Here is a 72,089-nt window from a genome sequence, read left to right on the forward strand (position 1 = left end):
AGGGTCTGTGAGATGAACAAAGAAGAGGAAGATGTCACTGCACATCTTTGACTTGACTGGATGCAGACAGACTACTCCATCCCTATATTCAGTACAGTAGAGTGCATGAGCGTTCTCATCTGCCTTCCTCCCCTCTCCATGAGCTTTCTCTACTCCTTCTCTGCCTTCTAGTAGAACAGGGGAGAAAACAGTGAACTTTCCATGCAGAACCAACTCCTGGAGAAGAACCAAAAGTGGTGTGGTCTGTTCAGCCTGTTACCTGAGCAACAGTGACAAGATCATGTGGGACTCACCAGGTCAGTCATTTCCTTTTCTCTTCCCATCCGTGTGACCAGCAGCTGGTCTGTGATGCCTTGTAGGAACACATCCTGTTGAGCAGGTAGCAGCAAGAGCAGCACACTGTGGAACAATGACATTCATAGACTCCCCAGATGACAGAAGTCTGCATGGGTTCCTTTAAATGACCAGGACTGAAATGGACGCCATCCCCATCAGACCATTTCCCCGAAAGGGCCATGCATTACTGCATCACATTTGCAGGGAGTGCTTATTAAAATGGTAGATATCTGTGTCCACGACAGACACTAAATCATGCTTATTAAAATGTTAGATATCTGGGTCCACAACAGACACTGAATCAATACCTGAGAAGTGGGGTGTGGCATAGCCACTTCTTTCTGATGGCTGTCCAGACTGAGAAGCTTCTGTAAAGCAAAGGACACTGTCGCTAAGACACAAAGGCAACCCACTAACTGGGAGAAGATCTTCACCAACCCCGCAACTGACAAAGGTCTGATCTCCAAAATATATAAAGATCTCAAGAAACTAGACCGTAAAAGGCTAACCAACCCAATTATAAAATGGGGCATTGAGCTGAACAGAGAATTCTCAACAGAAGAACTTCAAATGGCCAAAAGACACTTAAGGTCATGCTCAACTTCCTTAGTGATCAGGGAAATGCAAATCAAGACAACTTTAAGATACCATCTTATACCTGTCAGAATGGCTAAAATAAAAAACACCAATGATAGCCTTTGTTGGAGAGGTTGTGGAGAAAGGGGTACACTCATCCATTGCTGGTGGGAATGCAAACTTGTGCAACCACTATGGAAGTCAGTGTTTCGGTTTCTCAGGAAATTCGGGATCAACTTACCCCTGGACCCAGCAATACCACTCTTGGGAATATACCCAAGAGAGGCCTTATCATACAACAAAAGTATATGCTCTACGATGTTCATAGCAGCATTGTTTGTGATAGCCAGAACCTGGAAACAACCTAGATGCCCTTCAATGGAAGAATGGATGAAGAAAGTATGGAATATATACATATTAGAGTACTACTCAGCAGTAAGAACCAAGGACTTCTTGAATTTTGCATACAAATGGATGGAAATAGAAAACACTATCCTGAGTGGGGTAAGCCAGACCCAAAAAGAGGAACATGGGATGTACTCACTCATATTTGGTTTCTAGCCTTAAACCAAGGACATTGAGCCTATAATGAGTGATACTAGAGAAGCTAAATAAGGAGAACCCAAAGAAAAACATATAGGCATCCTCCTGAATATTAACCTTCAGCAGGCGATGAAAGGAGACAGAGACAGAGACCCACATTGGAGCACCGGACATAAATCTCAAGGTCCAAATCAGGAGCAGAAGGAGAGAGAGCACGAGCAAGGAACTCAGGACCGCAAGGGGTGCACCCATACACTGAGACAAAGGGGATGTTCTACTGAGAACTCACCAAGGCCAGCTGGCCTGGGTCTGGAAAAGCCTGGGATAAAACCGGACTCTCTGAACATAGCAGACAATGAGGACTACTGAGAACTCAAGAACAATGGCAATGGGTTTCTGATCCTACTGCACACGCTGACTTTGTGGGAGCCTAGGCAGTTTGGATGCTCAACTTACTAGACCTGGATGGAGGTGGGGTTCCTTGGACTTCCCACAGGACAGGGAACCCTGATTGCTTTTCGGGCTGAGGGGGGGACTTAATTGGGGGAGGGGGAGGGATATGGGAGGCGGTGGCGGGGAAGAGACAGAAATCTTTAATAAATAAATAAATTAAAAAATTTAAAAAAAAGTATTGCTAGTGGGTTTTACATTCTGTCTTTCAGGATATGGATCACAGACTGCTTAATTCCATACAATGTCCTCTTGTTAATCCCATAAATACCAGTGTGTTACATGGCATAGCAAATAGATAAATCAATTCCTTCATGTATGTTTATCCAGATATTCACATAGTGGCCTCTTTTGTGAGCACCGGGTTCCTGCACTGAGAAGACTAGCAGAGTTAGATGGCTAAATTGTCAGTAAGTAGAGGATAGCAGTAATTGCAGCAACTCCATATGTTATTTGTGCTTTAAAGAACTCAAGGTGGACATAAAATGGCTGTGATGGGGATTGTTGTAGGTGGGGTTTCCCCCAAAGTCGGTTTCATCAGGTAGCATTTGACTCGAGTCCTGATTGACAAGAAGAAGAAGGGATATACAAGCCTTGTTGGTGGGCTTGTCCACATGGACCTCATTTGGTCTACGAGCAGAGGACAAGCCTAGAGGCTGGCGGACAGTGTAGTCATGTCGGTGTGAGGTGGAAAAGGTAGATGACTCTCATAGTCTTTCAGTTGTATTATGACTATGAAAGGAAGATTTGGAGAGAGTCACAATTTCACTCTTGTTGTTGTTATGTTATTGTGTGTAGAATGAACTGAGTAGAAACTGTTGCGAGAGTGGGTTGGAACAGCCATTATGGTCAACGGGAGCCATGCAGCTGCAGTGTGTAGAGAGTGGAACATTTGGCCATGGCTGCTGTTGGCAGGGCAGTGACTGTGCATGGGGCTTATGGGGAAGAGGCGGGGCAAAAATTCCTGGGCTTTTCTGGCTCCATGTCCACATAGTGGTGCTGTTTTCTGATATCAGTTGTTTCTTGTGTTTTTGAGACATTCCCTGGATGGTTTGGAAACCCAATGACCCTTATCGTGAAACTTGGTGATTTAATGACACACATCAGTTGATGAAGAAGCTTCTCTCATCTCTGCAGCAATACTTGCTCACCTTAGTGACACCTGGAAGTGTCATACAATGTTCACCTCCCAGAGGAGTAGTAGTAATGGCACTAGTGGTAAAGGTAGTAGTAGTGATAGTGGTGGTGGTATTGGTGGTGGTGGTGATGGTGGTGGTGATGGTGGTGATGGTGGTGGTGGTGGTGGTGATGGTGGTGGTGGTGGTGGTGGTGGTGGTGGTGATGGTGGTGATGATGGTGGTGGTGGTGATGGTGGTGATGGTGGTGGTGATGGTGGTGGTGGTGCTGGTGGTGATGGTGGTGGTGGTGGTGGTGGTGGTGGTGGTGGTGGTGGTGATGGTGGTGATGATTGTGGTGGTGGTGGTGATGGTGGTGATGGTGGTGATGATGGTGGTGGTGGTGGTGGTGGTGGTGATGGTGGTGGTAATGGTGGTGGTGGTGGTAATGGTGGTAGTGTTAGTGGTGGTGGTGTTGGTAATTTTGGTGGTGGTGTTAGTGGTGGTGGTGGTGGTGATTTTGGTGGTGGTGTTAGTGGTGGTGGTGGTGATGATGGTGGTGGTGGTTGTGGTGGTAGTGATGGTGGTGGTAATGGTGGTGGTGGTGATGGTGGTGGTGGTAATGGTGGTGTTGGTAATGGTGGTGGTGTTAGTGGTAATGGTGGTGGTGGTGATGGTGGTGGTGGTGGTGGTGGTGTTAGTGGTGGTGATGGTGTTAGTTGTGGTGGTGGTGGTGGTAGTGGTGGTGGTGGTGGTGGTGGTTGTAGTTTCACCTCTGGGACCTCTGAACTCGCCAACCATGGGATCATGATGACATTTATAGTATTAGGCAAGTGTTTCCTCCTGTGGAGTGGGCCTTAAATTGAAACATAAAGTTACTTGGTTACCTCTGTGATATTCATGCCACTGTTGACCCATGGGTATATCTTGCCATGTTGGCCATTATTGTAGTTCACAGAGGAATAAGAACATTGACAACTTTCCTCCACTCAATAGCCTGGTAGTATCTTCTGGTAATAGGAAAACTAGGTAATAGGAAGGAAGGTTTCTGGTCAGTGTCAACTTGATTTCTCCATACCCTGTGGCCAACGTGTGTGGTGTCTTAAGCAATAGGAATCAAGAGCAATGACAATAGGAATCAAGATCAAAACAATACCTGCATTGTTTTGGGGGATCACTGGAACAGCCCTGACCAACAGCTGGAGGGGGTGTTCCACACTTGGCACTGGGCTTTTTAATAATCCATGGCTTCTGGGAGAAGCATCATCCCTTTCGTCAGGTAACTCCAATTAAATTCATATATATTATAAAATAGTAGGTTGGCTACTACTATCACGTCTGGTCTTTAATTCAATCTGTAAGAGAAAATATTTCACATCTCCCTGATAAGTCTGACTTGCTGCACTCACGTGAAGATCTCCATTTTAACACGGACTTTTTAGTCTTTTCCAAATTCTTCCTGATGAGATAGGTCACTGTGCACTTTTCTGTTGCATTCCTGGCCCCAAATCTGGAATCAGCCATTTTCCCCAGGCATCTTTGAGGGGGCAGTGTTTTTAGTGTACTCAATCTGAGCAATGGAGTTGGTGATAAGTAGTTGATTGGAATCAGTGCATGGAATGAGTACTTCTGCATCTTCGAGAGCATAAATGTCAGCCTCTGTCCTGGTTTCTTCCAGGGCACTCTATAGGAGATCATTTTCTTTTCTTGGGGGGCGCTCAACTATCCAGTGTTTCAAAGCACAAGCATACATATTTTATCAATTCTCCCACTCACAATAAAGGTGTGCACTCTCTGTTCCCAATGCACCTTTCTGAATTGATGAAAATGCTCTGCATCTGCACTGCCCAGCCCAGGAAGCTCTAGCTGTCTGTGGCTGTTGGCCACTGGAAATCTGAGCAGTGCTGAAGGTGACACTTATAATTATGGTTAAATTTTGTTTGTTAAAGCTGACTTTATTTATTTTAAATAGGGTTATATAATTTATTAACCTCCATGTGCCGCATGTAACTGAGGAAAATATTAGGCAGATAACCCTGGCCTCATTTCTTCACCTTGTGTTGTGTATTCACAATATATCCTGGAGATCACTCTATAATTATAATCATGGACTTCATGTTGCCTTCTTAAAAATTATTTTGTTTGTTTTGAGATAGAATCTCAGTATATAAGTCAGGTAAAACTTGAGCTCACTATGTAGCTCAGGATAGCCTCAAAACGACTATTCTCTTGTCTTTACCATCAGCCTGTTGGCATCACAGATGCATACCATCATACCTGGCTAAGCACATGCGTACCTAGTCATTTGAGTGGTAGATACACCTGAGATCATGCTGTCCCTCTTTCCTTCCCACAGATGTTTTTCATAGTTCTGCTCTTGGAGTTCTACATTGTTGCTCTGTCAGATTCTTTGTGTCCCCTTCCGTGTTCTTTGGGATGGATCCTTAGAAGAAAGACCCCTGGTCCCAGAATGCACGCTTGTGGTTTTCACTAGCATAAGATCCATCCATAGGCTTGGAGAACAGTTGCATTCTCTCCAGCAATGGAGAAGAGTGTCTTTTTGCTCACAGACTACCCACGTGGAGAGCTGAGAGGAGGTGACTGCTATGTGAGAAACCTGTGGTGAGCATTTCCTGAAATCAGGAGAGTGACATGCTCAGACTGGACCCTCTGCCTGTCTTTGTCTTTGAAGATGTGGTTCCTCTTCCTCTCTGAGTCCTGTGGCTCTGGTTCTAGGCCCACAGTGTGGGAATGGGAAGTCACGTGCTTGGTGTAACCTCAATGACCTCCTTAAACAAATTGCTTTCTTATAGATCATCCATACATGTTAACTGCACTATCAAATGGAAGCAGAATCAGAAAAAAATCTACTCCGCACCCAGGATAACTTCCAAGACCGACACCACACAAGGTTTATCCTCCCTCCCCTCTGTAAGGGAGATATAGCCAGGAGAAGAGTGGGGCCTGATAGCGAACACTGTGGGAAGGATGGGCCAAATTTTCCTTGGTTTCCAAGGCAGCATTTGTTTTTCTTTGTGGACCAGACAGTTTAAGGCAGTCTCTTTGAATGGTTTCCATGGGAATCCACTTGAGCAGATCAAAAGAGGGAAAAAGGAATTGTGTGAGACATGTAGGTGTGGGGTTAGAATGATGATGCCTGGCACACAATAAACTACTAATTCACAGAAATAAATTGATGACATGGCTGAAGGAAATGTATGTGTGTGTGTATATGTGTGTGTGTGTGTTTGTGTGTGTACCTTCACTCAATATTGTAGAATTCACAATACACAAAGACAATCATGGCATATTGGTACTTATTATTTTGTTACCTATTTTGAGAAGTATTTTTTTCTTTCATTAAAATATTAATTTATTCAGGGAAAACTAGCCTTTAGTAAATAGAGCCAGGCGCGCCATCTGGTGATCAAAATGTGAGTTGCAGGACTTCAAGGCAACTATGGAGTTTCCCTATAGACAAGGTTGGGGCATCAGAGGGCAGTGTGGGGGACCACTCACTCAGAGAACTCAGGGAGTTCAGTGCCCTTAGGATCCCGACATCTGGGGATGGTTAGACAATTATGCAATACATCCGAGTGTTAACGTGTACGTAGCTGCCAAAGAACCCGTAGATTAATATACAGACTGCAACTTTCCATTCCAGAGAGGATTTCTGAGGTTTCTGGGGTCAGGTCATCTGGGACCACTTGGACATGTGTAGCTTTGCTGTGGGACCATTCTTGTGCGTGTTCTCTCGTGTGTACATCATGTCTGAGTCTCTCCCCTTAGTACCTGGGACTGCGGTAGCTGTGGAAAATTCACATCTGACTGTTGGTCAACACTGCCTAGTTTTTCTACATAGGGAGTACATGGAATTTCTCCTCCAGCAAAGTATGGGCTTTTCTTCTGTCACATTTTCCATTTAAATGGGTGTAGCATAGAGACATCTCAGTCATTAAGCTTTCCCTTCTAGAGTATGAAGTCCAGAATTAGCCCAAGACATATGTTGGGGCATCAATGTAAACTATGGAACACACATGGAAATTAGAGAAAATAAAAAGCAATTCTACTTTCTAACACTAGAAGAATATAGACAACATCTACTAAAATTGTGTGACTTGCATATTTTGGCCAATTGGAAACATACATGCATTCTTTTATGGCAGGGTTGGTACATGCACACGGAAGAACCAAGACTGTGGAATTCTTGGCCCATCTGTTGGCTCACCAGGCAAAGGTGCTTACAGCCCAGCCCAACGAATTTGAGGCCTGGAACCTACTTGGTGGAAGAAAAGAGCCAACTCCTGTAAATTGTCCTCTGATCTTGAACACACTACATCCCACCACAATAAATATATACAATAAATTCTTGTTAAAGCTATGAATTTTTCTACTGCTTAAGGAAGCAGTCCCTCTTCTCCCACTGTCCACACTGCTCAGGGCAGAGGTGACCATGTCCACAGTTTCCCTAGAGCCTTTCCTTCGGGAACTCTGACCCTGAGGCGGTGTTTCACAATGTTCCTTCCATCCCTGCTCTTGCAGGGTGAGGTAAGTGTCCAGGTGGCTGCAGAAATGGGAAGAGTCTGGTCCTCCCAGTGGCTGAGATGAGCAGCCTCTCTTGCCTCACAACCTCCACAAGAGAAAGGATCAGACCAGATTAAGAAAAAGCAGGGGGAAAACGAGGCAGGAGCCTTCAGTATTCCTTCCACACCAGGTGACAGGCGGGCTTGGAGTCCAGCCCTCTAAAAAATGTCAGAAAGCTCTGGAATTCATGGACTTCCCTGAGCTATGTGGTAGCAGGCCTCACTATGTTTACAGTGGAAAAACCCCGCCAGTAGTTTGGGAGCGTAATAGAGACACTGAGTTTGTATGTGCAGGGGCTCTGGATTGGGGTATGCTGTGAAAGGGGATCCTGAGCCAGTTTTCTTATCTTGGAATTAGTTGAGTCTAGGACAAGCCTCTCTTTAAGAAATTGTTTGTCCTCTCCCTAGGTACTCAGCTACCCTTCATTTTCCATGTACAGTTAGCATCATTCCATAAGCTCATTGCAGCCAAGGCACAGTTCTTGTGTCTGGGTCTATCAATTGTCTAGATGCTTCTGCGCACACTGTGGAAGGCAGATATCCTTTATTCAATTGTCTACTGAGTCAAATCCTAATCTTTTCCAGAAAAATCTTTCCAGGCATCCTTAGAAGCAGTGCATTACTTTATTCTATCAGTTAACATACAACATTGAATGTTACCATGATGGACGTCAATATTTTGTCTATGTTGTTAATCTGAGCTATCAGTTTTCCATCGACCTGCCATTGGAACATTTCTCTTTGTCTCTTTTCTTGAGAGTCCCTAAATTGACTAAATGTAACATTAAATACTTTATATCCCATAGAATCCAAATTTCAGATAAGTAAAATAACATGACATGCTCCAACCAATGAAAGTAATTGTTTTGTAGAACTGAAATTGTATGGAGTTGGTTCAATCTGACAACTATGAACACAATAGACAATGTGGAGTAGAAGCAGAATGTTCTAAGGCTCATAAGGACCTAGGAATTTCTAAATGGGGTTTGCTAAGACTCAGGAAATTCTGAAGACAGACTCCTTGAGACTCAGAAGTTAACAATTCAGGAGTCTCTGGAAGTCTTTAAATTGGCCAGATGCGCAGGGCACTTTCCTTAACAAGTTTATATAAGCAACTTGTTCACTGAGGGCCACGTTTCCAGATTTTGTTGTCACTGCCCACGCTGGGGCTTTCAGGCATAAGGCTGTCCCTGAGTGGTTCTTCCACCTGTAAGTAACCCCTACCCATGCTCCCATATGGAACTCTTATAAACTCCTTGTTTCACCAAGTTAGACTTGGGTGATGTCGTGTCTTTTACTTTGGTCGGTCGTTGGTTTCCTCTCTGGGGTTAGTAGACCCTTGTCCCTGTCTTCCTAGCAATAGTGACATACAAGTGTTCTCCTAAGGGGCATCTCTTCAGATTGCTGAAAACCTCTACTGACAGATCCCAATGGAGCGCACAACACCCAGCTGTGCCTGCTTAATGTACAGAAGAAGCCTGGGAAATATTCAATAGCCATTGTTTTGCCTAGCACAAGTGAATATTGGAACTGTGGCCTCTATGAACTTCCTATCTACCTTTTCACCATGATCTCTTACTATAGGATAATATGTAGCTCTTTTCTCCAGGATTGGTGTTTGGGGCATTGTGATATTTTGACTGTAGCTTGTGTGTTAGTGTATTCGGTGGGGTGTAGACTTTCATTTACTTGATTGCTTACTAAAGTGAAAATCTCACCTTAGTACCTCTATGGGTGAAGGAGACAACCTGGGCAGTTTCTCCTTTTATACTCTGAGGTAACCTAAGTTGTTATTGTCGTGGTGACGAGATGAGTGCATAGTGAGACTAGGGAAACGCACCTTCCCATGTAAGAGAATATTTGGAATGGAAAATAAGGATTTCTTGGGATCAATCAATGCATTGTTGAAATGACTGTGCTTTCTCTATTATCCAAGGCCTGTCACTCCAACACAACAGTGAAGCTCTGCTGCTCCTGAATCAGCAAAGTGTGTTACTATGGCCAGTCTATTAGTTCTTTTGCAAGAGATGGCAAAGTGTGTCTTCTTTCCTTTACAGGGCTAGCTCACCTAGAAATCCACTAGGAGATCTCCTCAGGTCTCTCTGATAGTATTCCTCAAAAGTCACACTTTAAGGCAGCACTCCCCCCCTGACAATGGGAAATTTCTGTGGTCCTTAACGTGGGACAACTTTGCCAATTGCCTGCCTCCTGGCCTCCTCTTTCCTAGTGAGTATGGTTTTCTTTGGGTGACCTGAAGGGTGAAGAAGTTTTGCTTTCAGGGAATGAGAGGTCACAGAAGGGTGAGCTGGGTGAAGACACCTTCAGTGTGTAGAACATCATGTGCATCATAGGTACCACTGAAACCTGATGCCATTTTTACATTTTAATGCCTTTTTATTGGAGGCTGGTGTGAAGAGCAAGGCAGAGTCCCACCTCCAGGACTTGGACTCCGGTAGAGGTGTGGGTTACCACACTAAAAACTGAACACCTTTCATGGTGGGGAGACCCAACTATCCCAGAAGGTTGGAAGGTCTTTCTTAGTAAATTTAAATTATTGTTCCATGTCTTATGAATTAGATACCGGCGTGCTGCTGAGGAGGTTCCCGTGATTCCAGGCCTCGGGTGTAATCCCAAATCTTTGGATCCACGGATAACATTCTCGACTGTTCTGAGAAGATTCTTATGTGTAAACTGAGTCTTTAGAGTTCACCGTGCTTATCCAGGCATTTTAACAATCACAGCACCTCCACACCTATTTTTCAGTCTTCCTTTCTAAGATTTAATTTTATTTTTAATTTTGTGTATGCCCCTATAGATGCTCATGGAGGGGAGAAGAGGGTATCAGTGTCCTTGGATTTAGAGTGACAGGCAATTGTCAGCTACCCAGTTTGGGTACTGGGAAGCCAACTGAAAGAACAGCAAGTGCTTGTAGCTGCCGAGCCGCCGCTCTAGCTGTTTTTCACCATTGTTGTTTTTTGGAGACAAGGTTTCACTATTCAGCCCTGGGTAACTTGGAACTCACTCTGTAGACCAAGCTGGCTTTGAACTCACAGAGATGTGCCCGTCTCTGCCTCCTGAGTGATGTAATTACAGACCTGAACCACAACATTGAGCTTCTACCATTCATTCTTAAACCACAGTTTCCAGTGATGTATGATAAAATTCCCAGTCACGCATCTGGTCAACCCAGAGCCATCTACTTCCTTCCTGATTTCGACCCTCACAAGCCAACATTGCTCCCATTTGCCACCCTGGAAATTTCTACAAGCAGAGCTATTAACTTTATAGACAGGTTCCATGATATCATGGATGACAACAGGGGTGATAAAGGACAAGGCTGTTGTGTTGTAGCTCTCTTATGAAGTACAGTAGCATACCATGGTCAAGACTGATATAAAGAGTTTGTTGCTGGCATTCTCCCCTGGTGTCCAACTAAAGAGACTTCCAAAACCCATCTATGGTTTAGATTTGTTTCTTTACTTTTTATTTTATTTTATTTTTTGAGACAGGGTTTCTCTGTGTCATAGCCCTTGCTGTCCTGGAACTAGCTCTTGTAGACCAGGCTGGCCTTGAATTCACAGGCATCCACCTACCTCTGCCTCCCGAATGCGGTTTAAAGGCATGCACTACCACCGCCCTGCTAGATTTGCTTCTTTTTTTTTAATATTTATTTATTTATTATGTATACAGTATTCTATCTGTGTGTATGCCTGCAGGCCAGAAGAGGGCACCAGACCTCATTACAGATGGTTGTGAGCCACCATGTGGTTGCTGGGAATTGAACTCAGGACCTTGGAAGAGCAGGCAATGCTCTTAACCACTGAGCCATCTCTCCAGCCCTAGATTTGCTTCTTAAGTGGCATTTCTGATTCATATAACTTATATCTACTTGCATCAGTAGATACTGCCAAGCACGATTTAAAAACAATTGTTCCAGTCTAAATTTCCAGGCAAGAACTCAATGTATTCCACATGCTTGCCAACACTTGGTGACATCCAACTGGTTCTTCTATTTGTGTGGATATTTTGGTATCTCATAGTCTTAGAGATGGTGTGCCTCATGTATCTCAGGCAGATCTTCAATTCCAGCTTCTCCTGCCACAGCCTAAGTGCTAGGATTACAGGCATGCACCAGACAGTCTGGTTTTATATAGTGGTGAAGATTGAATCCAGGGTGCCACAGATTCTAGCCAAGTACTCTATCACCTGAGCTACAACTCCAGTCCTTATTTTGAGAGGGGGTTTGAGGATGACCTTGGATTTCTGGTCATCCTGGATCAGCCTCCCAAGTGCTGGGATTAAACACGTGTCATTGGACTCAGCTGACATTAGTTTTAGTAGGTAAATCTCTAGTGCTATGTCTCTTTTAAGTATAAGAATGTGTGTCCTCTCTCTTTGCATTAGTCCATGTTCTCAAGAGAAATATATCCAAAGAGGACCAAATGGATATGATACCATGTAGATTAATACCATGTAGATGTAGTGGCTTACACAATCATTAGGTAGTCATGTTATAAATAATGGATAACCTATGAAATAGTTACAGCTTAATATCAAGGTCAAAGAACTGGGAGAACCAATGCTAGAATTTCCAGTTGAAATGTCACTTTTGCATTCAGTTCTGAAGCCAGTGAAAGAAGATAGCTCAGTTCAAGCAGTCAATTCAGTCTGTCGAGTTTAGTCTGGCCATCGGATGTTTGGGTAATGTGAATCTAAAAAGGCAAGCTGTTTTGCTCAGCTCACAAATTCAAGTTTAATCTCATCCCCAAAGATGCACCCCAAACAACATTAGCTCAAAGTCTTTAATTTTTCAGACTCCATTAAGAGTTTGTCTTCTGCCCTATGAAGATTGCTGATTTAACCCTTAGTATGCCATACATTATTTGGGTCACTTCTCTACCTTTTAAATTCATATTGAAATTAGAGACTAAACTAAACTCAGAGTTTGGTAAAAATAGGTCAGCTCTGGTGATGCTTATTCCTACAGTCTCATTAAGAACTCACTGTTCTAGTTGTCTTTCTTCTGGTAACATCAAAGCTGATCATCTGGTGATTGGTGAAGTAATCATACAATTTCTAATATGTATTGCACACCAAAGTTTTTGCAAACAAGGAAGAATGTTGGGTAGATCTTCACTGTTAAAAGGATGATATCATAATTTTATAACTATGTATGTATTATTTATGATTTTCTATTACAGGAACTTCTTATCAACTTTGCTAAACTCTGGTATGCAAAGAAGGTTCACATAAATATTTAATTCTTTTGCAGTGGTTTTCCTAATGTTTTGTTACTCAAGTAACATAAATCTTATTTGTTTTGCTTTCCATTAAATTTCTTTACATTTGGGACACTGAATATATGAACACATGAAATATGAGTATTACAGGAACATGAAATTTTAATTATGAATTTAATCTTAAATTTGAATGGCTTTTATAGCTAGCCAGTGCCACAGTGTTATATAGTAAGTACTCTAGATGTTTTTCCATATCTTAATTTCTTCACTTAGTAATATACATTGAATATCCCTTACACAGTAGAGAAAGGGAATCTTGCTATATTATTCCTGCATTATATATAGTATAGTATGTGGCTGTACCTTGTATTATTCAGTGACTCCCCCATTAGTGAACATCTATATTATTTTTCATCTTCTTTTTTTTTTACAAGGAAAGACCTTATGCTTATATTCATGTCTTTTGATATTTGTGCAGTGTGATTTATTATAACTTTGAGATAGAACCTTAGAAGAAGTGTGGTGGGTTCAGAAAGAAAACATACTATAACTCTTAATGAGAAGATTTTGCCTAGGTGGTGGCGGTGGCATATGCCTTTAATCCCAGCACTTTGGAAGCAAAGGCAGAGACTGGAGGATCTCTGTATCTCTGTGAGTTCAATCCCAGCCTGGTCTAAAGAGTGAGTTCCAGGACAGCCAGGGCTACACAAAGAAACCCTGTCTCAAGAAAACAACAACAGCAACAAAACTACCTCCAAGAAAGAGGGAGGGAGGGAAGGAGGGAGGGAGGGAGGGAGGGAGAGAGAGAGAGAGAGAGAGAGAGAGAGAGAGAGAGAGAGAGAGAGAGAGAGAGAGAGAGAGAGAGAGAGAGATTGAGTCACAGACTTCAGAATATAGCAGGGAGAAGTAAATGTGAGTGAGAGAAGACGGCTCCAAGGGTAAGATGCTTGCCACAAGAGCATGAAGACCAGAGTTCAGATACCCAGAACTCAGATAAAGGTGAGAGATTACTTGCGTGTCATTTTAGCACTCTTGGAGTGAGACAAGAGATGATAACAAAACAGTTCCCAGACACTCACGAGACAACTAGCTCAGCAGACACAAAGGCACACACACGGGAGTCAGTCACAAATATTTCCTTGCCACAGAGGCGCAGCGGCGGCGGCGCCAGACGCACAGAGGCGCAGCGGCGGCGGCGCCAGACGCACAGAGGCGCAGCGGCGGCGGCGCCAGACGCACAGAGGCGCAGCGGCGGCGGCGCCAGACGCACAGAGGCGCAGCGGCGGCGGCGCCAGACGCACAGAGGCGCAGCGGCGGCGGCGCCAGACGCACAGAGGCGCAGCGGCGGCGGCGCCAGACGCACAGAGGCGCAGCGGCGGCGGCGCCAGACGCACAGAGGCGCAGCGGCGGCGGCGCCAGACGCACAGAGGCGCAGCGGCGGCGGCGCCAGACGCGGCGCAGCGGCGGCGGCAGCACGGCGGCGGCGACAGACGCGGCTGAGCGGTGGCCAGACCCAAGCAGCTGGGACAGGCTGCAATAAGGAGAGCAGATCGCCCTACTACAATTGAATCAAAGAGGTAGGCCTTTGGTTGGCCAGGTCACTGGCACAAGGGGAGCCTGGTCCTGTCCTGAAGATCCTTCGGAGGGGTGAGAGGGTTCTTGGCCTGCAGCAGGAACCACAAAAGAGAGTGAGGGCATTTTGTAAGCGGAGCCCTTGGCCAGCAGGGAAACCTGATCCGGTTTCTAAAGGATCCATTGGATAGGATCAATAGGAGGAGATGGGCAGGCGCCAAGGCAAGAACTCACCCAATAATCCGAAAAACAACATGAAAACATCAGAACCCAATGATCTTACAACAGAAGTATTTGAACAACCTAACACAGAAGAAGTGGAAAAAATCGACTTTATGAAGATAATAGAGTCCCTTAAACAACATGTAAAAAATGCCCTTATAGAAATGGATGAGAAGTACAACAAAAAGTTTGAAGAAATGAGTAAATACGTACATGATACCCTGGGAAACCAAGAAAAAACCATCAAACAGGTAATGGAAACAGTTCAAGAATTGAAAACTGAAATGAAGGCAAAGAAGAAAATACAAACTGAGGACCAGCTGGATATGGAAAATCTAGGCCAACGAGCTGAGTCTACAGAAACAAGCATAATCAATAGAACCCAAGAGCTAGAAGAAAGACTCTCAGATGCTGAGGACACCATAGAGAAAATAAACGAACAGATCAAAGAAAACAGCAAAGCCAACAAATTCTCAACACAAAACATTCAGGAACTATGGGACACAATAAAAAAACCAAACCTAAGAATAATAGGAATAGAAGAAGGAGAAGAGTCACAGCTCAAAGGCTCAGAAAATATTTTCAACAAAATTATGGAAGAAAACTTTCCCAACTTAAAGAAAGATATTCATTTAAATATTCAAGAAGCATACAGAACACCAAACAGACTGGATCAAAGAAAAACATCTCCTCGCCATATAATAATCAAAACACAAAATATACAGGTTAAAGAAAGAATATTAAGAGCTGCAAAAGAAAAAGGGCAAGTAACTTATAAAGGTAAACCGATCAGACTTACACCTGACTTCTCGATGGAAACTATGAAAGCCAGAAGGTCCTGGATAGAGGTTCTGCAGAAGCTAAGAGACCATGGATGCAAACCCAAACTACTATACCCAGCCAAGCTATCGTTCACTATCAACGGAGAAAACAAGACATTCCAGGATAAGAACAAATTTAAACAATACGTAGCCACAAATCCAGCCCTACAGAAAGTAATAGAAGGAAAATCGCAACCCAAGGAATCCACCACTGCCAACACTGCCTACAATAACCCAGGCATCTAATGGCCCTTCACGAGCACATCTCAAAGAAAGGAGACACACAATCTCTACTACCAAAAGCAATAAGAATAACCGGAGTAAACAACCACTGGTCATTAATATCACTTAATATTAATGGGCTCAATTCACCTATAAAAAGGCACAGGCTAAAAGATTGGATACGAAAACAGGATCCAACATTCTGCTGTTTGCAAGAAACACATCTCAACCACAAAGACAGGCACCTACTCAGAGTAAAGGGTTGGGAAAAGGTGTTTCAAGCAAATGGTCCTAAGAAAAAAGCAGGTGTGGCCATACTAATTTCTAACAAAACTGACTTCAAACTAAAATCAATCAGAAGAGACCGAGACGGTCACTTTATACTCATAACAGGAACAATTCATCAGGAGGACGTCTCAATCCTGAATATATACGCCCCCAATATAAAAGCACCTACTTATGTAAAAGAAATATTACTAGAACTCAAGGCAGACATCAAACCACACACACTAGTAGTAGGAGACTTCAACACACCTCTCTCTCCAAGGGACAGGTCAATCAGACAGAAACCTAATAGAGAATTAAGAGAATTATTGGAGGTAATGAAGCAAATGGACTTAACAGACATCTATAGAACATTCCACCCAAATAGGAAAGAATATACCTTCTTCTCTGCAGCTCATGGAACCTTCTCAAAAATTGACCACATACTCGGAAACAAAGGAAACCTCCACAGATACAAAAAAATCTCAGTGTCCACCTGTGTCTTATCAGATCATCACGGATTAAAGTTAGAAGGCAACAACCACGCTGCCCCCAAAAAACCGACAAACTCATGGAAACTGAACAGTCAACTACTGAACCACGCCTGGGTCAAGGAAGAAATCAAGAAAGAAATTAAAGTCTTCCTTGAATTTAATGAAAATAAAGGGACAACATACTCAAACCTATGGGACACAATGAAAGCAGTGCTAAGAGGAAAGTTCATAGCACTAAGTGCCCACTTAAAGAAAACGGAGAATGCATACATTGGGGACTTAAAAACACACCTGAAAGCTCTAGAAAAAAAAGAAGCAGACGCGCCCAGGAGAAGTAGAAGACTGGAAATAATAAAACTGAGGGCTGAAATCAACAAAATAGAAACACAGAAAACAGTCCAAAGAATCAATGAAACAAAAAGCTGGTTCTTGGAGAAAATCAACAAGATCGACAAACCCCTATCCAAACTAATTAAACGACAGAGAGAGAACACGCAAATAAATAAGATCAGAAATGAAAAGGGGGACATAACCACAGACACAGAGGAAATTCAGAGAATCATTAGATCTTACTACAAAAGCCTGTATGCCACAAAACTGGAAAATACAAAAGAAATGGACATTTTTTTAAATAAGTATCATATACCAAAGCTAAACCAAGACCAGGTGAATGATCTAAATAGACCGGTTTCTCGCGAAGAATTAGAAATGGTTATCAAAAATCTCCCTTCGAAAAAAAGCCCAGGACCAGATGGTTTCAATGCAGAATTCTACCAGAACTTCCAAGAAGAATTAATACCTATACTCCTTAAGGTATTTCACAATATAGAATCAGAAGAGTCATTGCCAAATTCCTTTTATGAAGCTACAGTTACCCTGATACCAAAACCACAAAAAGACCCAACCAAGAAAGAGAATTACAGACCGATCTCACTCATGAACATCGACGCAAAAATCTTCAATAAAATAATGGCAAACCGAATCCAAGAACACATAAGAAAAATTATCCATTATGATCAAGTAGGCTTCATCCCAGAGATGCAGGGCTGGTTCAACATACGCAAATCTATCAATGTAATCCACCATATAAATAAACTGAAAGAAAAAAACCATATGATCATTTCACTAGATGCGGAAAAAGCATTCGACAAAATTCAACACCCCTTTATGATAAAGGTCTTGGAGAGAATAGGGATACAAGGGTCCTACCTAAATATAATAAAAGCTATTTACAGCAAGCCAACAGCTAACATTAAATTGAACGGAGAAAAACTCAAAGCCATCCCACTAAAATCAGGAACACGACAAGGATGTCCACTCTCGCCATACCTCTTCAATATAGTGCTTGAAATTCTAGCAATAGCAATAAGACAACATAAGGAGATCAAGGGGATTCGTATTGGAAAGGAAGAAGTTAAGCTTTCGTTATTTGCAGATGATATGATAGTGTACATAAGCGACCCCAAAAATTCTACCAAAGAACTCCTACAGCTGATAAACAGCTTTAGTAACGTGGCAGGATACAAGATCAACTCCAAAAAATCAGTTGCCTTCCTATACACCAAGGATAAGGAAGCAGAGAGGGAAATCAGAGAAGCATCACCTTTCACGATAGCCACAAATAGCATAAAATACCTTGGGGTAACCCTGACCAAGGAAGTGAAAGATCTACTTGACAAGAACTATAAGTCTTTGAAGAAAGAAATTGAAGAAGACACCAGAAAATGGAAAGACCTCCCTTGCTCTTGGATTGGGAGGACCAACATAGTAAAAATGGCAATTCTACCAAAAGCAATCTATAGATTCAATGCAATCCCCATCAAAATCCCATCAAAATTCTTCACAGATCTGGAGAAGACAATAATCAACTTTATATGGAAAAACAAAAAACCCAGGATAGCCAAAACAATCTTATACAATAAAGGATTGTCTGGAGGCATTACCATCCCTGACTTCAAACTCTATTACAGAGCTACAGTATTGAAAACAGCTTGGTATTGGCATAAAAACAGAGAAGTCGACCAATGGAATCGAATAGAAGACCCTGACATTAACCCACAAACCTATGAACACCTGATCTTCGATAAAGGAGCTAAAAGTATACAATGGAAAAAAGAGAGCATCTTCAACAAATGGTGCTGGCAAAACTGGATGTCAATCTGTAGAAGAATGAAAATAGATCCATATCTATCACCATGCACAAAACTCAAATCCAAATGGATTAAAGACCTCAATATCAGTCCGAACACACTGAACCTGATAGAAGAGAAAGTGGGAAGTACTCTACAGCACATGGGCACAGGAGACCACTTCCTATGTATAACCCCAGCAGCACAGACACTAAGGGCATCATTGAATAAATGGGACTTCCTGAGGCTGAGAAGCTTCTGTAAAGCAAAGGACACTGTCACTAAGACAAAAAGACAACCCACTGACTGGGAGAAGATCTTCACCAACCCTGCAACTGACAAAGGTTTGATCTCCAAAATATATAAAGAACTCAAGAAACTAGACCGTAAAAGGCTAATCAACCCAATTATAAAATGGGGCACTGATCTGAACAGAGAATTCTCAACAGAAGAACTTCAAATGGCCAAAAGACACTTAAGGTCATGCTCAACTTCCTTAGCGATCAGGGAAATGCAAATCAAGACAACTTTAAGATACCACCTTACACCTGTCAGAATGGCTAAAATCAAAAACACCAATGATAGCCTTTGCTGGAGAGGTTGTGGAGAAAGGGGTACACTCACCCATTGCTGGTGGGAATGCAAACTTGTGCAACCACTCTGGAAAGCAGTGTTTCGGTTTCTCAGGAAATTCGGGATCAACCTACCCCTGGATCCAGCAATACCACTCTTGGGAATATACCCAAGAGAGGCCCTATCATACAACAAAAGTATATGCTCAACTATGTTCATGGCAGCATTGTTTGTAATAGCCAGAACCTGGAAACAACCTAGATGCCCTTCAACGGAAGAATGGATGAAGAAAGTATGGAATATATACATATTAGAGTATTACTCAGCAGTAAAAAACAAGGACTTCTTGAATTTTGCATACAAATGGATGGAAATAGAAAACACTATCCTGAGTGAGGTAAGCCAGACCCAAAAAGAGGAACATGGGATGTACTCACTCATAGTTGGTTTCTAGCCATAAATAAAGGACATTGAGCCTATAATTCATGTTCCTAGAGAAGCTAAATAAGGTGAATCCAAAGACAAACACATAGGCATCCTCAGGAATATTAACCTTCATCAGGCGATGAAAGGAGACAGAGACAGAGACCCACACGGGAGCACCGGACAGAAATCTCAAGGTCCAAATCAGGAGCAGAAGGAGACGGAGCACGAGCAAGGAACTCAGGACCACGAGGGGTGCACCCACACACTAAGACAATGGGGATGTTCTATTGGGATCTCACCAAGGCCAGCTGGCCTAGGTCTGAAAAAGCATGGGATAAATCCAGACTAGCTGAACATAGCGGACAATGAGGAATACTGAGAACTCAAGAACAATTGCAGTGGGTTTTTGATCCTACTGCACGTACTGGCTTTGTGGGAGCCTAGGCAGTTTGAATGCTCACCTTAGGAGACCTGGATAGAGGTGGGCAGTCCTTGGGCTTCCCACAGGTCAGGGAACCCTGATTGCTCTTCGAGCAGATGAGAGGGGGGGGGACTTGATCGGGGGAGGGGGAGGGAAATGGGAAGCGGTTGTGGGGACGAGGCAGAAATTCTTAATAAATAAATAAATTAAAATAAAAAAAAAAAAAAAAAAAAAAAAACAAATATTTCCTTGCTAGCATGCTATGGATGAAGATGTTTTTTTCACAAAGGGGTGACCAACACATCAGGTAAAGCTTCCAGAAAGAAAGGTTTAATCCTGGTTCAGTCCACTACAGAGAAGACAAATGATCAGCCACGTGATAACATGAGAACAGGAGTGTGTGGCAGAATAAAGGTACTCATCACTTGCCTGACAGGAATTCGAGAGCTCAGTAGGGTAACATATTCCCAAAGAAGCATCCGAAGTGAACTAGTTTCTCCAACTAGGCTCCATCTCCTTCAGAAGCTACAACTTTCCTAAATGGAGCCATTAGCCTGGACCAAGCGTTCAAAACAAGAGCATGGCAGGGGTGGGAGGTGGGGGAAGGTTCCTTTTCAAACCTAGTACTCTGCTCAGTAGGTACCCAGAGGTGTCTTCTGCCAATTCAAATGGCTGTTTTTGGGAAAGTTCAGAGGAAACATAATGGGAAACTATGATATTTTGTCGCCATACGCATACATCAATAAATGTAATTTTAAGTCTTTAAAAAAGGAAGCATAAGCTATCATTTACAATAGCACAGGACACCAAGAAAATCAGCAATACAGCCCAGGCGTGGAGGTCAGAGGGCAATTCTTGGGAGTTGTTTCTCTACTTTCACCATGGCAGTAAGTGCTTTACCCGTTAAACCATGATGTCAGCCCAGTAACTCATACTTTCTGAGGAACGCAAATGGCATGGCGTTACCATCTTTGATGAAAGCCATATCTGTATATTAATCCATACCTATCTTTATGAATCAACATAATAATAGCACTGGTGAAAGAAATCTTTTTTATTTTTAATTTATTAGATTTCTAAAAATACCAATCCAAGTTCCGACTCCATCCCCTCCTCCCATTCCCTCCCCCCACCCCCACCCAGTCCTCAGAGAGGGTAAGGCACATTGCTTTGTGAAAGGAATCGTAATAATATGCAATAATAACTTCCTTCTTATCTGACGCTAAATGGTAAGTTATACTTTAAAAAAATTCTCACAACCTATGAGACGGAGCTATTGCCTGACTTTAAATATATGGGAATTGATGCAGGCAAATGGAGTGTAAAGGCTAGATTTGAACACAGGCTATGCAGTTTCATAATAAGTACATGTGGGTCTCTCTGATGATAAAAGTCCCCTATATTCACAATTATAGCAAACAAAACTCCTGCAAACAGACACGCGTTTGTTGTCCAGAAACTGAGAAGAATTTTGCCAATTGTCTACATCCCCCTTTAAGATGGTAGCCTGCAAAAGAGCAAGCGTTTTGCCTTCAGAGAAAGATAAGGGAAAGGAAGGTTGTGTGTAAACAGTGCTGGAGTGGAGGATAAGACTGCAGGTCGCTGTTGCCACAGTAACCTGACGTCATCAAGGCGATCCATAAGTTTTTAGTTAGATGTACTTCATCTACCGAAAACAGGGTTTCACTGCCGCTAATGTGATTTGCTTCCAAAACTTGCACAGGGTTCTGCTAACAGAAAGCAACCTGGCACACTTTTTCAAAAGACTGTGATTAGTTTGGTTATCTTAAAAGAGTTTTCTTTCAGGGACAGGCAAGGGCATGGAAAAGAAGTCCATGTGGAGACATTTTAAGATTTTCTAACAATCCTAGCATCGCGATTGCTTTAGAAACATGACGTCATTATGGTGACCAAAATGTCTTTTAAAGCACATTCTGCAGCTAAAATCGTACTTTTAAAATCTGTCAATGGTCTTCATCCTAATCTAATGAACGTTTTTTCTCAGGTGGCCTCAAGGGTGAAAGGTGCTTTGTTCTCAGAAATGGGAGTGGGGGCGGGGGAACTTGAAGAAGGGGTGGGTACACAGTCATTTCCGGTTTGGGGGAAGACTGAGTGCGTCCCAGTTGCTATAGAAACCCGACACCTCTTTTTGACAACATGGGCAGGTTTTGATCAAGAACAAGGGGTTGTGATTAAGAGAACGGTGTCCCTCTTTCCTTCTCTTGTGGTTACCCTGAGGTGGGCATCCTTGCACGGTTGAGAGAGGCAGGGATCACTGATCTAAAAGGACTGGTTACTGCTTTGAAACTTGGGGGCAAGGAGGCTCAAGGGCAGCAGAGATATGGGATCCTCTCCTTAAGGGAGTGTGCTACCCTTGACTCTTTCCAAGTAGCCCATCTTCTCCTTGAAAAAATTGGGGCAGAACGCAAGAGGTCACCCCACTGGATCACTGGTATCTTCTGGTTAACTCCAGCTTAAACAGCAGTTGTACTCAGTGCAGCTCGGTTGGAAAGCAATCCCGACCACAAAGTCACCATAAGCATAACAAACAGCCTATAGCTAGCCTTGTTCCAGGGAAAGGCTTCCCCGACTTAACAGATCTGTTCCTGCAGGGGAGGGGTTCCCCTACAAAATTGTTACAGGAGAGTTTTTGTTAAGTTCAATTTTGGCTTTTTAAAAGTTCATTTTTATTTTATTTATGTTGGAGTGTTGTCTGCAGGTATGTCTGTATGAGAGCAACAGATCCTCTGGAATGGCCAGCTGTGAGGTGCCATGTGGGCGCTGGGAATTGAACCCAGGGCCTCTGGAAGAGCAGTCAGTGCTCTTAACCACTGAGCCATCTCTCCAGTCCCTGATTTGGGCTTTTTGATTCGTATTGTATCATCCACAAATTTTATGTTTAATTTTCCCATATCGTTGCACATATGGATGAATCGTATTGACTTGTTTGGCAGCAGTGTTGAGGATTGAACCAAAGCCCTTCAGCTTGTTGGCAGACATTCTACCACGGAGAGCTCTCTTTACTTTTTCTCCTTCCCCTTCAAATAGGAGCTCCCGAGTGGAACCCCTGCTTCAGTTTACCAAATGCTGGGATGACAGGCTTTGGACAGCACACTTGCTTTATCTCTTCACCCCTTGATGGAAACATTGTGTTTCTGTTCGTAAAGCTACTATGAGCATCTGGGAATTGTGGTGACACTGTCTAGTATGTTCAATAAAAGAGAAAAATCCTTTTTATAGGGACACACACACACACATACACACACACACACACGAGGGGGAGGGAGGGCAAGAGGGAGGGAGGGAGGGAGGGAGGGAAAGAGAGAGAGAGAAACACAGAGAGAGAGAAACACACACACACACACACACACACACACACACACAGAGAGAGAGAGAGAGAGAGAGAGAGAGAGAGAGAGAGAGAGAGAGAGAGAGCATAATAGCTACTCATATGAAAGTAGTCCCAGATGAAACAACTACAGGAATTTCAGGAACATTCTCCAGAGGAAAGAAAAGGTGGAATCGGGATCTTTGTCTACAGTTTCATTGACAACTGCACACATCTCAGCCATCATATGTTTAACATTACTCACTCCTAACCATTCTAGGAGGAAGGCATCATTATTCCCAACTTACACAGTCGGAACAAGGCTAATGAGGAATCACACAAACCCATTCCTTTTCCTTTTAACTGTGTGCTTGTGACAGCTCAGTCTGCAACCCTATGTCTATGGTGAAGCTAATGGAGCAGAGGACTTCACAGTGCAGGAATCTCGATGCTACAACGAATCGGCTGAAGAGTCAGGGGCTTATGATCTCTCTGCCTCTCTCTCTCTCTCTCTCTCTCTCTTTCTCTCTCTCGTGTGTGCATGATCCTGTCAACTATAAGTCAGCGGAAATCTGATACTGAATATCAGTATTACCAGTACCAATATCAATGTTCTGATGCTGAACTATACATCAAGCAGACAGAAGTTAATAAGAAACAGTCTAAAATCCATCACCATCATCACCTTACATCACAGTAATGGCTCCAAAGCTTGAAGCTCAATGCAAGCATGAGTGTGGGCTGCTTTTTATGGCTACCATTCCAGGTGGCCTCCATGTGAGTCATACTGTTTGATTCTAGCCACTCTCCTTGCTTCCATGGTAGGAAGGAGAAAGTTGGGCCAGGGTGGAATCTATTGAGGTCCTTCTATGTACCATATAGTATGTGAAGTATTTCAATTCTGTAAAAATCCATTGGCTCATTTCAGAGATAATCACTGGAAATGTAATTTCTCAAAAGCTTTCTTATTGTGGCCAGAAGATGCCACAAACCAGAGTGTACTGATTTCTCTATTGCCCTGAATGCATGGATCCTTGAATCCCCATCAGCCGCCCCAGTTCTCATGGTTATAGACCCTGGCTAGATGCCTTGCGGTCCTGCCATTCTGACATAAATCATCAGATGTTACCTGCCTCCACTGGGAGGTGGGGTTGAGACAGGGTTCTCTGTAGCTTTGGAGCCTATCCTGGAATAAGCTCTTGTAGACCAGGCTGGCCTCAAACTCACAGAGATGCACCTGCCTCTGTCTCCCGAGTGCTAGGATTAAAGGCGTGCGCACCTAGCCACCTGCCTCCAATTTTAACAGATTATTTTTCTTTTCATGAACCATCTATCTTTCCAGCTCCCCAAGGGTGGCATACATAGTTAACTTACTTCAGTGTGTTAGGAATTTAATATGGTAGTACCCTGCCTGCATGTTCCACCATCTCATTCTATAGCTGCTTCTTACAAAAGGAAATTCCCCTGTGGATATTTGTGCCCATTCACAAGGAATGACTCAAGGACACTTTCTTTCACCAGTGGGCCTGCTTCTTCAAGCAGCGGGACAATTCAAATCTCTGAGTTTCCCGTTTTAGTAAGTTGCACAATGTTTTCATTTGCCCAAAGTCAGCTAAGAACCTGAAGAGAACACCTGTCTGTGCATGTCTGAGAAATTGATGAGTTCCACAAAACTCTGGCTATGTGCACATCTGATATCCTGCTATAATGGCTCAGACTGTATCTTAGAAGCAACTGCAGAATTGGAAGGGAAACCTTACTGGCCAAATTGTGTTTATGCTACCCCTATAAGAGCATAAAGTGGGGAGAAAGTCACCTTATGCTACAAAAGAGAGAAATTTCACAATCCTCTTAGCAGAAAAATGGGGGAGCATTAATATGTGGGACAAAAGGGAAGCTTTTGTCTGCTAATGTTCTCATAGTTACAGCGTAGACCCTCCCAGGGATATGCGCCTGGCAAACACAGAGCTCAAATCTCTTGGAGTCTGGAGGTGGTGTGGAGGTTTGAATAAGAATGGTCCCCATAGGCTCATGCATCTGAATGCTTAGTCTCCAGGGAGGGGCACTCTTTGAGAAGGCTTAGATGATGTGGTGTCCTTGTTGGAGTAGAAGTGGCATCATTGGAGGAAGTGTGCCACTGGGGGTGGGCTTTGAATTTCAAAATCCCATGTCAGGCCCAGTGTCAGCCTCTCTCTCCCTGTGGATCAGGTAATAGAACTCTCAGCTACTTCTCCAACACCATGTCTGCCTGTGTGCCACCATGCTCCCTGCCGTGATGGTAACAGACCAACCTCAGAAACTATAAGCAAGGCACGTGAATGCTTTCTTTGATAAGAGTGGCCTTGCTCATGGTTTCTCTTCACAGCGATAGAACAGTGACCAAGACAGATGGTGTTTCATAAATTCCTGTGTGCTCAAGGTCTTTACAGTTTTAGTATACGCAGGTTTGTCCATGAAGAGGGCCAAAAGGGGATTACTGTCTTCTGAAGAGCACATTATTTTAGACAAGTAACTGGAATGGCCTCCTGCTTGCCCCAAATGTCACACAGTAGTCTCTTGTATTAATGACTGACATCTTGGAACAGATTCTAGTCAATGCACTTATGAGTATTCAACCAGCCCCAATTCTCCCTCTGTAGCTGCTAATGGGGCAGAGGAAATCCCTTACATGACAGTGGTAGTTTGAATGAGGATGGTCCCCGTAAGCTCCTATGGTTAATGTTTCAATGGTGAATAATTTAAGAAAGATTAGGATGTGTGGCCCTATTGGACGAGGCGTGTCACTGGGTGAGTTCTGATGTCTCAAAAGCCCTCTGCCTCCTGCCTGTGATCAGGATGTAAACTCTCAGTTTCTGCTACAGTGCCCTGCCAGGCTGCCTGCTGCCATGCTGCCCACAGTGATGGTACTGGACTAACCCTCTGACACTGAAAGTAAGCTCCCCATTTAATGCTTTGTTCTGTAAATTCTCTTCAGCACAGCGCCTCTTCCCAGCAACAAAACAGTAGCTCAGACAATGTCCTGTGGCTGTCAATGGACTTGGGGTTCCTGCCTCTTTTCTTCTGTGTTATCTCTTCTTGTAGGGCACAGGGGATAATTTCTCTTTCAATATCAAATTAGTGGCTCCAAAATGATGGTGAGGTAAAGGAAATACTTTGGAGATCTTCCTGCAATAGAGAAGGGGCCCCAATCTTGTTCTACATCGTAAGGGTGAATACATATTACATCTGAGCCATATGCAGAGCATATTCATCGAAAAGTACATGGCAAACACACCACAAACACCATGGAAGCGTACTTGGCAACCACACCACAAACACCAGGTTGCTCTTGGAAGTCCCCAGCAGGCATGGTGCAACACAATTGCAGTGACTGACCAGGATACAACTTGCCTGGGAGGCAGCGATCTGGGGACTGTACCACAGCCTCCTGGAGAGGGGATATAAAATCTAGGAAATCCATTTATCCCAGTGTCAGGGGATTCAAGGTGCCCACCACATTCATATTCTCTACAGAGCACCACTCTGTATCCCGTGTGCACTGCCCACTTTACACTCAGGGAGGATGAAGTGAGTTGTGGAGCACTACAGTTGCTGCAATCCATAAATGGAACTGCTCTATACGTGTGCCAGCTTTCCAAACACACTAAAAACGCATTGCTATTCCATAAAACTTCAGCCCTTTTAAAGAAAATAAATGTAGGCATGTAGTTTGAATGCCACCTCCTGGCCATAATGGGGACTACATCAGTGAGAGTCTTGGGCCCAGTGGCGTCTATATTTGGGTGGGAGGGAACATTGGCTGTGACCTGGACTTGAAGGGACCTTAGATAAGATAAGGCAGTGTTTTTTCACTTCATTATACTTTCCTGGCACATAAAACTGGACATCTTAGGTATATCAAATGTAAACCCGAGATTGGAGACCAATCCCAGTCTAAGGCTAACATAAAGCAGCCTCATTAGATAGAGATGGTGGAGCTCTGTGTGTAAACACACACACACACACACACACACACACACACACACACACACCACACACACACACACACACACACACACACCACACACACACACAGAGGCATGCACACAGCATCAGAATAGATTACATTCGTCTTTACTACTCCAGAAACTCAACAAAATGACTACTTCTCCTGAAGTATGGAAGGTGTATAATCATTTATCCAAAGCGCGATTGTGGGTTCGAGCATGCCTGTGAGTGCGTGAGCAATTGTGTGTGTGTGTGTTTGTGTGTGTGCGCGCGCGTGAGGTCAGGGGACAGAAGACAGCCTCCGGTGCTGTAACTCAGGCGCCATCCCCCTGATGTTTTTCTTAGACAAGGTTTCCAACTGGCCTGGAACACGCAAGGCAGGATGGGTTAGCTCGTCAGCACACTCCAGGGATGGGCTCGCCTCCACCTTCACACATAAGCATGTCCCGCCACACCTGCTACTTTTCCTCCTGTAGTTTATCTTCATTTTCTGGATGATGCTCTCTGGGAATGACACTCAAGGCCTCATGCCCACAAGGCCAGCACTTTACTGATTTAGCTGTCTCCCCAGCCCTACTTTTACCACCCAAGCACAAGTATTTTCTCAGATTACACTTTAAAGTACTTTCCTTCCTGGATATGAAATTTCAAACACCACAGGAAAGCACATGTACTACCATAAGGAAATCTGTGTTTGTTGCTGGGCTTATTCCTACCCCTAAGGCACAGGGCTGTCTGCAGGGAAATCTCCTGAGAGTGAGCTATCTGAGTAGAGTCCCAGCCGCCATTTTCTGTGCGCCTTGCTGTATGTGGTGGTGAGGAAGTCACTTCCCCATTTAGGGGATGGTAATCTTTAATGTGTCTGCCAGGGACACACAGGGCTCTGCCTAACATCCAGTGAAAAGAGGATGTTTTCCCATGACAGAACTAAGTTGAAACTTTCCCACAGTGAATGGAATGATAATAGTCCTGATATCTACTTTGTGTGTTTAGTGCAGAGTCTCAGAGCAGCCCAGCCCAGCCTGGGACTCTTCCCCTTCCTCCCTCAGCCTTCAGAGTGCTGCTGGTCTTCCCAGCTTAGCACACTGCTCCAGCTCAAGTATTCATTTTAATGTAAACACATTCTTAATGCTACTGTTTTCTTCTCGGCCCAGTAACATTTTCATTCCATTTCTACATGTATATGGTTGAATTCCCACGAAATAAGTAATTTTATCATTGATTTCCCTGCAAAAAATTATTTTATAATGATCCACATCTCTTGAAAAACCATGTACTCTAAGATTGTTTTCCTAAGAAATTTCACATTTTCTGAGATATTATTGGTTTTTGTTTGGTTTTCATTTTGAGGCAGGGCCTCTCTATGCTATTCAGGCTGTTCTGAAACTTCTTTGCAGTAATGATCCTGTAACCCCAGTGTTCAAATAGCTGGAAGTGCACGCATTTGCCACATAATGCGAATGAAAACTGTTCTCATTATTGCCTGGCATTTGAGCATTTTTCTTTAATGTTTCACAGCAATTATTTTAATTTGTAAATGATTTTAAGGCAAAGAATGTGCATAACTTAATAATAATTATGTTGTGTATATTTGTGTGTGTATTTACACATTAATGCACGTGCCTACAAAGGTCAGGAGAGGTCATACCTTCCTTGAGCTGAGGTACGGTCCATCACGCATTTTGGAAATGGATGCTGGAAACAGACCTTGCGTCCTCAGCAAGAATAGAATGCACTCTTAACCACTGAACATCTCTCCAGCAAGACTGTAGACTGTTAAAGTCCATTAGCCATTATAATGTTCATATTTTAAATTCCACTGTGTTTTCCCCTTGGTTCAATGACCTGGAGCTGATTCTTCTTTTTTCTTGTTTAGATTTATTTTTACTTTTAATTATGTCTGTCTGTCTGTCTGTCTGTCTGTCTGTCTGTCTGTCGTATGCACATGATGGGCAGAGGCATTGACTCCTGATGGAGCTGGAGTTAAAGGCAGTTGTGAGCTATCTGCCATGGGTGCTGGGACCCATACGCTCATAAACAGTAATGACTCTCACATCTCTTTCCTCCTGCCTCTACGTCTTGAGTGCTGGTATTACAGGTGAGGGTGAACATGCCCAGAGGGTGTAGTAGTAGGGGCAGCGGGGCTGCGTCCCCGGCACCCGGCCGCCCCCACGGCTAGCTTTACCCAAAATAATTACACAGACATTGTATTCTTTTAAATACTGCTTGGCCCATTCTCTTCTAGGCTAATTCTCACATATTAATTTAGCCCATCTCTAATCATCTGTGTATGGCACCCCAAGGTTCGCTTACCAGGAAGATTCTAGCCTATGTCCATCCTGGGTCGGAGCTTCATCCCGGGAGCAGGGCATGGCGTCTCTCTCAGGCGTCTGTTCCCGAGAGGAGAGCTGTGAGTCTCTGACCTCACTTCCTCTTCCTCCCAGCGTTCTGTCCTGTCTTCTCCTCTCCTCCCACCTATTTTCTAACCAATAAAATGGGCCAGGGCAGTTCCTTTATTAGCCAATGACCTTCCTCCATCATTTCCCCTTTTTCGGTTTAAACAAAAAAAAAAAAAAAGGCTTTAACATAGCAAAATTACATATAACAGTTATCAAGTAAAAGTTACAATAATCTTTATCATAACTACGGAAAACTATAACTATCTATTCATTCTTTAACTCCATCAAAGACTCCAGAAGGATATAATACTACCTAAGTAAACAAGAAATAAGAAAACTCTAGAAATGACAGAGACATCTCACTGTCTGGACAGTCGGTAGAGCATGAGACTCTTAATCTCAGGGTCGTGGGTTCCTGCCCCACGTTGGGCGCCACTCTGTTGAAATACGGAGCGGCGGGCTGTGTCCCGCCACCCGGCTAGCTTTACCCGAAATAATTACACGGAAACTGTATTCTTTTAAACACTGCCTGACCCGTTAGTTTCAGTTTCTTATTGGCTAGCTTTTACATATTGATCTAACCCATTTTTATTAATCTGTGTAGCCCACGAGCTTGCTTACCAGGAATGATCTTAACCTGCGTCTGTCTGGAGTGGGAGAATCATGGCGACTCCCTGAATCAGCTTCTTTCTCCCAGCATTCCGTTCTGTTTACTCCGCCTACCTAAGGGTTGGCCTATCAAATGGGTCTAGGCAGTTTCTTTATTAATAAGAAATCACTCCCACATCAAGAGGGTCAAAGAACACAGAGCAATTTCCATTCTAGGCAATCATTCTGCCTCGAGAGCTATGTCGCCAGTCCCCATACTGTGGCTTTTTAAATTCACCAGTGATTTCTTTTCATGGTATAGCATTCTCATTGAACAGCTACCAGAAAAATCAAGAATATAGCTGGGAATGTCCTGCACTGCCAGGGGAGCCATACCAGTGTCTAGGGACCACTTTTAAAAATCCCCACATGTGCTCCCACCACAGTTTTGAAGAGCTTCGGACAGGGCCACAGATGCTGGGCAGATCTATGTGCTGCAGCATCCTCGAGTCCAGCCTCTGGCAAGGACATCCTGTTCCTGAGAGCAAGTCTCCTGAGAGCAAACCTACCTTACATGCCCAGCTTCCTCAAAGGTCAGCAACAAGGGACTGGAGGCTGCTGTTGTACTCTCTGTGGTTGTGTGTGCAGAACAATGACCCAGACCCTGCAGAAGAATCACAAAACAGGAAAAAGGTTGGTCAAAGAATCAGACACATCCTTAAGCTCAGTGCTGAAGACATAAAAAAAGAAAATTTGGAAATATAGCATAGTGTGTGGATATAGAAATGACGGAGAAAGAAGAACAGGATTTCCCTTGCACGGAGATGTGAGTGTGGGTGTCGTGATGTGGGGCTGTGCCTCCCTAGGAGTATGGGGACAATGATGAAGGGATCCCAGACATATCTGAGAAGCCGGATTCTGTGTTTGGATATCTGTACAGCAGTGGTTCTCAGCCTTCCTAATGCTGTGACATGACTCTTAATACAGTCCCTCATGTGTGGTGATCCCAACCAGAAAATTATTTCTGTTGCTACTTCATCGCTGTAAAGTTGTTACAGGTAAGAATCATAATGGAAATAGTTTGGGGGATAGACGTTTGGGGGGGATAGATAGTTTGGGGGATAGAGGTCACAAGTCACAGGCTGAGAACCACTGTTCTAGAGTCAGAGAGATGTGGAACCTTCCTAGGCCCAGCAACTTTGCTTCCCTGAGCCTGGATGTGCTGGACCCATTTTCCAAACACAGGCTGGGCATATCTGTGAGGCACGAAACAGAGTGAGCTGTGATCTCTGAGCTGTGCTTACCACTCTGAATTGAGAGCATTAGAATGCTCACTCATTGATTTTATGGGCCTTTAGTTACAACATCTGCTCTAAATGCCAGTCAGAAGTTCCTGCATATGTGACAGACTAATGTTGATGTATGCAATTGGAATTACAGGCTGGCCTTGCACTCAGACATCATACTGCTCTGTCTCGTGAGTCCTGGGATTAAATGTGTGTGCCACGCCCACCTGTCAAAAATACGCATTTCTAAAGGCAGTAGTCTCCTGGAGAAAGAATAGGGACAAGCAGGAGCTGCAGCACCTAGAGACTGATTTCACTTTGACTCTGCCTAAAGCCTACTCGCTTCATCCGTAAAACTGCCAAGAGCAGTACATGCTGTAGAACAACCACTTTCAAAAATACTTTAAACGTTAGGTTTGCTTTTCGTTAGACAAATGTTAGATTCTTATTCTTTTGGAAATTCTTCTACAGTTAGTTTTACTTAGAAAAGTTTACATCTGAAAATTATTCATCAGCTGACACGTTGTTAAATTACTAAGTTTTACAACAACTAGTTTGGGTATTCAAACTACCCTGTGTCAAATACACGTGCAACAACTGATGTCAGTAAACGGAAGCACTGTGTCTCCAAGTGGTCAGACAAATCCAGAGATGTTAGAGCAACGTCTCCACAAGGAAAATGCACAGCGCATACAGGTGCTATCTGCCTTCTCCCAGACAAGGCTGCACAGGGCAGCTCTCACGCTGATCACTGCAGCATGGCTTCATCCCTCTTTCAATCCACTTCCATCCCTCCCCTGTCTTCTGAACCATCTCCACTGTCTCCACACACTCCCTCATCCCGCCCTCCCCAGGCCTTTCTCTGTGCAGTGCCAAGTCACCTTCCACCAAAAGGAATCAAATCATGTCAATTCCATAACTCACCTTCCACACTGATCATATAATCCAAATGTCATAGTCAGCTGAAAACGACACACATCTTCCTTTCTACCCTATCCCCAAGCAGTGTCCACATTGTCTTCAAGGCTCTGGCCACTGGCCTTGTCCCCTGCTCTTAGATCCACTGTTCTCCATGGGGGCAAGCACGCCCATAACATGGCTTATGCATGGCCTTGCTTCTTTTTGCCATTCAGGACTCAGATCACATGCTAACTTCTGAAAACTTTAGGGGGTAACATCACGTACCACAATCTCCATCACAACTATTTCCTGTCCCCTTTATGATCTTTAAAGCGCCAATAATACATGGAATTGCTCTGATTACTGATTTCTTCTGCTTACTGACAGTTTGCCTATCTAACACAAAATACAGGAACCCGTGCTAGTCTTCACAGTGCAGGAACAAGGTACTCACAAAAGAGGCCAGTATGTGAATATCTGGATAAATATATATGAAGGAATTGATGCGTATTTGACATGCCATGTAACACACTGGTATTTACGGGAGTAGCAAGAGAACACGGTATGGAATTAAGCAGTCTGTGACTCCATATCCTAGAAGACAGAATAACAAACACAGTAGCAATACTTTTTAACGTGGACAGCCATCAGAAAGAAGTGGCTATGCCACACCACACTTCACAGGGTTTGATTCGGTGTCTAGTGTGGACCCAGATTTCTACCATTTTAATAAGCACTCCCTGCAAATGTGATGCAGAAATGCATGACCCATTCAGGAAATGGTCTGAAGGGATGGCTTCCATTTCAGTCCTGGTCATTTAAAGGAACCCATGCAGACTTCTGTCATCTGGGGAGTCTATGAATGTCATTGTTCCACAGTGTGCTGCTCTTGCTGCTACCCTGCTGCAACAGGATGTGTTCCTACAAGGCATCACAGATCCGCTGCAGGTCACATGGATGGGAAGAGAAAAGGAAATGACTCACCTGGTGAGTCCCACATGATCTTGTCACTCTTGCTCAGGTAACAGGCTGACAAGACCACACCACACTTGGTTCTTCTCCAGGAGCTGGTTTTGCATGGAGAGTTCACTGTTTTCTCCCCTGTTCTACTAGAAGGCAGAGTAAGGGGAGAGAAATCTCATGGGGAGGGGAAGAAGGCGATGAGAACGCTCATGCACTCTACTGTACTGAATATAGGGATGGAGTAGTCTGTCTGCATCCAGTCAAGTCAAAGATGTGCAGTGACATCTTCCTCTTCTTTGTTCATCTCACAGACCCTTCCTATACACACCCATGTACACATCACACACACACACACACACACACACACACACACACACACACACTGGTGGCACTGATGACTCACATACTGGAAACAAGGGCTCATGTCAGCTTCTTGTCAACCTTCTGCGTGTTCTCTCTGCCTTCCTGTTGTTCTTATCATAGAAGAGACCTGATATTGACAGAAAGAGGAGACAAAGTGTCACTGACAGCTAGCATTTGGTGATTACTGTCTTCTGGGGGTGGTCAGATAATCCAGAATTCTAGACAGATAACAAGTGAAGAGCAGGTCCACTTGAATGTGTGTCCTTGCACGGGCATGTTATGGGATAATTTAAGCATCACAGTATATAATGATGACAAAGTGGTACTCCTTTAAAAAATGGGTGTTTCTGAGTGGACACAAACGCATGAGTAAATCCATTAATAAACAAAAGATAAAAGGGAAACTTTACTCAAAGACAAGCAATGCTTGTATACTAGTAACTGCACAGGGAAGTAGGTATCAGAGCAACACTTAGCAGGCGTCATGGTAATAATCCATATGGCAAGACCCATCCATAAAACACCCCCTCTGTAAACAGTCTACAGCAGACACTGCTAAAATCTGCATGACTGGATGGGAAAACAAGAGGGAAAACACACGAGTACTAACCTTGACCCTTTTGTGTTGGCAAAAATATTATTAGATATTTTGAAAAAAGTTACCTAATTATTCTACATAATACAAATCTTTCTGGAGTTACACATACATACCTAACTCTTCACATGTATCCCCTTCTTTCTCTCCACTGTGATCTCAACACCTACCTGATGGAGCTGGCTGGGAGGTGAAGGAGTATCTCTATGATTCCAAAGATTCCATTTGGGCAAACATTAGACCTGTGGCTGCCTTAGAAAATTTCCCCCAAACTGGGTGTTGGACATTTGTTTCTTTTCTCATAATTAACTTGCAACTTCAAAATACTGAAATTGAAACATAAGCAAATATATGTTTTCAAAGACATTTTCATCATAGAGAAAGAAACCTGACATTTCAACCTAAAAGAGAGCTTTTGTTAAAATCTACCCACAGACATTTGACCACAGTGAAATGTGTGGAAGCTGTAATTTAAAATCCCTGTCACTGGAGATAGCATCAGGAAATATGAAATAATTAGAAAAACTCTGCCCACTTCTCTGTTGTGCCTAGACACTGAATGGGACAAATCATTGCTGAGAGTAAAGATGTATAGATTCGTCGACTGTGGTGATATTTTGTTTGTCCTATGACAATAAAGCTTGCCTGAGAATCAGTGTGTGCAGATAGCCACTAGTTAGCCAGAGAGGACAGGCAGTGTTGGAACTCACCTTTCCCAACACTCAGGAGGTACAGTCAAATGGATCTCTGCGAGTTCAAGGCCACCCTGGGATACACTAGATTGATCCAGTCTAAAACAGAAAGAGAGTCAGGCACTGGTGGCTCACACTTTTCTTCCCAGGGTTTGTTGAAGAGAGGAATATAAGGTGGGAGGAGATAGGAGATCCAGGCATTCAGTCTGAGGTCTTGTAGAGACAGGATGCTCCATTTGGTCTGAGGATTTCATAGAGGAAAGAACTGGAAGCTGGCTGCTTTGCTGTTCTGATCTTATAGATTCAACCTCGTAATATCTGACTCCAGATTTTATTATTAAGACCAATTAGAATTCACTCTGCAATCACCTTCATGCAATGGAAGATACAGGTGTCTGTTCTCCTCAAAAAGACCTATAGATCCAGTGCAATACCAACAGAAATCTAACAGACTTTTCATAAACTAATGGGCTTATCCTGAAACTCATAGTGAATATGAAAAACCAGAGCATGAAAACACCTTCAAAAGGAAAAATCTTGGAGGATGAACACATGACTTCCAGACTCCTTATAAACCTAGAGAAATGAAGACAGCGTGCCTGATTGGTAATGACAATAAGACAGAAAAGAATATGAAGGGGACAGAAGAGTCACACACGTGTGAGGGGACACCTTTAGCAAAGACACAAAGACACTTCAATGAAGCAGGAATATGCTGGTCACCGAGGTTTTTTGGGACTCCCTGTAGTGGTAGGGAGGAGCAGCCCAGTATCGTGACCTTCAGCCTGAGGATCACCCTGTCCTTTGATGACCTTGACCCTGGTAAACTGGGTCTAGGCTGCAGAAAAAACTTTCAGAAAAAGCCAGGATGAAGCAAAGGTTGTGAGCTTATTAATCCTGTGGATAGAAGCTCACACAGAATAAGGATGGCTCATGCATGACGGCCTGAGTGAGGACTAGAGAGAGACACTTGAGATTAGGTGTCAGTACAAAGGGTGTGTGAGGAGGGCAGAAGAGTGAGAAATGTGAAGATTTTTATGGCTCTCAGAGTTACATTGTTTTAAAATTACATGTAAGAATACTTTGAGTCTTTAAATAGGTTCTGTTTTCCCATTAGGAAAAATATACAATATGTTATTAAAAAGTCAAAAATAAAAAAATAATCTTTTGAAATGTTCTTATCGCTTTTAAAATTTCTTTTAGTAAATTAAATTTAAGGTTAATATGTGATTTTACAAGTATTCTTGTCCTAAGTAAGCACAATTAATTAATTTATTTATATTTGTTGAATGTTTTTCCATAGGGAAGTTTGTGCACCACATGAGTGAGTACCTACTGCTCACAGAGGGAACCAGAGTTTGAGATGTCTTGGAACTGGAGTTACAAACAGTGTCAACCATTGGGTAGGTGCTGGGTATCAACTCTGGATCCTCTGGAAGACATTCAGAAATATAAAAGAATGAACCCTATCTTCAGACCCCAGTTTGTTTGTTTTTATTTTTAAACTTACTTTGAGATGTTTTTAGGAATAGTTGCATCATATCTGCAGGTAATTTTGGCTCTATCAGTTGGGCTGAGGCTTCTTGAATGTCCTAAAAATGTAAAAATGATCACAGGATGAGGGGCTATGTATTCCCTCTCATATCCCCTTCAATGCCCTGTCTTCTGTCTTATTTTGGGACAAGCAGACATCCCCATGCACAAATATAAATATAGACAAGTTGTTTATCTCAGGATACAAAAGTCAACCCAAAACAAACAAAGGATCTACACAGGACTAGAGACATCTCCGAGGTTAAGAGTGCCTTTGGCTATTGCAGATGACCTGACTTCAGTTTCCAGCACCCATATGGTGGCCGACAGATGCCTATAACTCCAGAGCCAGGGGAACTGACAGTCTTTTCTAGTCTCTGTGGACATCGGCACTCAAATGCGCATATCGTACACACAGACATACAGGCAGACACTCAGTACATAGTGAAAAGAAATCTAAAAGATAATTGATCAAGAATACAACCTAGAGCCTGGAGAGATGGCTCAGTGGTCAAGAGCTCTTCCAAAGGTCCTGAGTTCAATTCCCGGCAACCACATGGTGGCTCACAACCATCTGTAAAGAGGTCTGGTGCCCTCTTCTGGCCTGCAGACATGCACACAGAATATTGTATACATAATAAATAAATAAATATTTTTTTGAAAAGAATACAACCTAAACATGAATCGTGTAGGAGAAAACGAATGAATTACAGACTAACTTCTTAGATATAACAAACCTCCTTTCATTAAATGAACAACTGGATTGTTAAGAACTCCATAAAGTGAGAAAATGTCCACTCTTCCAAATATATGTTAGTAACATATTTTTCCTGCCTGGGAAAATGAATGTGGGAACTTGTGTATCAGGTGACAGTCTTACTGTTTCCAGATTTCCCAAACCTCAAAAAGAGCCAGTAAGAAAATAGACATTTCAGAAAATAAAAGTTGGCCAGAAGGGTGAGTAGATGCTCCACTAAGAGAAACATACAGCCGCAACATGCTTAACACTTAGGGAAGAGAGACAGGTGACTCTGAGGGGACTCTTGACACACCCATAAAATACTCAGAAATAAAGACTTGTCATACAAAGACCTGGCAGGTTGTGGAGGATGAAACTCTCATACCCACTGCTGGTGGCCATGGAAAACAGGACAGAGACTTGGAAAAGTATTTCCCAATTTCTTGATATGTTAATTGTCATCTGACCATCACATTCCCAAATATATAACCTGGAGGAAGAGGACATATTTTCTTTTAATGACTTATTTATTTCAGTTCACACCAGCTTTATATAAAAGACACTGAAATTGAAAACAACCTAAACAACAGGCTACAGGTAAATGACTCATTTCCCAAGACTGTCATGGCAGCTCCCAACTGTAACTCCAGTGCCAAGGGATCCAATACCCTCTCTTTGCATCCATGGGCACCAGGCATGCATGTGCTCTTCATACCTATATGTAGGCAAACATATATACATATAAAATAAAAATAAATTATAAAAGTTTCTGTGTAGCTATACATTGCTACACCATTTAATATTAAGAATGAACAATTATCATAGGCAACAAAATAGATAAATTTAAACATATATTCAAGATGAATGAAGGCCAGATGTCTCTAAACTCTGGTTCTATTCTAATACATTCCAGCATATATATTAATTTGTCTATAATATCAGATTGTTTTTTTTTTTGAGACAGGGTTTCTCTGTGGTTTTGGAGCCTGTCCTGGAACCAGCTCTGTAGACCAGGCTGGTCTCGAACTCACAGAGATCCGCCTGCCTCTGCCTCCCGAGTGCTGGTATAATATCAGATTGTTGTAATTTCCTGCAGACAGGGTAGGGCAGTGGTTGGGAGTGAAAACCTAACTAACATAGAAATGAAACTTTATGGATTGGTAAATAATAATGAAACTTTTACCTACCTGAGTATAAGAAGATGTCTATTGTCATTATGGGGAAAAGTAGAAAAATAGTAATTACGTTTAATATTTGATGACTTGGACTGCAGAGATGGCCCCATGGTTAAGAGGACTTGCTGCTCTTACAGAAGACCCAGACTGGGTTCTCAGCACTCACTTGCTGGCCCACAATGGACTGCATATCTGTTTCTAGGGGAGCAACACCCGTTTCTGTCCAAAGCAGCACACCCTAATCCTGAAACCAGAGCAAAAGAAACATACACTGACCCTGAGACTAGAATCAGTTCACTGGCCCTGAAACCAGAGTCCAACGTTTAAAAAAGGCCAGTGAAATAAACACATTTGCCCCTGAAACCAAAGCTACAGAAACACACTCTTCCACTTACCAATTCGGCAAAACAAACTAACCAATATCTCAGCATTAAACCAACCAATCCCTGAGCAGGAAAACCAGCAGATCATTGAGCATGAAACCACCCTGTACCTGTTCAGTTGGGAGCTGCCTTTCCCACTTTTGCAGGGTCAGCCACCTCCTGGACTCTTCCCTCCCAGTGAATCTCTTGAATGAGGCTTGGGTGAGACCTTCTTTGCCTAAGAAGAACAGAGAAGCAATGACTTCAACTGGAGACGAGTGGAGGAGAGGGGAGCAGAACTGGAAAAGCTTCTCCTAGCAGAGTAGAGTTGTTACTCTTCTGAGGATCTGAGCAGAGCTGTAACAACTTGGCTAGGGAAACCCTCCCCTACCAGAGCAGAGCTGTTAATTTGGGAAAAGCTTTCCCTGAAGCAGGGCTGTGAGCTTCTAAGTTTAAGGTGAATTTGTGGTATTCCTTGGCTCCTGACTGCCAGGATCCCTTTCCATCTGAGCAGCAATGCTTACAATATACACACAATTTTTAAAACATTGCAGTCATTGGGTGCCGGGAAGATATCCCCAGGCTGCCTGACACCATTCTGTTCAGGCAGGTGCCACACACCCACAGGCAAGCCTGCATTGTCAAAGCCTGGGCTAGGGAAGACATTCACAGGTCGACCCGCTACTTCCAGGAAGCCATTATGGTGAGCAAAATGTGTGGTGGAGAAATGGGAGAGAAAGAGCAACAGAACTAGCTATGATAAACGGTGCAATGAAGGATGTGAAGGCAGTGAGGAACAGACTGAGGAACAACCTAAATACCTTCAAGCTCAGGAACATGGATTCAAAACAAACTTCTTACCCAGACCCAGAAAAACAAATGTAATATGTACTCTCTCATGAGTGACTTTTGGATAAAAAGCAAAGAAAAACCAGCCTACTTTCCACAACCCCAGACAACCTAGACAAGAAAGAGAGACATTGCTGGTCTACATAGGAAGGAGAAAAAGACAAGAATTCCTGAGAAAACTGGCCATGGGGGGGGGGGGGGTCAAAGGAGAGGAGGAAGGGGAGAGTATAGGAAGGTAGGAAAGCAGAGCTAAATGTATAGCTCAATAAAAGCAATAAAAACCAAACTTCTTAGATATAACAAACCTCTTTTTATAAGTTGAGAAGCTTGTTGTTAGGACGTCCATCAAGTGTCAGCTGTATGCTCTTCCACGTAATGGTTGATAAATGAAGACAATGCCCTGATGGGGAATACAAGTTTGAAAACCATGCACCAGATTAAGGAATCCTTGTATCTAGGATACAGAACATCTCACAGACATCATTAAGGTAAGTGCTACCTATGGCTTTTCATGTAATAGAATAGAGATGATTCTAAGTGACCAAGAGTATTGATTTCATAATAAATGTAAATGTATATGAATACATCAAGCAAAGAAAAATACTCTTCAGGTTACCTGTTAAGATAAAATCTTAACACCAAAACATGGACGCCTGGTAGTCCAATGACCCGCGGACAAAAGGGGGGTCTTGGGGGGCAGGGCGGGGACAAGTAGAACACAGGACACCATGCCAACAAGCTGAAGGTGCACGTGCTCCCTTTCGGGGGTCCTTGAGGCCTGCCCGGTTGGCAGACACTCACCTCTCTGGGTGGGTAGCCTTAATGTAGGAGCAGAAAACTGTTCCTGAGCAAAGAACCTTTCAGAAAACGCAGGCTTTGGGGGGAGGCCGTGTGTAAGAAAGACAGCCCTGCAGAAGGAGCTGGGGGAGGGGGGTTTGTGCTCTTTTCCTGGACAATCTGCCCCTGGATAGCACACACTCACCCGTCCAGATGGAACTCCTCAGCACATAAACAGGGTCGCCTGGTAGCCCAATGATCCTAGACCAGGATGGAGGGGGGAGGACTTTGGACTTTCCACAGGGCAGGGAACACTGACTGCTCTTCAGACTGGAGAGGGAGGGGGAGAGGAGTGGGTGGAGGGGGAGAGGAGTGGGAGGAGGTAGAGGGAAATGGGAGGCAGGGAGGAGGCGGAAATTTTTTTCAATAAAAAATAAAAAATAAAATAAAATAAAACATAATTGACAGAAAAAAAGATAAAATCTTAAAATACTGACTTTTAAGCACATATCCCTTAAATGTTACACTGAACACTTAGAAATGAACAAAAAATAATAGCCAATTACAAATAAAAGGTAACCTGAGATAAAAATTCTGATATTTGAGAAATGCTTAAAAGAATATGCAATTAAGAGATATTTTTGAAACCCACAATAATTCTATGGGCTCAACTTTAGTGGCAAAATGTTACTTTTTCAAGAAATATACCAATAATGTGGCATTTTTTTGAGGAATGTGATGGCTAATCTTGGTTGTCACTAAGACTACATCTGAAATCAACTAAAACTCAAGTATCTGGACTCTCCTGTGAGAGATTTTCTTGATTGGATCATGTGAGGTGAGAATATTCACCCTAATCATCATCTCTGTTGGAAGTCCACATCAAAGGACGTGGAAGAGGAAAGCTTTTATTTTTGCTTGCTCTCATTCTTATCAGCAATGTCATCTACCCTGCTTCTGAGGCATCCCTTTGTTGGAGTTAGAACCTACATTTTTGGGACTCCAATAGTGACTGAAGAAAAGTAGCAGGTCCCTAAGAATCCTCTAGATCTCCAGTGCCAAACTGGGACTGCTGAGACATCCAGTCTTGTTGACTGAACAACTACCATTTATGGCTTTTCTGCCAGACAGAGCCATTGTTGGTTTTGGGAGGCACATTCTACCAATTATATTCCTTTAGATCAGTGGTTCTCAACCTTTGAGTTTGACCCCTTTCACAGGGATCAGATAAGACTATAAATAAACACAGATATTTACATTGTGGTCCATAAAAATAGCAAAATTACAGTTATGAGTAGCAATTAAATAATTTTGTAGTCGTAGGTCACCACAATATGACAAACCGGATTAAAGGATCACAACATTGGGAAGACTGAGAACCACTGCTTTAGTGAGATCTGAGTAATGCAATGGATAAGGAAAAGCTCAGGAACAATAGTAGATTGGAACACACTGTTTTCGATGCAACAATAATCATATGGGAAATAATACATTGAAAAGATTTATGACAGCTAATTTTCCTGTAGCTCTATGGACTTCTGAAACTTGATAGAAGACAACCTACCTACTCTCCAGATGAATATGGAACATTCGCCGACACTAACTCCACATGAGACTGTTAAATTTGTACACAAATGCATGTATGGATTAAAATGTTGCAATTTGCAGGTAGTTCAATTGGTAAAAGAAAGGCACATATACTTATGCCTGCCTGCTGAGTTCAATTCCCAAGACCCATGAGGTGGAAGGAGAGAACCAATCATCACAAACTGGTTTTGGGAGGCACATATGTATCTAGGCACTGATGCACTGAAAGGCCTCTTTCACAGCAATAGAAACCACGGCTTAGCAGAAAAGACAAAAATATTCCAAGAATGGTGACCTCTATGTATCCATTAATGTAGGAGAAGACCCAAGTTTTCCAGAAGGTCTGTAAAACAATGCAGACTAAGTAAGGATAAAAGACCCAAGTTTTCTCTCAGATATCGAATCTAGAGTTGAATTCGTTTGTGAGTGTGGCTGTGTGTGGTCATGCTTGCAAGTCATAAAACTAGAAAACAGACCATGAGGAGACGAACAGGAGCTTAAAAGAGGAAGGAAAAGAGAGGGCAGTGAAATATGTGGGCCATGAAAACAGAAGATGCAACAACTTGTAGATGAAAGCACAAAGGAAAAAATCTATTTCTAAAACAATGTTGAGTAAACCAGGAAGCATATGAACCCAAGATACATGAAATGATTGATATAGTCAAACTTCAGAAAAGAAAAAAGAAAAAACCTTGAGATCATGTTGAAGGAATTCTGTTTCTGGTAGACAAAAAGAGAGCCACATAATTATAATGAGGCATGCAGTCCAAGGGATAAAGCACACTATTTATTATAGTGCTGAATAAAAGCAATTATCAAACCTGAATCTCTATGTCTACATAAATTATTCTGCTGGATTATCTTGGGGATAAAAAACCATCATCAAAAGTAAACGTAATTGATTATCAATATGAGACATGCTGCTAAAAAGGGCTAAAGGAAGTTTCTAAAACAAACAAATCTTAGAGGAATCAGAAATATCTGGAAGAAAGAAGAAGAATATCAATGCAGAATATGATTAAAATATATACGTTTCCTTTTCCTTTTAATATCTCTCAGTTCTGTGTGATGTTTGAAGCAAAAAGTATAAGTGATGTGATGTGGTCCTCTATAGACACAGAGTAAATGTATTGTAGATTCTGTTCTTACAATGGTGATTGTGAAGGAACTATAATTGCAGTAACATCAAATAGGGTTAGACTTGAAGGCAATCACGATATCTGAGTAGCACTAACACCGACCAGAGAGATCTGGGATAGCTGATGTAACATGCTCACTTCACAGTGCCTTGATCCTTCCATCCAACTGAGATGACAAGGCATTTAGGCACATGGGATCACATTTCACCTCAAAGAGCTGCTAATGAACAGAACATGAGGTATTGTTATCATATTGAATGGTTAAGGATGGGTAAGGGAACTAACTCACCCTTAATGTCCCAACGTTCTGCTCAGTCTGGCAGACATCACAGCACACTGGGTTCTTCCTTAAAACTCCTGCTTCTGGGTTGCAAAGATTAAACCCTTTACTTTACACTAGAAGGTAGCAGAAGGGAAAAGAAAACTCATGAAGTAGAGGAAACCAGGATGAGGAAGCACATAAATCCCAGGGGATGGAATGATGGTGCCTTGTCTGTGCAGACGACATCAATGGAAGGTACACAATGATGTTTTTCCTCCTCCCAGGTCATCTCACCACCCTGGGCATATACAGTGATAACTGTGACTGCAGACACATACTGGGAATGTGAGCTTGTGCATTTCCCATTCCCGTGGCAAGAACTCCCCCTCTCTGTGTGCACTCAGGCCCCTACTTTCATGCCACAGCCTTCCATGGGCAGCACAAAGGGGGCAAGGGAAATCCGCCAACCACATAAATACACAGGTTTTGTTTTCTCTCCATTCAGGCCCTGAAAATTATTCTTTGAGGTGGGCATCATTACTTCCTTTCCACACAGGGGCTCAGAGAGCGCAATGCTTAGACCCAGGAAATTCTCCAGAGGCACCAGATGAACACTGATGCCATCTTAAATGGATTCCTCTGACCAATATTGGGACAAATGGAGCATGGAAATAGAGAACGGCAATAGAGAGGAGAACAGTTTGGGAAAATGGGTGTTGAGCCATACTGATATAGGTCAGCACATGAGTAAAGAAATATGGAGATAAGTAAGCAGTATACTACACACCAGGTCATCATTGAAGAGGACCAGGAGAATTATAACACATAACCTATCACAGCAGTAAGTGATTAACTAACTTTCACAATATATATCCAGGGACATATCTGCACAAGCATGAGCATATACACAACACACACTAACAAATGTCAATGTAAACACACAGCTCTCACCTCAAAGGAAGAAGAGAGTTCATTCTGGAGTCAAATATCTGTGAGTAAACATGAGTGAGACAGGTTTATGTTAGTACAAATTACATGTTACAATGTGGAAACAGTTTCATGAAGTTTTTATAATAATAGAATGAAGAAACTATAGACTCTCTTTAAGTACATGGGTGATAATATTAAGTAGACTATTATGGTAAAGCAGAGAAACCACAGCTACAGGCACTAGCTGCTATGTGATGACACGCAGTCATTTGACTGGTAGAAACTTAAAGCTTTGATAAGGAGACATATTCTGATATTTTAAATGTCAGGTCCAACGTCATCACTTAGTAACAAGGTGTTAGGTAAGTTCAACACAGGGGGCCCAAGGAGTGGCTACTCATGGGCTCAAGAGAACACAAAGGAAATTGTAATTAGGCCCTGGGACTGCGACTTCCACCATCTCCATATCACTGCAGGTCTAAGAGTCAATCAACCAGGCTTTGCAGACCAGCCTCTGCCAAGGAATTCCTGTACACACACACACACACACACACACACACACACACGACACCTCATTCTCACTCTCCTAGCTCCCTGGTGTTTACTGAGAGCTCAAGGGGTACAACCACATTACAACAGATTCATCTCTGACCACACACAGGATGGTGAGAGCTACTAAATTATGTGGTCTGAATGAGATTCCTGTGACGATGGCCATGGACTTGTCTCTGGGACATTTCTCTCATTTGTTTCAGACTGTCAATAATAACCTGTAAATGCCGATACGAAAATAGGGACATGCTGCATTACACATCAAATATAGTTTGCATCATGAAATAATCCATGCTTGCAACAAAAAATATCCTTTGTAAGTTTCATTGACACTTGTTTCCTGACAGTTTACAGAAGATTTAATAATTTGTTCACAGAAAAAACAATACGTATCAATTTGTTTAAAAAATAATAGCAGTTATAGATGAATCAAAAAGTACAAATATTTGTGCATTATCCCGACAGATAGATCCATAGTGCTGATAGGCCGAGAGATTTCCAAACATTGCTGAATTGGAGACAACCTGTCTTAATAAAGGACAACTATGTTCACGGCTCAAACAATTCATTATTAGTAAGATGTCTGTTGATTCAAAACTGAGCTACAGATTCGATGCACTAACAATAAAATAGCACTTATTCTTTTTAAAAATTGAGTGGATAACTCTAAACATTGTAGACTAAATATATAGCTTGTGTAAACCTTAGAAACAGACAAATGTTAGAGAACAGCATTGCCTGATAGGAGACCTCTGTGTGAACCTACAGTAATTGGACCAGCATGCTATTGAATCAAAGTTGGCAAGAAAAAGTCCAAAACCAACATTCCACGCTCACATCCACACATTTACATACCACTGCCTATATCGAGTCAACATTTTTCCTGTGTCTGATGCTGGCATCAAGCTTGTGTGTAGTGCGTGTAGTGTGTGCTGAGAAGAACTGACCATACTCCTGCTGCAGCCTCCCAGGCACTGGGATTACTGGCATATGTACCATGATTGGATAATTGGAGAACTGATGTTTCACAAATAAACAAGGCAATTTGATGCAGAAAGATGGCCTTTCAGGAAGCAATACTGAGGTAAGTGTATATCCAAACCCACAAATATAAACTAGGACCTACATCGTATCATATGTGAAGACCATTCAAAATAAATTACAGATGTAAAAATATAAAAATCAGCCTATAAATGTCCAACAGAAAACAAGAAGAAAATCCCTGTCACTGGGTTCCAGGAAAAGATTTCGCAGACAAGACACCGAATAAAAACCGTAATTGAAGAACTAGAGAAGGTGGGATCTTACAATTGAAAATCTCCTGCTCTTCCAAAGACATGGATGAGAATTGAGATGATAAGTCTGAGGCTAGGAGAAAAGTTAGAAATACATATATCTGATAAAGCATTTCTATGAAACATACGGAAAACCTCATATGTCAGTCAGAAAGTAGTCATTGAGACCCGTGAAATATTTCAGGTGTGCTTTTCAAGGGGGTGTTGATAGGATTGCCCCCTTTATAGAGATTCATTAGAGATATTAAGGCCATAAGCAGTGTCTTAGGGATTCTGAGGAGAGATCAGGGCCACCTGGCAGGGCGGGCCCAAGGAAATGGAAATTAAAATGCCAGACCGGTGCCAAGCACAAAGTGTCCCACACCTGCAACCCCTTCACGAGGCAGCCAAGGCAGGAGAATCACTGAGAGTTCTGAGCCAGGGTAGGACACAGTGAAATGCTGTCTCAAATCCAAACAAAACCGCAGATTACTAAAAAGAAAATCCTCTAACCAAGTGAGTCTTTTACCACTCATCTGAGACATGTAGGGTAATTATTGACTAGCATTTAGGCTTTCCCTCTTAAATCTCACCGGTCCTATGGGCTAGCAATCTCATGGCCTTTTCACAGAGAGGGACATGTACAGACAGGTCTGGGGAAGAAGGGGGTAGTGGAGAGGAAGGTGCTCGCTGGTCATCCAGTGGTAAATAAAGCTGGGAATAAATAGCTGAATATTAACTCATTCAAATAATATTAAAACTGTTCAAAGAGAAAACAATTGCTTTCTTTTCTGTTTGCCCAGAGATCTGACTGACTGCAACTTGGAAAGACAGCCCTGCTATCTCACTTATCTCTTACATCTCACCGATCCATGGGCGAACAATCTCAAGCACAGAGTAGGAAGTCGGGATCACAGAGTGCTCATTTGGCCTCATCTCCCTCCTGTTCACTCTCCCACAATTCCCCTCCTGGACAATGGCTCCAGCACAGCCCTGTACAGAACAGCACAGGAGGAGGCAGAATGGTCGCAAGTCTCTCTCCTTCCGGAGAAACACAGGTTGCAAACCCCGAGGTAGGAGTGGTCCTACTTGGGTCTGGAATCCCTGCATCTGCCTCCAAACCCTCAGAAAGATTCTGGTGCTCACCTCCGGGAATCCATAAGCTCAACTCAGTCCAAACACCAGGAACTGAATGCTCCTTTCCAGGACATCGTCCGGTCGCCATTTGAAAAGAGTCGCCATAATGACCCCGGTTTCTATGACAACCGTAATGCTGCCTCCCCCTTAGTAACCAGGAATGGCTCCGCCCAGCCCTCCCTTACTTCCTCTCAAAGGAAGAACTCTTCACCCTTGTTTTCACCCAAGAAAGCATACCCATTAGAGAAACTGTCCCCACTACGAATGCAGAGCTTTTCTTTTTTTTCCGCTCTGTGAACAAAGCATATCCCTAAAAGCCCGACCACATTGTACTCACCAGACCATGGTGGTATCTATGGAAATGTCGTCACAAAGATGAACATTGCTGTCACGGTGACAAACGAGCAATTTCATTCCAATAATTAGCTATGCATATATGACCTCATCACGGGAATTTAAAGTCTGGGACACCTTGTACAGAAACATCCTGAAAAAGAACAGTCAAAGGTTAAAAGAACTGCTTTGGAGATGCCGGGGATCGAACCCGGGGCCTCACATATGCAAAACATGTGCTCTACCTCTGAGCTACATCCCCACACCTGGTAACAGCTTCATCAAAGCCCTTGTGAAGTTAGAGGAACCGAGCCAACGTTCAGAGTCTCTGCAAGGGTCTGCATCAGGTCCTTTGAGCATACTGGATTCCAGGTTGAGTTTAGTGCTTTGATAGGATTCTTGGGACTTTTGTTGCATGAGAAAACAATCTATTTTCAGTCAAAGGAAAAATAATAACAATAAAAATAATAACAACAACAAAAATAACAACAAACCTTATGCTCTTTAAAGCAAAGTAACCTAACAATGAATGATACTTTGAAGTACTCAGTCCCATCAATTTTACTTCAACTTTACCTTGCAGGTGGTTCAACATGCCAGTATCATGCGGAATTAATAATTATATGTTGCTGATATGCGGTCATATCTGAGAGTATGAGTAGCTTCCTGAAACCCTCTCTAGCATACCTTCTTCCTCTTTTAAAGCACTAATTAGTTTCAGGGCTTGAAAGGCAGTTTTTATAATCTTGGTCAGGCTGCTCATTTTGTTTCTTAACGTTGCCAATACTGTCCATCACTCCATTTATGGCAATAACTAAATGTGCGGTAGCTATTGGTTCATAAAACCCTAAGGTACTGTCACTTTCTGCACGTTTATGTATCTCACCGCACGCTTTGTAAGTTTCAAAAATGAGAGGTTTTCTGAAATATGTCCTCCTTTTCACACATCATCTAGTATATGTCTCAATATACAAAATCATTAAATAAATATTGTATGTATGTTCAGATGAGTGAGAAAAGTGAGTATTTTTTAGAAAGAAAGCAATCTATCTTTTTTTTTCATTTACATGCTTATCCAAGTTTCTATTCCCTCTCCTCAGCCCATTCCCTCCACTTACCCCCCCTCCCAGCCCACCTTCATCCACTCCTCAGAGAGGGTAAGGCACATTGCCCAGAGGAAGAAGCAAGGCCTCCCCCACTATATCCAGGCTGAGCAAGGTATCCATCCAAAGACAATGGTTTCCAAAAAGTCAGCACCAGCAGCAGGGATAAATCCTGGTGTCACAACCAGTGGCCCTGCAGTCTGCCCCAGCCATAAACTGTCACCCACATTCAGAAGGTCCAGCTTGGTCCTATGCTGGTTCCTTCCTTGTCTGGCCAGAGTTGGTGAGCTCACAACTATTTCAGTGGGTGTCTTCATCATGGTCTTGACCTCTGCTCATATTCTCACTCCTCCCAGGTTTCAACTGGAAAAAATTAATAAAGAGTACCTGAGAAGATGCCAGACTATAGAAGACTGAGTCCACATAAGACATTGCTTAACCTCAACAATTATTGGAATACTACAAAGAATGATATTAAAACAGGCCTTTAATATATAACTTCTAGATAAAGACAAGGAGTAATGGCAAACAGGTGAGCGAGTGTGGTAGACCGAGAGCTACCTAAATTAAGTGAAGACAAAAGCAAAAAGAGAGGGATGGAGGGATGGAAACAAAAGGTAAATGAGGGCAACGGAAGAAGCAATAACATCTCAGTACTGACTGTGGTCTAGGTTTGAGATGTTGGTGGATAAGTACTGATACCCAAATGACCTAGAAGTAATAAAATATGAGTCAGTGTATCTCTGTGAGCCATGACCCTTTTGTGTTATCTTTCTTTCTGGGAATCATCCTTTCAATTTCATTCATAATAGATTTTCCCCGTAATCTATCCTGATTATAATTTTCCTTCCCTCTACTCCTCCCAGTTCTGCTCTACCTTCCCTTCTTTCAGGATCCATTCTGTTTCTATCTCTCAGTAGATAATAATATGCTTCTAAGAGATAACAGCAAAGTGCAACAAAATAAATTAGAATAAGACTTTAAATCACAATTATCAAATTGAAATTGGATGAGACAAATGAACAGGAGTAAAAGAGCCCACAAGAAGACCCAAGAATCAGAGACGCACTTCTTCACACACTCAACAGCCCCACAAAAATACAAATAAAAGTTCTCCTAAAATACTGAAAGAGATAATATACACATTGAAGACCTGGTGCAGACCCATGCCTGCCTCATGCTTGCTGCTTTGGTCTCTTTGAGTTTCTGTGAGTTGATTTAGATGGATTTGTACTCCATATGGTAATCAATCTACCTTAAATTCCAAATAAAGCACACTCGTTATATACTCCAAGGACACTTTACCCTACCACAAGGACACTTCTATGTGATAGTTGCATTTTATCTTATTCTAATTAATTTTGTTATTTTTTATCTCTTAGGAACTTATTGTTTTCTAATAAGAATCAGAAAGGAGGTGGATCTGGATGTTATGGGAGGAGGGGAGAAACTGGGGAGGTTAAAGGGAGAGGAAACTCTAATCAGAATATATTTAAAGAAAAATGTGTCTTTTAAACACAGGGCGAAAATAAGAAAAGTATCAGGATAACTATCATGATTTCATGCTTCTAACATAACCTTGCTGTACAACTGTCCCTGCACACAGGAAAGGCCTCCCTTCTCTCCTCGCTTTCACTCAAAGCAAAAGTCCTTCCTTAGAAGGCTACCAACTGAGAAGCAGAACTAAGATGACCTAGGTGGGGACTCAGACAATTGGCAGAACTCACTTTTGGAAATAAACTATCTCCTCTCAGGAATTTTTGCATTATAGCAGTGAGTGTAGGATCTACCGTGAAGACATAGCTAGGGATAAACAGTAGGACTGTGGAATATAAGGTAAGTCTTTTCAGAGGAATGTCTAAGATAGGCCATCCACCTATGACAGAAAACTGCAAGATTTTTCTCCAAAACATTGACTAAGCAGTCAAGCAACATTTGAAAACCGAACAACAACAAAAACAAACAAACAAAAAATGCCCAAAAGTTGTATAGCTGGGTCTTGAGGTAGACTGATTCCCAATCTGAGAAACCACCATACTGATTTCCAAAGTGGCTGTATAGGTTTTCACTCCCACCAGCAGTGGAGGAGTGTTCCCCTAACTCCATATCCTCTTCAACATAAGCTGTCCTCATAATTTTATCTTAGTCATTCTGACAGGTGTAAGATGGTATCCTAGAGTCATTTTAATTTATGTTTCCTTGTTGATTAAGGATGTTCAGCAATTCCTTAAATTTCTTTTGGCAATTTGAGATTGTCCTGTTGAGAATTATCTGTTTAGCTCTATACCCCATTTTTAAATTGGGGTATTTTGAGCCTCGTTTCTTCAGTTCTTTATATATTTTGGGGATCAGTCCTCTGTCAGATGTGGGATTGGTAAAGACCTTTTTCCATTCTGAAGGATGTCATTTAGTCTTATTGACTATGTCCTTTGCCTTACAGAAGCTTTTCAGTTTCAGGAGGTCTCTTTTATTGGTTGTTGTTCTCAGTGTCTGTGCTACTCCTGTTATATTTATGAAGCGGTCTCCTGTGCCAATGTGTTCAAGGATACTTCCCACCTTCTCCTCTATCAGGTTCAGAGCAACTGGATTTATGTTGAGGTCATTGATACATTGGGACTTGAGTTTTGTGTATGGCTGAAGATTTAGATCTATTTGTAATCTTTTACATGTTGACACCATTTATCCAGCACCATTTGTTAAAGATACTTCCATTTTCCATTGTATATTTTGACTTCCTTGTCAAAAATCAGGTGTTCACAGGTGTGTGAATTAATGTCAGCATCTTTATTTGATTCCATTGGTCCATGTGTCTGATTTTATGCCTACCAAATTGTCTTTTATTACTTTAGCTCTATGGTGAAGTTTTATGTCAGGGATGGTGATGCCTCTGGAAGTTCTTTTATTGTACAGGATTGTTTTAATTATTCTGAGGATTTTTTGTTTTTCCATATGAAGTTGAATATTTTTCTATAAGTCTGTGAGCAATTGTGTTTGGATTTTGATGGGTATTTCTTTGAATCTCTAGAATGTTTTTGGTAAGATTGCCATTTATATTATGTTGGTCCTACCTATGCAAGAGCATCCATGAGCGTGGGAGATCTTTCCATTTTCTGATATCTTCTTCAGTTTCTTTCTTTAATGTTGTAGGGCACCACTCTGTAATATGGAGTGAGCGGTGGGCTGCCTCCCCAGCACCCGGCTGCCCACATGGCTAGATTTACACCCCAAATAATTACACGGAAATTGTATTCTTTTAAATACTGCTTGGCCCATTAGCTCTAGGCTCTTATTGGCTAACTCTCACATCTAGATTAATCCATTTCTAATAATCTGTGTACCACCACAAGGTGGTACCTTACCGGTAAGATCTTAACCTGCATCCATGTTGGAGAGCACAGCTATGGCAACTGCCTGACTTGGCTTCTTTCTCCCAGCATTCTGTTCTGTTACTCCGCCTACCTAATTTCCTGTCCTATTAAAGGGCCAGGGCAGTTTCTTTCTTTAACCAATGAAATCAAGACAAAACAGAAGACTCTCCCACATCACTTTAGAGACTTAAAGTTCTTCTCATACAGGTGTTTCAATTGTTTAGTTATAGTTACCCCAAGAGAATTTATATTTGTGGCTTTTGCAAAAAGTGATGTCTCTGATTTCTTTTTTTTTAATTAATTAATTTATTTATTAAAGATTTCTGCCTCCTCCCCGCCACAGCTTCCCATTTCTCTCCCCCTCAACCAATCAAGTCACTTGTATATAGGATGGCTACTGATTGTTTTGAGTTGATCTTGCATCCTGCCACATTACTGAAGATGTGTATCACCTGTAGGAGTTCTCTGGTAGAGTTTTTGTGATCACTTATATTTCATCTCCAAATAATAAAAGTTTAACTTTTCTCCCTTTCCAATTTGTATCCCTTGAACTCCTTTTGTTGTCTTATTGCTCTAGCTAGGTCTTCAAATCCTATATTGAAAAGATATGGAGAGAGTGGACATCCTTGTCTTCTTCCTAATTTTAGTGGAATCACTTTGAGCTTCTCTCCGTGTAATTTGATGCTGGCTGTTGGCTTGCTGTAAATTGTTTTTATTGTGTTTAGATAGGTTCCTTGTATCCTGATCTCTTCAATACTTGTACTACAGATGGGACTCAAACTACCTCATATTCCACATATAGCACTTGGGGCATATACCCCAAGGACACTTCAACCTACCAGAAGGATAATAGCTATTCCATGTTCATTGCCACTCTATTCCCAATAGCCCAAAATTAGAAACAACCTAGATGTCTCACAATAGTATAAGGGATAAAGAAAATGCTGTACACTTATATAATAAAGTATTATTCTTATTTTAGAAAAACGACATCATGAAATTAGCAGGTTATTGGATGGTACTGGAAAAAAAATTCTGAGTGAGGTAACCTCGATTCAGAAAGACAAACATGGTATGTACTCACTTCTAAGTGGATATTAGATGTAAATCAAAGGGTAACCAGGCTGAGATCCAGAGCTCCAGAGAAGCTAGGTAACAAGGAAGCCCCAAGGAGGGATGCATGGATCGCCTTGGGAAGGGGAATTAGATGAAATCCCCTGGGTAAACTGGGGGTGAGGAGGTGGTGAAGGAGAGGCAATGGGGAAGGAGAACATGAGGGAACAGGATGGTCATAGAGAATGGAGTGGGAAAGCAATGAAAGAGGGAACTTGATAGAGAGAGTCACTATGGTTTTAGGGAGAAACCTGGTGCTAGGGAAATTCCCATGAATCCACAAGGATGAGCCCAGCTAAGATTCCTAGCAGTAGTGGAGAGGGTTCCTGAACCGGCCTTCCCCTATTATCAGATTGGTGACTACCCCAACTATCATTATAGAGGCTTCTCCAGTAATTGATGGACTCAGATGGGCCTTCTGTATGTGGAGAGATAGTTGTGAAGTTTGGACTATCTGAGGTAATACTGGCAGTGGGATCAGGATCTATCCTTGGTGCTCAGCCTTGTTTGTTGGTGCCCATTCTCTGTGTTGAGATGTGATGCTATCCTTAATGCAGGGAAGAGGGACTTGGTCCCGTCCCAAATTAATGTGCCCTTACCCTTAGGAGGAGTAGAAGAGATGTGCGCTGCTGTGGGGAGGCATGGGGAGTGTGAGCAGAGGTGGGAGGGGGAACTGTGGTTGGAATGTAAAATGAAATTTTAAAAAACAAATTGATCAATTTAAAAAGCAATAGAACCCACCCCCCAAATCCTCTTAGTCAAGGCTGGTGGGCCATGCCTACAATCTCAGCACTTAGCACGTGGAGAAAATAGAATGCAAGACAAAATAATAAACATTATTCTTTTTATATGATAAATGAAATTCAAATATACAAGAATATTCCTTACATAAATATGATAATAATTCACCACTGTTGCAACACTCCATTTTATTGTTTTTATTGAGCTATACATTTTCTCTGCTCCATCTCTTCCTCCTCTCTCCCCTTCTACCTTCTCCTATGAACCCCACATTCCCAATTTACTCAGGAGATCTTATCTCTTTCACCTTCCTGTGTAGATTCATGTATGTTTCTTTAGGGTCGTTTGATTTATGTCTAAAAGCCACATATAAGTGAATACATATTATATTTTACTCACTGAGTCTGGGTGACCTCAATATGTTTTTTCTAGATCCATCCATTTTCCTACAAATTTCAAGATTCCATCATTTTGTACCAGATTTTCTTTATCCATTCTTCAATCTAGGTTGCATCTAGGTTGTTTCCACGTTCTGACTATGACAAATAATGCTTCTATGAACATAGTTGAGCACATGTCCTTGAGGAATGATTGAGCATTCTTTTGGTATATTCCCCAAAGTGGTATTGCTGGGTCTTGTGGTAGGTTGTTTCCTAATTTTCTGAAAAATCACCATACGGATTTCCAAAGCAGCTATATCAGTTTGCACTCCCACCAGCAATGGAGGAGTGTTCATTTTACCCCACATCTTCTCCAGCATAAGTTGTCATCAGTGTTTTTTATCTTGGCCATTCTTACAGGCATAAGATGGAATCTCAGAGTTGTTTTGATTTGCATTTCTATGATGACTAAGGATATTGAACATTTCCTTAAATGTCTTTCAGTCATTTTAGATTCCCCTGTTGACAGTTCTCTGTTTAGGTCTGTACCTTATTTTTTAGTGGATTATTTGTTCTTTTGATGACCAATTTCTTGAGTTCTTTGTATATTTTGGATATCAGCCCTCTGTCTGATGAAATATCAGAAGAATCAGCCACATAATTGTTGGGGGGAGTGAGCTGCTTGTTGTTTAACGGCTGCTTAGCCCCGAAATAATCACTCAGAAACTGTATTATTTAAATCGCTGCTTGGCCCATTAGCTCTAGCTTCTTATTGGCTAACTCTTACATCTTAATTTAACCCATCTTCATTAATCTGTGCATTACCACGAGGTCGTGGCCTACCAGCAAAGTTTCAGCACATCTGTCTCTAGCACCGGCTCCATGGCTTCTCCCTGACTTTCTATTTTCAGCATTCAGTCTAGCTTTCCCTGCCTTCCTAGGTTCTGTCTTGGTATAGCTCCAAAATACTTTCTTTTTTCATTAATGGTTATCACAGCACACAGAGGGGACTCCCACATCACATAGTCAGACAATGGATAATTTTCTATAGATGCAAAATAGTCTTGCAGCATGTGGCAGAGATTTCACAAATTTCACAAAATCATGACTTCACTAGGTCTTCAAGTACTATATTCAACAGATACAGAGATTGTGGAAACCTTTTCTTATTTCTGATGTCATTGGAATCGCTTTGTGGTTCTCTTAATTTGATGTTGGCTGTTTCCTTGCTGTATATTGTTTTTCTTATGTTTAGATATGGCCCTTGTATCCTTGATCCTGCCATTCCCAGGGTCTCTATCTTCCTTCTGTTTGTGGGCCAAGATGTTAACTGCTTTTAGCTGTTCCTAGTGCCAAGCCTTTTCCCAGATATCATGGACTGTAACCCTCTGAATGTGTGAGTCCAACACATTGTAAAAACTGTCTTTTTTAATTTGCGTTGTTTGTGGTGTTTTATCTCAGCAGAAAAAGAGTAACTAAGACACCCAGGTCCTTCCTGACAGAAAAATGATGCTCGTTCACCAATACTCTCTAGTCTTAAGTCACTCTGCCTTGTCAGGAACTTCCTGACTAGGAGAAGGAACTAGGAGATGCAAAAGGCTTGTCTGACAAAGCTTCCCTTGATTGAGATGAGAGAGGCCTATCCTCATTGAGGTCAGTTTTGTTTTTTATTAAATCACTGTTGGTGTTCATTGAGTTATGATTGTAAAAATACTTACTACTGTTTATTTCCTATAAGCAAAGATGATAAAGCATGTGCTAACTTAATTGGTAACTGTTGAACTCTCCTTGGTGCCCTGCCTGCCTTGAGGACTGTCAATCAAACAGCTAGGCAGACTACTCAAGTCATCACTAACAGTCTTGAACTCTCCACAGATACCTTGAGAAAACTCCCCCAAGTCCACAATTGATTTGTGCTAGTCAGAGGGTATGACCCTAGCCTGGATGATTTGAAACTGTTTGCATCAGATATACTGTTATCACAGGCCTCAGTACAACTGAGAAGGGTCTGGAATAGTTTACCATAAGCCAGAGGGGAGCCCATTTCGTGATGGCCTAAGGTAGTTGCTGTAGTGTCTGTTGCTAAGATACAAGGCTGTGACTGCTTTCAAAGCAAAGTCTCAGTGACTGCGATTGGTTTTAAGAGGCAAGGCTGCCCTGGGACACAGCACAAACCTGAGTGATACTGGTTGATGCTAAGAGGCAAGATTGTGATTGTTTCTGCCAGATGGTTGGAATTGGTCCCCACATCCATTTTATACTGTATAATCAGGTTGTTCAGGCTTGGCTGGAAGAAGCTCTCCTGTGCTGTGTGATCTGGTGTTGCAGCCTTAGACACCAGACAAGGCTTCTCTTGCTTTGTCTTTCCTTACCAGTTTCAGTAGTGTTGCTGATGGGATGGAGAAAACACCAGCAGAACCAAGTAAGGTGAGTCTCACTTGGAATCACAGCTCTCAGCAAGGGAAGCAGCATGGTCGTGTTTAAATGCTCACCTGGGCTATGTGAGGTTGTGTCTCAAAGAAGGAGCATGAGACAGATGTGGGCAAGGGACAGGGAGACAGGGACAGGCAGACAGAGGACACTGGATTGGCAGTGACAGTGGGGAAGGAAGGCCAAGTAGAAGAAGCATCAAATCAACCAGCTGTCTCACAGCTGAAGAGCAACAGCTGAAAAATCTGAAGGGGCCAGGAAAGAAATAAGGGCAGGGGAAGTAGAAAGGAGTCAAGAGAGCAAGGAGGGTCGATACTGAAAGAGAAGAGCTGTGAGGTGACAGGAAAGATAACATGAAAGTCCTAGTGGGTGGAGGGTTCCACTGGGCTATCTATATATTTCAGGGTCAAGGATATTTCTATTATTTATTCATTTATTCATTCATTTATTTTACATCCCAACCACAGTTTCCCCTCCCTCCTCTCCTCTTTTTTCTTCCCACCCTATCTACTCCCCTCACCCATTTTTCCTCCTTGTCTGTTAAGAAAGGGGCAGGCCTCCAAAGGGAGTCAACAAAGCCTGACACATCAACTTGAAGGGGGACCAAGCTCCTCCCCCTGCCTCAAGGCTGGTTAGGGCAACCAGCATGGGGATAGGTTCTGAGTATCAGAGTCTGCACCAGGTATAGGTCCTGATCCCATTGCTAGGGGTCCCGCAAATAGACCAGGCTACACTCTCACACACAAGAGGGGGCCTAGGTCAGTCACATGTGGGCTCCCTAGCTACAGGTCCAGAGTCCTTGAGCTCCCACCAGCTCAGCTGTGCTGTCTCTGTGAGTGACCTTGACCAAAGTGGCTTGAGCAATCCCTCCTCTCTCTCTCTTCAACAGGACTCCTGGGGCTCGGTCCAGTTCTTGGTTGTGGAGAGGGTCAAGAGTCTTAGAAGCTGGGGCTCAGACTTGCAATGCCATCTTGTATTAAGGGTTAAGTAGCACTGAGCCCTGGACCTACAGAAGAGCTGTACCAATGGTTACTATTAGGGATGGAGGAGCCATGGTACTTGGACTGCCCTGAAGCTGTGGTGCAAGTTGGAACAAAGAACTGGGCAATGTGAACGTTCTAGGACCAAAAGTTCCGTACTACTTAAAGGGCCGAGGGACCCTGTTTCCATACTAATGTGCATACAGTCATGGCTGGCAGCTGTCAAGTGCAGTGGGAAGGAAAATCTGACATCTATCAGAACTTGAAGGCCTTCCCATCTACCCACAGGGATTTCTATGCAGGTGAAGCAAATGGCATCCAGCCAGCTGATTGGTAGCATCACCACTGTTTGATCAGTGCGCAATCTCTGAACACAAACACTACAAGGGATTTACTTACATGTGAAAATGCATAAGAATAAAAGGTTTACAACTGTGTTCTTTAACGGGGATAGTAACCCAAAAGAAAAGAGTGACATGTGTGTGTATTTGTGGGGAATATAAATGAGAGAAATTAAACCCACACACATTCATAAAGAGACTTAAGAACTAAGAAGAGAAGAGAGATTGACCTCATTACTGATACTCAGATCCCATTACTAAATTACCAGACTTCCTTAACTTTTCTGTGTCAGACAATTATAGATTTTTTAAAAAATAACCAAACGTTTTTATACTATGAGGAGAAACACCCCAAAGAAACAAATAGTTCATCTCATCTTTATTATATATTTTAAGACATATTGACATCTGCCCTGGCGATCGCCTCTAATCCCAGCACTGAGGAGGCAGAGGTAGGAAGATCTGTATGAGTTTTAAGCCAGCCTGGTCTACGAAGTGAGTTCCAGGACAGACAAGGCTATTCCTCAGAGAAAGCCTGCCTCAAGAAACAAAACCATAAACAATTATTTTAATAATCTATATTGATTCCAGAAAAATGAGCACATCCTCTTGAGGTTCTGGGTCTCATTAATAATGTGATTTTAAAATACTAAATGAATATTTGATGACAATAACAGTTTAGATTTATTTATGCTCTTCTATGTGTATGGGTATTTTGCCTGCATGCACACATGTACAGCCCTTGGGTGGATGGTGCTGGAAGAGGAGAGAAGGGAGTGTTTGATTCCCAGAAACTGCATTTAACAGATGTTTATGATCCTATATTTGGATGCTGAGAACTGACCAAGGGTCTTCTGGAAGATCAAGGGCTCATCAGAAAAAGGCTAATAAAACCAACTCTGAGATTCCTTCTTATACATGTCTGAAGGGCCAAGATCAAAAACAGTGATGACATTTTATGCTGGAGAGGATGTGGGGTAAGGGGAATGGTCCTCCATTGCTGGTGGGAGTGCACACCTTCTACAGCAGCTTTGAAAATCAATATGGGAATTTCTCAGAAAATTAGTAAGCAATTTACCTCAAGACACAACAATATCACTTTTGGGTATATACCCAAAGGATGCTCAATCATACCACAAGGACATGTGCTCTATTATGTTCACAGCAGCATTATTTGTCATAGCCAGAACCTGGAAACAACCTAGATGCTCCTCTACCAAAGAATGGAAAACGAGAATGTGGTACATTTTAAAAATGGAGTACTATTTAGGTGTTAAAAAGAATGACATCTTGAAATTTGCAGACAAATGGATGGATCTAGAAAGAAACCATAGTGAGTGAGGTAACCCAGATCCAGAAAGAGAAATATAGTATGTACACATTCATAAATGGGTTTTAGACATAAAGGAAAGAAAAACCAGTCTACAACTCACAATCCCAGAGAACCTAGAGAAAAAAAGAGGACCCTAAGAGAGACATACATAAACCTTCATAGGAAGGTGAAAAAGATAAGATCTTTAAAAAAAAAAACTGGGAGCATGCGGGTCAAAGCACAGGATAGAAGGGGAGAGAGGAGGAAGAATACACGGGAACAGAGAAAATGTAGAGGTCAATAAAAACAATAAAAAAGAGAAAAAAGATAAAGTGCTCTTAATCACTGAGCGTTCTCTCTAGTTGTTGGATGACGATGTCCTTAGAGTTTAAGAGAGAAACCCTGACGCCTTTACAGCCCTTGTTTTTGCAGAGAACTTGGGTGAGTTTCCCAGCATCCAGCAGGGTGCTCACAACCATTCCAATTCCAGGGTATCAGATGTCTTTTCTAGTCTGCTTGGATAGCAGGCACCTGCATGGTACACAGACATCAATGCAGGCAAAATATTTCAGTGCATAAAAAAAAAACACCTAGAAAAGAAGTAAAGTGGCCAGAGTCAAGAGGGTGAGAGACTGCAGCTCTGTGGGAGACTGCTGGAGGGGCAGGGGTATGGTAAGGGAAAGCAGATTACCTCCTGGAAGATGAATCAGTATGGCCCCTTTCTCTTTCTAGTGTGGCTTAAGTGGAAGGAGCCCCATTTTGGAGAAGGGATCCTTTGGTCTTCTGGTTGGCTGACCCAACTGAACCAACTCTTCACCAGGGAGAGAGTGGAATGTCTCCATTCAGAGGGACATTTCGTTCTTTTGGAAGAGAGGCAACAACATCCCATTATTGAGGCTTCAAGGCTACTGATAACAGAACCATCCAAGGCTTAGGTGAAGGGACAGAGGGGCTACCCATGGAAGAACAAATAGAGGCTGCTTGTTTGCAACTTGTTAAATCAACAGAGTCAGACATTTGTGTTCTCCAGAGATTAAAGTGAGAAAGCTTTGTGTTGGAGATATCTTTTAAAGCACCCAAGACTTTGGGAATTTCTTGAGAAGATGAAGTAGGATCCCAGGCAGCTGGAAGCCTGGCATGGAGTGCCATGGACTAGCGGGCATATTAGATGTATTCAAAGGCAAATTGGTTTGTCCTTCAATCTTGAAGATGATGCGAAGAAGTGTTTTGTTCACTCAATCTGTGCGGTGAAAGAATGACCGATCACAGCGCTATTTTCATCCAGGGTCTGGTCATTGCCTCTTGCATACGCAGTTTCCCATTTAAAATAAATTAATGTTCTGTCTCTTAGCCCCAAAACTCAAAAGATCTAATCTCCAAAATATATAAAGAACTCAAGAAACTAGACTGTAAAATGCTAATAAACCCAATTATAAAATGGAACACTGAGCTGAAGAGAGAATTCTCGAGAGCGGAATTTCAAATGGCCAAAAGACCCTTAAGGTCATGTTCAACTTCCTTAACGATCAGCTAAATGCAAATCAAGACAACTTTAAGATATCATCTTACACCTGTCAGAATGGCTAAAATCAAAAACACCAATGATAGCCTTTGCTGGAGAGGTTGTGGAGAAAGGGGTACACTCATCCATTGCTGGTGGGAATGCAAACTTGTGCAATCACTTTGGAAAGCAGTGTGGCGGTTTCTCAGAAAATTCAGGATCAAATTCCTGGACCCAGCAATACCACTCTTGGGAATATACCCAAGACATACCCTATCAAACAACAAAAGTATATGCTCAACTATGTTCATAGCAGCATTGTTTGTAATAGCCAGAACCTGGAAACAACCTAGATGTCCTTCAATGGAAGAATGGATGAAGAAAGTATAGAATATATACATATTAGAGTACTACTCAGCAGTAAAAAACAAGGGCTTCTTGAATTTTGCATGCAAATGGACAGAAATAAATATTAAACGTGTAGAAAAAGTAATAGAATAAGAAAAACAAGCCATGTAAAGATGTATGAGGCTGCTTGTTTGTCCCGGCCAACCAGAACCAAAATAAGCACATAGAAACTGTATTAATTAAATCACTGCTTGGCCCAGTAGCTCTGGCTTCTTATCGGTTAACTCCTATATCTTAATTTAAACCATTTCTAGTATTCTGTGTTGCCATGTGGCTCTGGCTTACTGAAAAAGTTTCAGCATGCCTTTCCCTGGTGGCGGCTCCATGGCTTCTCTCTTACTCAGCCTCCTTTTCCCCAGCATTCAGTTTAGTTTTCCCTGCCTACCTGTTCTCTAATCTATCACAGGCCCAAAACAACTTCTTTATTAACCAATGATATTCATAGCCTACAGAGGGGAATCCCACACCATATTTGACGACAACTTATGCTGGAGAGATTGTAGGATAAAGGGAACATTCCTGCATTGCTGGTGGAAGTGCAAGCTGGTACAGCCCCTTTGAATATCAGTATGGAAATTTCTCAGAAAATTAGGAAACAACTTTCCTCAAGACCCAGCAATACCATTTTTGGGTATATATCCAAAGGATGCTCAATCGTGCCACGAGGACATGTGCTCCAAGATGTTCATAGCAGTATTTTTTTTGTCATAGCCAGAACCTGGGAACAACCTAAATGCCCCTCAAACAAAGAATGGATAAGGAAAATGTGGTACATTTAAACAATGGAGTACTACACAGCAGAGAAAAATAATGACACCTTGAAATTTGTGGGCAAATGGACGGATCTAGAGACATCATATTGAGTGGGGCAACACAGATCCAGAAAGACAATTATCATATGTACTCACTCATAAGTGGTTTTTAAACATAAAGCAAAGAAAACCAACCTACAAATCACAATCCCAGAGAACCTAGACAACAATGAGGACCCAAAGAGAGACTTACATAGATCTAATCTACATGGGTAGTAGTAAAAGACAAGATTTCCTGAGTAAATTGGGAGCAGAATAGGGTTGAACATGAGGAAAGAGAAAGGGAGGGGAGTGGAAAAAATGTATAGCTCAATAAAATCGGTAAAAAAGGAAAAAAATTTGTTTGAGGCTACATTCTTAACCCAATTAAGATTGTTTACAAGATCACATATGGCAACAATACATTGTCCTTATTCTAAAATGGTTTGAGATATTGCCAAGTTTTTTAAAAGTAGTTATTGTTTTCACAGGATGTAAGCAATAATGTGAAAGATAAGAAGAGATTGTAAAATGACCATCTGTGACTCAGAAATTGGGGATTGTTAAGACTAAAATCTAAAAGCTTTTCTACTCACATGATGAGATTTATATGATACTCTAGACTGGGATATACCTTTGCATTTGGTGACATTAAAGCCTTCTTGGTCTGAAATATTCATGAGTCAATGAATAATGAACTTTTGAGTAATTTTTCTGTATAGAAGATCATCCCAAGGTTCATCATTGTGATAGCCCCTGATGGGTTCAGAATATAAAAACAACATATGCTTGTTGTTTGACTTTGGATACTTTCTTCTGTTTTGTGACAGGATCATTTGTCGCCATATGATAGGCTGGCCCAGAACTCATGATCCTCTTGCCTCAGTTCCCTCACAGCTTTTGCTAGCATTATATATTATAGACACTTTTCACCACACCCAGAGGAAAATATAGGTCCTTAGTCAAATAATGATCTGAATTTTATTCCAACCTTAGACCTTACTTACTTTTTACATTATAGTAGCCTATTTCTTTAAAATTTATTAATTCTGTAATTTAGTTTCTTCGTCTTTGTCCATATTCTGCTACCTTACTTCTACTTTTTACTTCTTAATATTGAGAATTGGACCCAGGACCTTGGACAGCATGAGCCCACAATCTTTCACTGAGACACAACCCTTTCCTGTCTTTCCAGTTTTTCATCTGATGCACTTGCTCCCAAGCACAGGTATATGACTTTCAGAAAAATCAACTAGAAAAGTCAGTAATTTTTAGTTTACTGTCATTTATGATCTTCTAAAACTGTGCCCACTAATAAATAAATTCTAAAACTTATATTAGAATCCTATTTTAGTATGGTAAAGACAGGTTACATTATGATCAAGAATTATGTTTTTGGTTCCAAGTTTTATTTTTTGTTAAGAATCACAAAAAATAAAAGGAAGAAAGAAAAACATAAGTCAAAAATAACAAAAAAAGAAAGAAAATGTCTAAGAAAGAGAGTGGCCTGTGTTGTTAGATACCTTAGACATACAGGGCCCACCTCTACCCCCATTTCCTGACTACCTTGAGGTCCCGATGGCTGATGTAGTTAGTGCACTTGACTTTTCCTCTTCATGATAGATTGCTTTGGGTACTTTGTTGAATCTCAGAAGTCCATAGTTGGTAAAGTAATGACTTCTGGCTACATTCGAGCCTTACCCACACACCTTATCTCTTCTTCCAGGTTAGACGACTTTATAACACCCCAGGCTGACTTGAGATCATGTCTGGATTTCTTTATGTTCAGAGCTTCCTGAGACTTTAAATGTCTAACTCCTGATGTGGCTGTTATTTCTGCTACTAGCCTCTTCCCTCCCTTTTTATCCATAGCAGAGCCACTGACAGTTCTTCAGCATTTCCCAGAAATGTTCAACAACTTGCATCTGTCTTGGCCTCAGGGCAAATGAGGTGACAATTTTCTGGGCAAAGAGGTGAGTGATGAGGTGTTAGAATAACCCTCAGAGCTCATAACCCTTGAGGCTTCAAGGGCAAGGGGAACGGGGAGGTGGGCCACACGTCCTTCCTTACCTGACAACCACCAAGAAGAAAAGAGTATTCTCACAAGCATGAGCTCCAACCAGGTGCCATAACATGGGTTCCAATCCAGTTTCCACACCATCTAAGCCCACATACAGTTGGATCTACTCCCTGTGATACTTTCAGGTCCATCTTGCACAGCAGTGGGACTAGGCTAAGTACAAATCCCTGAGCACAGTGCTTTGCTGATGTCATGCTAAGTCTTTTATGCATTGCATCCATTTCTTTTTGTCACACAAGTATAGTAATACCTTCCTGCCATGTGAAGGTGAGGACAGCATATAGCTTGTCTGGTTGTGAGTGGTTCCTTGCCCCTTTTAGGTTAACTGTGGCCCAAATTCATAACTCTCTTCGTGACTCAGATAGCTGATATACTGCCCCTATCTCTTCTATTCCATCCTGTGGTACATTGCTTCAGATCAGATGTGATCTATAATCTCAAGAGCCCCCTGCCAGGGACCCACTGTCTCCTCCTAAGGAGTATTAACTCAAATTGTAATCATCTTACTACATGTTCTGGGAAGTTAGGTCCCCTAGAAGCTTTCCTGACCAATACCAGGAGAGGTTAACTCCTTTCCTAGGCCAGGAATAGGATTCTTACAGCAGCTACCCCCAACATAGGAGCTATGCCCAGAAGCTTGTACCTCTCAAGGATCCTTTGTCCTATGGCAAGCACTGAGCAACTCCCACTGCAGGGTCACCTGTACAGGAATGGAGGTTGAACCTAAGCCTCCTCTTTTCCTGGAGGTAAGGTATCCCTTGTCCTCCCACCAAGCTCATACTCTTGGGTTTACCCAGAGGTTCTAGACTCTACCAAGGAAATCCCATATTCCCCATCCTAAATCTTTCTTATAGGTTTAAATGGGAGCCTTTCTCACCTAGTTTTCTGGAATCTTTCATGTTCCAAGGTTTATTCTTGGAAAAGTTGGGAGAGTCGGGGAAGAAATCCCTGGTGGAGATCAACAGGAACTGGCACAAAGAGGGAGAAACCCAGGAGTCCTCCATCCTACTGCCTGTATATTGGGATGGGACCAAGCTCCAAGACAAGGGATTAGTCTCCTTGAAATTCAGAAAGTGGGGGTTGTGGCTTCAAGAGAAAGATACAAAGGAAGATTCTGTCAAGTCTCTCCACGGAATCGGACGTCCAGGTCTACAACAGGGCTACTTTCACAGTAACTCAGAAGAAGCTCAGGCTCCTTCCTCACATGAGAGCTCTTAACAAAGAGCTTGGACCACCTTCAGACTCAATGAAGCGAGGAACAGAAGTGGGTGTCACTTTCAGACATGGGTTCCTTGAGAACAGAATATCTCAAGGCTTTTCATAGGCAGATCCTGCATCTTCCTTGCTCTCAGAACACGGATTCATACACTCCCATCACTATCCTCTCCAAATCCATACCCTTTTCTAATTCAAGGGACTGATAAATTCACTGGAAAGAAATAGAGACTGACAGCTATGAACTGTTTTAAACTCTTCTTGGGCAGGACTGTAAGGATGTAGGCCTTACTCTTCTTAGAAATAAGTCTGGATGTTACACAGAGATACCCTGTCTCAAACAACAACAACTACAACAACAAACCCTCACACAAACAAATAAATAAAAACAAAAAGAGAAAGAAAGAAAAGAAAAGAAATAGAACTAGGTCTGGAGTCTCAAGAAAATAATCACAAAGCCATTTTAGCAAGGCAAGAAGTTTGACTTGCGCAGAATGGCACATAGCCGTGCCCAATCAAAGTCAAGAACACTGAGCAGAATCCCATTTGGTTTTTGGTTTGGTTTTTATCTCTACCACAAAAGGGAGCCTGTGCCTTAGCCTGAGGGGTCAGAGCTGGGCCTGACATGCTTATCCACTTGGGTAACTTAAATGGCTTAGCTGGTAAGTGAAGCACAAATTCTGAGAATACCATGCATCGTGGAACACACATTTTGATTTGAAGAAGTGCTGGCCCGGGGGAAATTTCAATTTTTTTCAAGTGGATTCTCTATTATTAAAAAAAAAAAGACTTTGTCTTATTTAACCCTTTAATAAAGACAATTTGCCTTATTCGCATTTCCCACAATCCCACCAAGCTGTGGTTCCAGTTGCAGAAATGATGGTACTACTCAGAGCTGGAAACCTCAGGCTAGGCAATTCTGAGACCTGAGTCCTGAGCTTCTCTTCAAGAAAAAGGAAGCATTTGTGTAACTAACAAGATTTAACATCCTTACGCATTTTTTATTTATTTATTTATTTATTTATTTATTTTGGGTTTTTTGAGACAGGGTTTCTCTGTGGCTTTGGAGCCTGTTCCTGGAACTAGCTCTGTAGACCAGGCTGGTCTCGAACTCACAGAGATCCGCCTGCCTCTGCCTCCCGAGTGCTGGGATTAAAGGCATGCGCCACCATCGCCCGGCTCGCATTTTTTTATTTTGACGCAGGCTTTCACGCTGCAGCCCAGATATGCCTTGAACTCGTGCAATCTTTCTGCCTCATCCTCCCATAGTCTGATATTACAAACATGAGCCACCACACTTGGTTTAAGGTCAGGGACCATCTTAAATGCAGAATGCCTAGCATACCCAGTCTTTAATGGGGGGTTCAATAAATTCTAGCAAGAAAAATTAACAGAATAATAGTTATAAGAAATCCTTGATATGATATTCAATGTTAACAACTTGGGCCTTTGGTGTTATATATAGTCAGTCATCACAATGTTTCTTAAATTGTTAGCATAATTACTACCATTTTAGAAGTAAGAACACGGAGATTCAGAGAGGTTGAGTAACTTGCTCACAGTCACACTGCTGTGAAGTGGAAGGGCTGAGATTCAAATTCATGAAATCTGGCTTTAAAACCTGCCCTCTTAAGCTTGCTACCATAACCAGAGCAATGCAAAACTAAAATTATACCTCCACTGCTTTAGGTCTCAGTTACTATGTTCATCATATGTGAATAACAATGCTACATGCTTGCACAGCATTATGAGACATAGTAGCTAGCATGTAAGAAAGTATCTGTCACATAGTGGGCATTAATGTCATCTGCCTTTCCTTTCACACCAATCAGAACAGGGAGGAATGAGGGGACGTGGAATGAAGGCATAGTGGTAGAGGAGCTAAACACCAAAGTTTCAGGGTCAGATGCTTCTGTTCCAGAAACTAGCCACGAACAGCCTGCAGATAGGTGGTCAGCATTGGGAAGACTCGAGTCATGGCCTCAGCCACCATATTCCGTAGTCTAAGGTCGGGGAGGTCCATAGGTAATGACCAGGACTGTTGAGTCAAATCAGAGGATCCAACCCTTTATTCAATTTCTATATCGCTTGGAGCTGATCATCTGACTCTGGATACAATTCCTATAGCTGAGGGGGTGGGTGCCTTGCCTGGTGTCCATGAGCTTTCTTTAGCTGACTACGTATGACTCCCGGTCTCAGAGATGGACTTCAGCTCCTTTCAAGGAAGGATTTCCCAATAGAAGGGAAGGAGTCTGAATCTGATGGTGAGCTCTCCATTTTTTTTTTTTTTAAAGTGTGTTCAGGTACTGTTAAACACAGGCAGAGGCCCACTGCCCCGGCAACCTCCTAAATCCACCGCAGCTATTTATTCAGGATCCATTGGCTGAGGCAGAGTGGAGGGCAGTGGAAAGCACGGAGTATTGTCCTAGTCTCCAGAAAGGGCAGGAAAGGTTTGGAAGGGAAAGCCTCACTACAGGCCTAAGTCTGCATGGTACCAAGAGGAGGTATGTCTCCCATGTTCTGGAAATGATGCAGACTTGAATGTTGACGTCAGAGACCTAGTTACAGACAATTGAGAAGGGGATTAGCAGCACATTGCTCTGTTGAGGTTAGGTAGAGGAGAAAGAACACCAAGAGAAAGGTGCCACTCCTGCCACAGAAAACTCGGTGGAGAAGGGGCATTTAATCCAAGCAGATCTATAACAAGTGCGGCCAAGAGGAGTTGGTAACATGGAAGACAGCACCTGGCATACAACAGGCACTTAGTAAGAATAAAGACTTAGCAGGGACTCCCCTCCCCAGTCTAAGGAGCGCAAATGGAGGGCCTCACAAAAGAACCATAGGGCAGAGTCCAGGAGCAGATACAACATGGCCCATATCTAGCGTGAGCAGACAGATCCGGGTAGAAGAATAACCTACTCATAAACAAAAGCATAGCCTGCTGAAAAGGGCACTGAGAGCCAAGATTAGAAGGCAGAGTCCCAGTATACAGATGGGCAAACTGAGTTCAGCTAATGGAAAAGGACTGGCCCTGGAAATCTCTGCACATGAAGCTAGAGGAAAATGTAGGCTTGGCTACAATGGAGCTAAAATCAAGAGTGAATACACTCAAAATATGCACCAACAACCCAGATAACCTCTTAGTCCCAAAGGGTTCCCAGGCTGTTTGGTGTGGTAAATTGACTCTAGCTGGAAGCCTGACTCTTCCCATTGTCTCCCTCTCCACACCCCTTCTCTCTCTTTCTCCCTCCCTTCTCCCTTCTCCTCTTTCCCCTCCTTTGCTATCTTCCCAGAACCCTGCCCTGCTAAAGGGAGGAAAGCATCAAAAGTAAATGCCTTATTACAAAGCAGCCTCTGTTCATTGCCTTGGCTGATGTTAGAGGGGCAGGGAAAGGTTCTGCCTCTGTGCATGCTTGTATGGGCTCAGGAAGGTATGGATGAGGCAGTTTGGGACTCAGCTATACATATCGGTCTTCTCTTTGTCTCTTCACATTCAGCATGAAACCTAGAAATTAGAAGTGCACAGTGAGATGCACCATGTTCACCAGCACTGTCAGATAAATAGCAACCATATTTTCAGGTATGATATATTCCACATGTTGCATGAGATATAGATATATATTTATATGCACTTTATCATTTGGCACAGAAACTTAAATAAGTTTCCTCTAATTTGAAGTCCTACAATGATCTTCTCTTTTTAAAACTTTTCTCCACCCCCTTTATTGAAAAGAGATTCTTTTCAAGTTCACTATAATCTGAATACAATTTCTCCTGACTCCCTTTCTCTACTCCTCCCAGCTCCACCCAGTCTCTTTCATCCAGGTCCACTTCCTTTCTGTCTCTCATTTTAAAAAACAGGCTTCTAAGATATAACAACAAACCAAAACAAAATAAAATATAACAAAACAAAAATAAAGAATAATGTTTATTATTGTATATTGCATTCTATTTTTTCCATGTGCTAAGTGCTGAGATTGTAGGCATGAACCACCAGTCTTGGCTAAGAGGATTTGGGGGGTGGGTTCTATTGTTTTTTAAATTGATCAATTTGTTTTTTAAATTTCATTTTACATTCCAACCACAGTTCTCCCTCTGCTCACACTCCCCATGCCTCCCCACAGCAGCCCACACCTTCTCTACTCCTCCCGAGGGGTAAGGACACATTAATTTGGGGCAGTACCAAGTCCCTCTTTCCTGCATTAAGGATAGCATCACATCTCAACACAGAGAAAGGGCACCAACAAACAAGGCTGAGCACCAAGGATAGATCCTGATCCCACTGCTGGGGGCCCCCTCAGATAGTCCAAACTTCACAACTATCTCTCCACATACAGAAGGCCCATCTGAGTCCATCAATTACTGGAGACGCCTCTATAATGATAGTTGGGGTAGTCACCAATCTGATAATAGGGGAAGGCCGGTTCAGGAACCCTTTCCACTACTGCTAGGAATCTTAGCTGGGATCATCCTTGTGGATTCTTGGGAATTTCCCTAGCACCAGGTTTCTCCCTAAAACCATAGTGACTCTCTCTATCAAGTTCCCTCTTACATTGCTTTCCCACTCCATTCTCTATGACCATCCTGTTCCCTCATGTTCTCCTTCCCCATTGGCTCTCCTTCACCACCTCCTCACCCCCAGTTTACCCAGGGGATTTCATCTAATTCCCCTTCCCAGGGCGATCCATGCATCCCTCCTTGGGGCTTCCTTGTTACCTAGCTTCTCTGGAGCTCTGGATCGCAGCCTGGTTACCCTTTGATTTACATCTAATATACACTTAGAAGTGAGTACATACCATGTTTGTCTTTCTGAGTCTGGGTTACCTCACTCAGAATTTTTTTTCTAGTTCCATCATTTAACCTGCAAATATCATGATGTCTTTTTTTTCTGAAATAAGAATAATACTCTATTATATAAGTGTACAGCATTTTCTTTATCCATTATTATATTGTGAGACATCTAGGTTGTTTCTAATTTTGGGCTATTGGGAATAGAGTGGAAATGAACATGGAATAGCTAGTGACCTTCTGGTAGGTTGAAGTGTCCTTGGGGTATATGCCCCAAGTGCTATATGTGGAATATGAGGTAGTTTGAGTCCCATCTGGAGTACAAGTATTGAAGAGATCAGGATACAAGGAACCTATCTAAACACAATAAAAACAATTTACAGCAAGCCAACAGCCAGCATCAAATTACACGGAGAGAAACTCAAAGTGATTCCACTAAAATTACGAAGAATACAAGGATGTCCACTCTCTCCGTATCTTTTCAATATAGTATTAGTTGACCCAGCTAGAGCAATAAGACAACAAAAGGAGATCAAGGGATACAAATTGGAAAGGAAGAAAAGTCAAACTTTCATTATTTGCAGATGATATGATAGTACATATAAGTGACCACAATAACTCTACCAGAGAACTCCTACAGCAGATAAACACCTTCAGTAATGTGGCAGGATACAAGATCAACACAAAACAATCAGTAGCCCTCCTATATAGAAATGATAAAATAAAGAGAAAGAACTCAGAGAAACATCCCTTTTTGCAAGAGCCACAAATATAAATTATCTTGGGGTAGCTATAACTAAGCAACTGAAACACCTATATGACAAGAACTTTAAGTCTCTAAAGAAAGAAACTGAAGAAGATATCAGAAAATGGAAAGATCTCCCACGCTCATGGATGCTCTTGCATAGGTAGGACCAACATAATATAAATGGCAATCTTACCAAAAACATTCTAGAGATTCAAAGAAATGCCCATCAAAATCCAAACACAATTGCTCACAGACTAATAGAACAATATTCAACTTCATGTGAAAAAAAAATTAGAATAGTTAAAACAATCCTGTACAATAAAGGAACTTCCAGAGGCATCACCATCCCTGAATTAAAACTTCACCATAGCGCTGTAGTGATAAAAACAGTTTGGTATTGGCATAAAAGCAGACACATGGACCAATGAATTAAATTAAAGCCCCAGGTATAAATTCCTCTGGGCAATGTGCCTTGCCTTCTCTGAGGAGTAGATGAAGGTTGGGGGGACGGGTAAGAAGAGGGAATGGGCTGAGGAGAGGGAATAGAAACTTGGATGGTATGTAAATGAAAAAAAAATGATTGTTTTCTTTTTAAAAATACTCACTTTTCTAACTCATCTGAACATACATGAAATATTTATTTAATGATTTTGTATATTGAGACATATACTAAGTGATGTATGAAAAGAGGACATATTTCAGAAAACCTCTCATTTTTGAAACTTACAAAGCATGCGGTGAGATACATAAACATGCAGAAAGTGACAGCACCTTAGGGTTTTGTGAACCAATAGCTACCGCACATTTAGTTATTGCCATAAATGGAGTGATGGACAGTATTGGCAACGTTAAGAAACAAAATGAGCAGCCTGACCAAGATTATAAAAACTGCCTTTCAAGCCCGGAAACTAAGGCGTCTTTTAAAAGAGAAAGGAGGTATGCTAGAGAGGGTTTCAGGAAGCTACTCATACTCTCAAACATGACCGCATATCAGCAACATATTATTATTAATTCCCCATGATACTGGCATGTTGAACCACCTGCAGGTAAAGT

At 42.2% G+C, this 72,089-nt stretch overlaps 3 long non-coding RNA genes and 1 other non-coding gene across 13 annotated transcripts; all 4 read right to left on the reverse strand.

The window, feature by feature from the left end:
* Positions 1-391: 391 nt before the first annotated feature.
* LOC121436895 lies at positions 392-38,745 on the reverse strand. 9 transcript variants are annotated; one of them, XR_005972860.1, is made up of 9 exons: positions 38,606-38,745; positions 37,714-37,850; positions 36,599-36,680; positions 34,567-34,722; positions 33,846-33,928; positions 33,460-33,584; positions 30,859-30,953; positions 4,177-4,375; positions 392-704 (listed from the first exon to the last, which is right to left on the reverse strand). It is a non-coding gene; the product is annotated as an uncharacterized LOC121436895 (long non-coding RNA). The 9 variants fall into 9 exon arrangements; XR_005972861.1 differs by lacking the exon at positions 38,606-38,745 and having other exon boundaries at positions 37,746-37,793; XR_005972855.1 differs by lacking the exons at positions 37,714-37,850; positions 38,606-38,745 and adding an exon at positions 37,106-37,156 and having other exon boundaries at positions 33,460-33,581.
* Positions 38,746-39,074: 329 nt separating this feature from the next.
* LOC121436911 lies at positions 39,075-40,788 on the reverse strand. The gene is made up of 3 exons (XR_005972876.1): positions 40,729-40,788; positions 40,052-40,146; positions 39,075-39,135 (listed from the first exon to the last, which is right to left on the reverse strand). It is a non-coding gene; the product is annotated as an uncharacterized LOC121436911 (long non-coding RNA).
* Positions 40,789-40,794: 6 nt separating this feature from the next.
* LOC121436913 lies at positions 40,795-47,463 on the reverse strand. Of its 2 annotated transcripts, XR_005972878.1 has the most exons (4): positions 47,414-47,441; positions 44,463-44,500; positions 43,539-43,645; positions 40,795-40,853 (listed from the first exon to the last, which is right to left on the reverse strand). It is a non-coding gene; the product is annotated as an uncharacterized LOC121436913 (long non-coding RNA). The 2 variants fall into 2 exon arrangements; XR_005972877.1 differs by lacking the exon at positions 44,463-44,500 and having other exon boundaries at positions 47,414-47,463.
* A 464-nt stretch (positions 47,464-47,927) lies between these two features.
* Positions 47,928-47,999, reverse strand: Trnaa-ugc. The gene has a single exon. It is a non-coding gene; the product is annotated as a tRNA-Ala (tRNA).
* Positions 48,000-72,089: the final 24,090 nt, after the last annotated feature.

This window comes from Microtus oregoni, unplaced genomic scaffold (assembly GCF_018167655.1).
Source record: "Microtus oregoni isolate MIOR12 unplaced genomic scaffold, Mior012 000050F_006, whole genome shotgun sequence".
Lineage (NCBI taxonomy): Eukaryota > Metazoa > Chordata > Mammalia > Rodentia > Cricetidae > Microtus > Microtus oregoni.